Source organism: Camarhynchus parvulus, unplaced genomic scaffold, assembly GCF_901933205.1.
Source record: "Camarhynchus parvulus unplaced genomic scaffold, STF_HiC, whole genome shotgun sequence".
In the NCBI taxonomy this organism is placed as follows: domain Eukaryota; kingdom Metazoa; phylum Chordata; class Aves; order Passeriformes; family Thraupidae; genus Camarhynchus; species Camarhynchus parvulus.
Window position 1 is genome coordinate 1 of NW_022148886.1, and position 69,454 is coordinate 69,454.

The following is a 69,454-nucleotide window of genomic DNA, read 5'->3' on the forward strand; positions in this document are numbered from 1 at the left end:
GGGGATATTTGGGGGATTTTTGGGGGAATTTTTAGGGAACTTTTAGGGAATTTTGGGGGATTTTTGGGGAATTTGCCGGAGGCGCTGCCGGGCGGCAGCCGGAACACGCTGCCCAACAGGAGAGACAGACACGGCGCCGACTGCAGGAAAGGTGGGGAAATTCCAAATATTTTTTATTTTTGGGGAAAATTTTGGGAATTTTGGGGAAAATTTGGGGATTTTTTGGGTGAATTTTGGGGATGTTGGGGGAATTTTTTTTGAAATTGTGGGATTATTTTGAGATTTTTTCGGGGAATTTTGGGGATTTTTGGGGTATTTTTAGGGATTTTTGGGGGGATATTTGGGGATTTTTTGGGAATTTTGGGGGATTTTTTGGGTGATTTTTTTTGAATTTTTGGGGATTTTTTGGGGGGATTTTTTTGGGAATTTTGGGAAATTTTTGGGTAAATTTTGAGGAATTTTTTGAGATTTTTGGGGGATTTTTTGGGAATTTTTGGGGAATTTTGGGGAAAATTTGGGTGAATTTTGGGGAATTTTTTGAGATTTTTGGGTGAATTCTGGGGAATTTTTGGGGATTTTTCGGGAATTTTTTAGGAATTTTTTGCAGGATTTTTGGGGAGAAATGGTTGAATTTTGGGGATTTTTGGGAATTTTTTGGGGAATTTTTTAGGAATTTTGGGGGATTTTTTGGGTGATTTTTCGGGAATTTTTTAGGGATTTTTGGGGGGATATTTGGGGGAATTTTTGGGGGAATTTTTGGGGAATTTTGGGGAATTTGCCGGAGGCGCTGCCGGGCGGCAGCCGGAACACGCTGCCCAACAGGAGAGACAGACACGGCGCCGACTGCAGGAAAGGTGGGGAAATTCCAAATATTTTTTATTTTTGGGGAAAATTTGGGGAATTTTGGGGAAAATTTGGGAATTTTTTTGGAAATTTTGGGGATTTTTTGAGTGAATTTTGGGGGTTTTTTGGATGAATTTTGGGGAATTTTGGGGGGAATTTTGGGGAATTTTTGGGTGAATTTTGGGGATTTTCTGGGGGATTTTGGGGCAGATTTTTGGGAATTTTGGGGAAGTTTTGGGGATTTTTGGGGGAATTTTTTTGGTGAATTTGGGGGAATTTCTGGTGAATTTTGGGGGATTTTCTGAGGAATTTTTGGGTGATTTTTCAGGAATTTTTAGGGATTTTGGGGGGATATTTGGGGGATTTTTGGGGGAATTTTTAGGGAACTTTTAGGGAATTTTGGGGGAATTTTGGGGAATTTGCCGGGCGCTGCCGGGCGGCAGCCGGAACACGCTGCCCAACAGGAGAGACAGACACGGCGCCGACTGCAGGAAAGGTGGGGAAATTCCAAATATTTTTTATTTTTGGGGAAAATTTGGGAATTTTGGTAAATTTGGGGAATTTTTGGGATTTTCCCCCCCAGGCCCCGTGGCCAGGCTGGACCCCGGCGCTGATGCCGCTGCCGGATTTGGGGATTTTGGGGTCAAAAATGGGAATTTTTTGCCGTTTCAACTCCGATTTTTTTGGGGATTTTTGGGGGAAAATTTTGGGGATTTTGGTAAATTTTGGGGAATTTGGGGAATTTTCGGGATTTCCCCCCCAGGCCCCGTGGCCAGGCTGGACCCGGCGCTGATGCCGCTCCCCGACACGGCCGGGCTCGAGTGGGCGACGCTCGTCAGCGCCGCCAAGGCCTACGAAGGTGAGAGCGGAACCAGGGGATTTCGGCAATTTTGGGCAATTTTGGGCAATTTTGGGCGATTTTGGGGAATTTTGGGGAATTTGGGAAAGTTTGGGGGGTTTTGGGGGTTTTTGGCTAATTTTGGGGTGGTTTTGGGGAATTTTGAGGTGGTTTTGGGGTAATTTTTAGGATCATTTTTGGGCTGATTTTGGGATATTTTTTGGGTGATTTTTGGGGTAATTTTGGGATTTTTTGGGTATATTTTGATGTATTTTTGGGATAATTCAGGCTGACTTTTTGGATGAATTTTGAGGTATTTTGGGGTAATTTTGTGCTGATTTTGGGGTATTTTTGGGATGGTTTTGGGGATAATTTAGGGGATATATTTTGGATATATTTGGGATAATTTGGCGTTGATTTTTGAATATTTTTGGGCTAATTTTGGGTTGATTTTTTGGGCTAATTTTGAGGTCAATTTTTGGCTGATTTTGGGATATTTTTGGAATAATTTTGGGGTATTTTTTGGGTGATTTTGGGGTAATTTTGGGTGATTTTTGGGTAAATTCGGATGTATTTTTGGGATAATTCAGGCTGAATTTTTGGATGAATTTGGAGGTATTTTTGGGCTATTTTGGGGGTGATTTTGGGATAATTAAGGGATCTTTTTTGGATATTTTTGGGCTAATTTTGCGATATTTTTCGGGATATCTTGGGAGTATTTTTGGGCTGTTTTTCGGGATATTTTGGGGTATTTTTGAGTGGTTTTGGGTTAATTTTTGGAATGTTTTGGGGAATGTTTTGGGTTAATTTTGGGATATTTTTTGGGATAATTTGGGGGTATTTTTGGGCTGATTTTGGGATATTTTTTGGGTGATTTTGGGGTATTTTTGGGCTGATTTTTTGGATGCATTTTGAGGTATTTTTGGGATAATTTTAGGGCAGTTTTGGGATAATTTTGGGATATTTTTGTGCTGATTTTGGGTGAATTTTGTGCATTTTTGGCCATTCCAGTGCAGCAAGCCGTGACCTTGTTCTCTCTGGGATAATTTGGGATAATTTGGGATATTTTTGTGCTGATTTTGGGGTAATTTTTGGTATTTTTGGGCCATTTCAGTGCAGCCGTTCCCTTTTGGGTATTTGATTTTGGGATATTTGGTCATTTTGCTGATTCGTGCAGCGCCGTGTCCCTGTTCTCTCTGGGATAATTTGGGATATATTTGGGATATTTTTGGGATATTTTGGTGCAGATTTTGGGTGAATTTTGTGCATTTTGGGCCATTCCAGTGCAGCGCGCCGTGTCCCTGTTCTCTCTGGGATAATTTGGGATATATTTGGGATATTTTGGTGCTGATTTTGGGGTAATTTTGTGGTATTTTTGGCTGATTCCAGTGCAGCGCGCCGTGTCCCTGTTCTCTCTGGGATAATTTGGGATATATTTGGGATAATTTGGGATATTTTGGTGCAGATTTTGGGTGAATTTTGTGCATTTTTGGCTGATTTCAGTGCAGCGCGCCGTGTCCCTGTTCTCTCTGGGATAATTTGGGATATTTTTGGGATATTTTTGTGCTGATTTTGGGGTAATTTTTGGTATTTTTGGCTGATTCCAGTGCAGCGCGCTGTGTTCCTGTTCTCTCTGGGATAATTTGGGATATTTTGGTGCAGATTTTGGGGTAATTTTTGGTATTTTTGGCTGATTCCAGTGCAGCGCGCCGTGTCCCTGTTCTCTCTGGGATAATTTGGGATATATTTGGGATAATTTGGGGATATTTTGGTGCAGATTTTGGGTGAATTTTGTGCATTTTTGGGTTCCAGTGCAGCGCGCCGTGTCCCTGTTCTCTCTGGGATAATTTGGGATATTTTGGTGCTGATTTTGGGGTAATTTTTGGTATTTTTGGCTGATTCCAGTGCAGCGCGCCGTGTCCCTGTTCTCTCTGGCCGACCCCGCCCTGAGCCCGGAGCCGCCCCCGGCCCCTCCCCCACCCCCGCGGGCAGCGCCCCTCCCCCCCCTCAGGTACCGCCCCCCGGATTCACCGGGATCGGGGAAGAGGGGAAATGGGAATTTATGGGGAAAAATGGAATTTTGGGGGGGTTTGGGGGGAAAAATGGGAATTTGGGGGTGGAAAAGGGGAAATTTTGGGGCAAAATGGGAATTTTGGGGGGTTTGGGGGAAAATGGGAATTTTGGGAGGGGAAATGGGGAGTTTGGGGGGATTTTGGGGGAAAATGGGGAATTTTGGGGGGAAAAATTGAAATTTGGGGGTGGAAAGGGGAAATTTTGGGGCAAAATGGGAATTTTGGGGGAATGGGAAATTTATGGGGAAAAACAGGAATTTTAGGGGGATTTGGGGAAAAAGGGGAAATTGGGGGGGAAAAAGGGGAAATTGGGGGTGGAAAATGGGAATTTATGGGGAAAAATGGGAATTTTGGGGGGAAAAAGGGAATTTTAGGGGGGATTTTAGGGGGAAAATGGGCATTTGGGGGTGGAAAATGGGAACCTTTGGGGGGAAAAAGGGAATTTTGAGGAATTTCGGGGGGAAAGGAAATTGGGGGTGTTTAGGGGGAGAAAAATGGAATTTTAAGGGGAAAAAAAGGAATTTGGGGGAATTTTTGGAGATTTTTAGGGTGAGAAAAGGAAATTTGGGGCAATTTGGTGGGAAAATGGGAATTTGGGTGGGAAAAGAGAAATTTGAGGGAATTTTTTGGGGGTTCAGGGAGGGAATTCGGGGCAAAAATGTGGAATTTTTGGGATTTTGGGATGGAATTTGGGAAAAAAGGAAAATGGGGGAAATTTGGGAGGAAATTTGGGGGGAAAAGTGGAAATTTTGGGGTGTTTGGGAGGGAATTTGGAAAAAATTGGAAAATTGGGGGAATTTGGGGTGAAAAAGTAAATTTGGGGGTGGGAAAAGGAAATTTGAGGCTTTTTTGGGGAAAAAAATTGGGAATTTAGGTGAAAAATAAGATTTTTTGGGGGTTTAAAAAAAGGATTTTGGGGCAAAATGTGAATTTTTAGGGATTGATGCTTCGGGGTTATTTGGGGGGTTTTTTGGTGAATTTCTTTCCCATTTTTTCCCAATTTTTCCCAAATTTTCCATGCCAGCCCCTCCCCAGCCCCCCTGGATCTGCCAGGAAAAGTTTCCCAGTTGGAGGCGATGCTGAAGCAGCTGCACAGCGACCTGGAAAAGGTGAGGGAGCCCCAAAATTGCCTTTTTTCCCCCCAAAATGGAATTATTTCCCAAAAAAATGGCATTTTTCCCAAAAAAATCCCCAAAAAAGGGATTATTCCCTAAAAAAAACTTTAAAAAATGGGATTATTTCCAAAAAATAAATCACATTTTTCCCTTAAAAAATCAGAATGATTCCCCAAAAATTCACATTTTCCCCTTAAAAAAAAATCAGAACTAATTCCTAAAAATTCCTTTTCCCCCTAAAATTCCCTCCAAAATGAAATTATTCCCCCAAAAAATGGCATTTTCCCAAAAAATGAGATTATTCCCTAAAAATTCACATTTTCCCCTTTAAAAAAATCAGAATTCCTAAAAATTCACTTTTTCCCCTTAAAAAAATCAAAATTAATTCCTAAAAATTCACATTTTTCCCTAAAAATTCCTTGTTTCCCCCCAAAAGGAAATTATTCCCCCCAAAAATGGCATTTTTCCCTTAAAATTCACTTTTTTTCCCCTTAAAAAATCAGAATTAATTCCTAAAAATTCACATTTTCCCCCTAAAAATTCCCTTTTTTTACCCCCAAAATTCCCTCCAAAATGAAAATATTCCCAAAAAATTGGCATTTTCTCCCAAAAAATATAAAGGGATTATTCCCTAAAACAAATCACATTTTTCCCTTAAAAAAATCAGAATTATTCCCTAAAAATTCACATTTTTCCCCTAAAAATTCCCTTTTTTCCCCCCAAAATGAATTTTTTTTCCTCCAATGGAAATTGGCATTTTTCCCTAATAAATTCGCTTTTTCCCCTTAAAAAATTAGAATTCATTCCTAAAAATTCACATTTTTCCCCAAAAATTCCCTTTTTCCCCCCCAAATTCCCTCCAAAATGGAATTATTCCCCCAAAAAAAGGCATTTTCCCCGAAGAAATCCCAAAAAAATGGGATTATTCCCTAAAAATTCACATTTTCCCTTTAAAAAAAATCCCCCTTTTTTGCCCAAAAATCCCTTTTTTTTGCTAAGAAATCCCCATTATTTGTCCAAAAATCTCAATTTTTTTTCTAAAAAATCCCCGTTTTTTGCCCAAAATCCCCTCTTTTTTTTTTTTTGCTAAATAATCCCCGTTATTTTCCCAAAAATCTCAATTTTTTGTTTAAAAATCCCCATTTTTTTCCCAAAAATCTCAATTTTTTGACTAAAAAATCCCCATTTTTTGCCCAAAACCCCCCCTTTTTTTTTTGCTAAATAATCCCTGTTATTTTCCCAAAAATCTCAATTTTTGCTAAAAAATCGCTGTTTTTTTGCCCAAAGCCCCCATATTTTTTTGCTTAAAAATCCCCCTTATTTTCCCAAAACCCCCCTTTTTTTTGCTAAAAAATCCCTATTTTTTTGCTAAAAAATCCCTCTTTTTTTGGCTATAAAATCCCCATTATTTGCCCAAAAACCCCCTTTTCTTTTTTTGCTAAAAAATCCCCCTTTTTTTTCCCCCAAATCCCCCTTTTTTTTGTTAAAAAATCCCCATTTTTTGCCCAAAAAATTGCAATTTTTTTGCTAAAAGAAATCCCCATTTTTTGCCTAAAATCTCCCCTTTATTTTTCTAAAAAATCCCCATTTTTTCCCCCAAAAATCTCAATTTTTTTTGCTAAAAAATCCCCGTTGTTTTGGCTAAAAAATCCCCATTTTTTACCCAAAAATCTCAATTTCTTGCTAAAAAATCCCTGTTTTTGCCCAAAACTCCCAATTTTTTCCCTCAAAAATTTGGAATTTTCCCCAAATTTTGATTTTTTGCCCCAAATTTGGGTTTTTTCCCCGCAGGAGAAGCAGGACAAGGTGTTCCTGCAGGCCGAGGTGGCCAACCTGCGGCAGAACAACCGGCGCCTGCAGCAGGAGTCCAACTCGGCCGCGCGGCAGCTCCGGCGCATGGCGCGGATCTTCTCCGGAGCTTCTGGCCACCAGGAACCCTGAACTGGGACAGACTGGGATGGACTGGGAGTGACTGGGATGGGACAAACTGGGATGGACTGGGATGGACTGGGATGACGCAGCTCCCTGGGATCAGCGCTGGATCTTCTCCGGAGCTTCTGGCCACCAGGAACCCTGAACTGGGACAGACTGGGATGGACTGGGAGTGACTGGGAGTGACTGGGACAAACTGGGATGGACTGGGATGGACTGGGATGGACTGGGATGGAGAAATCCCCTGGGATCAGCAGCTCCGGCGCATGGCCGGATCTTCTCCGGAGCTTCTGGGCACCAGGAACCCTGAACTGGGACAGACTGGGACAGACTGGGAGTGACTGGGAGTGACTGGGACAAACTGGGATGGACTGGGATGGAGAAATCCCCCGGGATCAGCAGCTGGAGTGACTCAAACGGTGGGGGATGGGAACCGGATCTTCGTCCGGATCTTTCGCTTCTGGCCACCAGGAACCCTGAACTGGGACAGACTGGGACAAACTGGGATGGACTGCGAGTGACTGGGACAAACTGGGATGGACTGGGATGGAGAAATTCCCTTGGATCCCTTGGGATCAGCAGCTCCGGCGCATGGCGAGGATCTTCTCCGGAGCTTCTGGCCACCAGGAACCCTGAACTGGGACAGACTGGGACAAACTGGGATGGACTGGGAGCAACTGGGATGGACTGGGATGGAACTGGGAGCGACTGGGATGGAGAAATCCCCCTGGATCCCCCGGGATCAGCAGCTCTGGGGCTTCTCCAGGATCTTCTCAGGAGCTTCTGGGCACCAGGAACCCTGAACTGGGACAGACTGGGACAAACTGGGATGGACTGGGAGCAACGGGTATGGACTGGGATGGAACTGGGACAAACTGGGATGGAGAAATCCCCCGGGATCAGCAGCTCCGGCGCATGGCGCGGATCTTCTCCGGAGCTTCTGGCCACCAGGAACCCTGAACTGGGACAGACTGGGATGGACTGGGATGGAACTGGGAGGGACTGGGATGGAGAAATCCCCCTGGATCCCCCGGGATCAGCAGCTCTGGGGCTTCTCCAGGATCTTCTCCGGAGCTTCTGGGCACCAGGAACCCTGAACTGGGACAGACTGGGACAAACTGGGATGGACTGGGACAAACTGGGATGGACTGGGATGGACTGGAATGGAACTGGCAAACCGGGATGGAGACCCCGGGATCAGCAGCTCCGGCATGGCGCGGATCTTCTCCGGAGCTTCTGGCCACCAGGAACCCTGAACTGGGACATGGGATGGACTGGGACAAGACTGGGATGGACTGGGGAGCTCTAACTGGGATGGACTGGGATGGACTGGGACAAACTGGGATGGACTGGGAGCAACTGGGATGGACTGGGACAAACTGGGATGGACTGGGAGCAACTGGGATGGACTGGGATGGACTGGGACAAACTGGGATGGACTGGGAGCGACTGGGACCCAGAATTCTCCTCCTGGGATGGAGAGATGGGATCTGAGACCTCTCCTGAAGATCCAGAAGGTTCCATTGAGATCCAGAACCTTCCAGAAGGACCCAAGGCCTTCCTGATGGGGATCACGAGCTCCTGAGGGACCCAGAACCTTCCTGAGGGACCCAGAACCTTCCGTGGAATTCCAGAAGCTTCCATGTGGGACCAAGACCTTCGTGATGGGCCCTAGAACCTTCCATGGAATTCCAGAAGCTTCCAAAGAGAACCAGGACCCTTCCTGTGGCTCCAGAAGATTCCAGAAGGACCCAAGGCCATTCCTGAGGGACCCAGAAGCTCCCATGGAATTCCAGAACCTTCTACAAGGATCCAGAACCTTCCATAGGAGACCAAGACGGCTCCTGTGGGTCCAGAACATTCCAGGAGCTTCCAGAACCTTCCAAAGAGGACCAAGACTCTTCCTGTGGCTCCAGAAGATTCCAGAAGGACCCAGAACCTTCCAGGAGAAACCAAGGCCATTCCTGAGGGACCCAGAACCCAGAACCTTCCATATGGGCCCAGAACCCCTCCCGTGGCTCCAGAACCTTCCAGAAGAACCCAGAAAGTTCCAGAGGGACCCAAGGCCGTTCTTGAGGGACCCAGAACATTCCAGGAGCTTCCAGAACCTTCCAAACAGGACCAAGGCCACTCCTGAGGGATCCGGAAGATTCCAGGGAGATCCAGAAGGTTCCAGAACTTTCCATGAGGGACCAAGAACTTTCCTGAGAGATCCAGAACATTCCATGGAATTCCAGGAGGGTCCAGAACATTCCAGAAGGTTCCAGGTTCCTCCTGCGGATCCAGAACTTTCCGTGGGATTCCAGAACCTTCCGTGAAGGACCCAGAACATTCCAGGTGGGATTGGAAACCTTCCAGAGGATTCCAGAACCTTCCATGGAATTCCAGACATTCCAGGATTTTTCTATGGGATTCCAGAACCTTCCACAGGGATCCACAACTTTTAACGGAATTCCAGAACTTTCCAGGGGGATCCAGAAATTCCAGAACTTTCCGTGGAATTCCAGAATTTTCCACAGGGATCCAGAAATTCCAGAACTTTCTATGGATTTCCAGAACTTTCCATGGAATTCCAGAACCTTCCAGGTGCTTCCACAGGGATCCAGAACTTTCCATGGAATTCCAGAACTTTCCATGGAGATCCAGAAATTCCAGAACTTTCCATGGAATTCCAGAACTTTCCAGGTGCTTCCACAGGGATCCAGAACTTTCCACGGAGATCCAGAAATTCCAGAACCTTCCATGGAATTCCAGAACTTTCCACGGAGATGCAGGAATTCCAGAACTTTCCATGGGATTCCAGAACTTTCCATGGGATTCCAGAACTTTCCATGGGATTCCAGAAACTTCCAGGTGCTTCCACAGGGATCCAGAACCTTCCATGGACTTCCAGAACTTTCCACAGAGATCCAGAATTTCCAGAACTTTCCGTGGAATTCCAGAACCTTCTATGGGAATTTCAGAACTTCCAGAATCTTCCATGGGATTCCAGAACTTTCCAGGCGCTTCCACAGGGATCCAGAAGTTTCTTATGGAATTATGGGGATTCCAGAACTTCCAGAACTTTCCGTGGAATTCCAGAACTTTCCACAGGGATCCAGAAATTTCCAGAACTTTCCATGGAATTCCAGAACCTTCCAGGTGCTTCCACAGGGATCCAGAACCTTCCACAGGGATCCAAAAATTCCAGAACTTTCCATGGAATTCCAGAACTTTCCATGGAATTCCAGAACTTTCCACAGGGATCCAGAACCTTCCGTGGAATTCCAGAAGCTTCCCGAGGGTCCCAGGCCCCTCCCCCAGCCCCAGAATTCCCAGAATTCCCTCGGGAAAAGGGGGAGGGGCCCCCCCAAGGCAATAAGAGCCCCTCCCCCCTCGTTAGGGGAGGGCTCCAATCTTTCATTAATAATAATGAATGAATGAATGAATAATAATGAACGAGAAATAATTAATAATAATTAAGGAGCTTCCAGGCGTGGCAATCCAGGCACTTTGATCCCGAAAAATTCCTTTAAAATTCCCAAAAATTTCCCCAAAAAATTCTAAAAATATTCCCTAAAATTTCAAAAAAAATCCTAAAAATTCCCTAAAAATTCCCTAAAATTTCCCAAAAAAATTCCTTAAAATTCCCTAAAATTTTAAAAAAAATTCCCTAAAAATTCCCTAAAATTTCCCCAAAAATTCCTAAAAAATTCCCTAAAATTTCCCCAAAAATTCCTAAAAAATTCTCCAAAATTTCCCAAAAAATTCCTAAAAAATTTCCAAAAAATTCCCTAAAAATTAAAAAAAAATTTTGCTAAAAATCCCTAAAAAACCTTCTTAAAATTTCCTCCAAACTTCCTTTACAATTCCTAAAAATTCCCAAAAAATATTCTTTAAAATTCCTACAAAAATCCCAAGAGATTCCCTAAAATTTCCTAAAAATTTCCAAAAAAAATCCTAAAAAATTCCCCTAAAAATTCTCAAAATATCCCTAAAAATTTCTACCAAATTCCCGTAAAAATCCTAAAAAATTCCTTTAAAATTTCCTAAAAATTCCTAAAAAAATTCCAAAAAAATTCCCTAAAAATTCCCTAAAAATTAGAAAAAAAACCCTAAAAATTTCCTTTAAATTCCTAAACATTTTCATTAAAATTTCCTAAAAACTCCTTCAAAATTCCTTTAAAATTTTGTAAAAAATTCCAAAAAATTCCCTAAAAATTCCGTTAAAATTCCCTAAAAACTCCTTCAAAATCCCTCTAAAATTTTGTAAAAAATTCCCAAAAATTCCCTAAAAACTCCTTAAAAATTACTTTAAAATTTTGTAGAAATTTCCAAAAAATTCCCTAAAATTTCCGTTAAAATTTCCTAAAAACTCCTTAAAAATCCCTCTAAAATTTTGTAAAAAAATTCCCAAAAAATTCCCTAAAAATTCCTTTAAAATTTCCTAAAAACTCCTTAAAATTTCCTCTAAAATTTTGTTTAAAATCAAAAAAAAATTCCCTAAAAATTCCCTAAAAATTTCCTTTAAAAATTCCTAAAAATTCCTTTAAAAATTCCTAAAAATTCCCCCAAAATTCCTTTAAATTCCTTTTAAAAAATCTAAAAATTCCTTAAAATATTCCTTTAAAAGTTCCCTAAAAATTTCATTAAAATTCCCTAAAACCTCCTAAAAAATCCTTAAAAATCCCTTCAAAAATCCTAAAAAATTCCTAAAAATTCCTTCAAAATTCCTCTAAAATTTTGTAAAAAATTTCCTAAAAATTCCCAAAAAATTCCTTTAAAATCCTTTTTAAAAATTCCTAAAAATTCCCCAAAAATTCCTTTAAATTCCTTTTAAAAATCCTAAAAATTCCTTTAAAATTTCCTTTAAAATTTCCCTTAAAATTTCATTAAAATTCCCTAAAACCTCCTAAAAAAATCCTTAAAAATCCCTTTAAAAATCCTAAAAATTCCTTTAAAATTTCCTAAAAACTCCTTAAAAATTCCTCTAAAATTTTGTAAAAAATTCCCAAAAAATTCCCTAAAAATTCCTTTAAAATGCCTTTTAAAAATTCCTAAAAATTCCTTAAAATTCCCTTTAAAATTTCCTTAAAATTCCTTTTAAAATCCCTAAAAATTCCTTTAAAATTTCCCTTAAAATTTCATTAAAATTCCCTAAAACCTCCTAAAAAAATTCTTAAAAATCCCTTTAAAAATCCTAAAAATTCCTAAAAATTCCCCCAAAAATTCCCCCAAATTCCCTAAATTATTTCCTGGAGCGGCTCAGGGTTCCACACCCCTCCCCCTTCATTCCCAAAATTCCCAAAAATCCCAAAAAATCCCCAAATTCCCGTTTTTAAAACACTATATTTGTATAAATGGCAACGTTTTTAACCCAAATCCCGAAGTTTTTTCCCCATTTTTTTTGCTGGTTTTGGGATGGGGGAAATTCCCCAAATTTCCCCCCAAAATTCCCCAAATTTCCCCAAAATTTCCCCCAAAATCCCAAAAAATTTGGGATTTTTTTCCTTTTTTTTCCCTTTTTTTGTCTTATTTAATCCCCTCCCCTTTCCCGGAAGATTTTGGTGGATTGGAATAAAAATTCCCCCAAAAATTTTGGGGGGGTTGTGAGTTTGGGTTTGGGGGAAAAGGGAATTGGGTCTTGGGGCACCTGGGGTCATTTTTGGGGTAAATTTTTGGGAATTTTTGGGGGCTCTTGAGGTCACTCCTGGGGTCATTTTAGGGGTCATTTTTGGGGTCCTGGGGTCGCTTTAGGGTCAGTTTTGGGGTCCTGAGTCACTTTTGGGGTCACTCCTGGGGTCACATTTGGGGTCATTTTTGGGGCCATTCCTGGGGTCACTTTTGGGGTCCTGGGGTCATTTTTAGGGTCACTCAGTCTTGGGGTCACTTTTGGGGTCATTTTTGGGGTGCTGGGGTCACTTTTAGGGTCAATTTTGAGGTCATTTTTGGGGTGCTGGGGTCATTTCTGGGGTCACTCCTAGGGTCATTTTTGGGGTCATTTTAGCAGCCATTCCTGGGGTCACTTTTGGGGTCACTTTTGGGGTCCAAGGATCACTTTTGGGGTCACACCTGGGGTCAATTTTAGGGTCACTCCTGAGGCCACTTTTGGGGTCATTTTTGGGGTTACTCGTGGGGCCACTTTTGGGGTGCTGGGGTCACTTTTGGGGTCACTCCTGGGGCCACTTTTGGGGTCCAAAGGTCACTTTTAGGGTCATTTTTGGGGTCACATTTGGGGTCATTTTAGGAGCCATTCCTGGGGTAATTTTGGGGTGCTGGGGTCACTTTTGGGGTCACTTTTGAGGTCACTTTTGGGGTCATTTTTGGGGTCACTTTTGGGGTCATTTTAGGAGCCATTCCTGGGATCACTTTTGGGGTCACTTTTGGGATCACTCCTGGGGTCACTTTTGGGGTCATTTTTGGGGTGCTGGGGTCACTTTTGGGGTCCCTTTTAGGGTCATTCCTGGGGTCACTCCTGGGGCCATTTTTGAGGTCCTGGGGTCACTTTTGGGGTCACTCCTGGGGCCACTGAGGTCATTTTTGGGGTCATTTTAGGGTCACTTTTGGGGTCACTCCTGGGGTCATTTTTGGGGTCATTTTAGGGTCACTTCTGGAGCCACTCCTGGGGTCCCATTTGGGGTCCAGGGTGCCGTTTGGGGTCCCGTTTGGGGTCACTCTGTCCAGCGGTGGCCGCAGTGCGGGGCCGTGCACACGTAGTACAGCCGCATGGCGTCCTGGGGGATTTGGGGCAAATTTGGGAAAAATTCCTGGAGAAATTCCTCACCCAAAACCCCCCAAAATCCTCCCCAAAAAAACCCCAAAGACCCCTCCCCAAAATCTCCCAAAGACTCTTCCCAAAATCCCCCCCCAAAAACCTCCTGGAACCCCCCAAAAAACCCCAAAATCCCTCCCCAAAATCTCAAAAAAACTCCCCCCAAAAACCCCAGGGTCCTCCCCCAAAAAACCCCAAAACCCCTCCCCCAAAATCCCAAAAAAAACCCCAAGACCCCTCCCCAAAAAAACCCAAAATTCCTGGAGATTCCTCCCAAAATCCACTCCCCAAAAAACCCCAAATCCCCCAAGACCCCTCCCCAAAAACCACCAAAACCTCCCCCTAAAAAAAACCCCAAAATTTCCTGGGACCCTTCCCCAAAAACACCCAAAATTCCTCTGGGACCCTTCCCCAAAAAACCCCAAAATCCCTCCCCCAAAATCTCAAAAACTCCCCCAAAACCCAAATCCCCCCCAAAATCCTCAAAACCCCCCAAAAACCCCCCGCCCAAAACCCCAAAACCCCTCACCAAAATCCAAAAACCTCCCCCCAAAAAAATCCCAAATCCCTCCCCAAAATCCAAAAAAATCTTCTCCAAAAACCCCAGGATCCTCCCCAAAAAAACCCCAAGACCCCTCCCCAAAAAACCCAAAACCCTTCCCCAAAATCTCAAAAAAAACCCCCAAAAAACCCCAAGACCCCTCCCCAAAAAACTCCAAAATTCCCAGAGATTCCTCCCAAAATCCACCCCCCAAAAAACCCCAGAGACCCCTCCCCAAAATCTCCCAAAGACTCCTCCCAAAATCCCCCCCAAAAACCTCCTGGGACCCCCCCCAAAAAACCCCAAAATCCCTCCCCAAAAATCCAAAAACCTCCTCCCAAAAAAACCCAAACCCCTCCCCAAAATCCCAAAAAAACTCCCCCCAAAAAACCCCAAAACCCCTCCCCAAAAAACCCCAAACCCCTCCCCAAAATCCCAAAAAAACTCCCCCCAAAAACCCCAGGATCCTCCCCCAAAAAGCCCCAAATCCCCCAAGACCCCTCCCCAAAAACCACCAAAACCTCCCCCCCAAAAAAACCCCAAAATCTCCTGGGACCCCTCCCCAAAAATTTTGGGTTTTTTAGGGGACGGGTCCCAGGGGATTTTGGGGTTTTTTGGGAGGGGATTTTGAGGTTTTTGGGGAGGGGTCCCAGGGGATTTTGGGGTTTTTTTTGGGGAGGGGTCCCAGAGGATTTGGGGTTTTTTGGGGAGGGGTCCCAAGAAATTTGGGGTTTTTTGGGGAGGGGTCCCAGAGGATTTTGGGGTTTTTGGGGAGGGGTCCCAGGAGATTTTTGGGTTTTTTGGGGAGGGGATTTTTGGGGTTTTTTGGGGAGGGGTCCCGGGGGATTTTTGGGGTTTTTTTGGGGAGGGGTCCCAAGAAATTTGGGGTTTTTTAGGGGACGGGTCCCAGAGGGTTTTGGGGTTTTTTGGGAGGGGATTTTGGGGTTTTTGGGGAAGGGTCCCAGGAGATTTTTGGGGTTTTTTGGGGAGGGGTCCCAGAGGATTTGGGGTTTTTTGGGGGAGGGGTCCCAGAAGATTTTTGGGGTTTTTTTTGGGGAGGATTTGGGGTTTTTTGAGAAGGGGTCCCGGGGAATTTTTGGGGTTTTTTGGGGAGGGGTCCTGGGGGATTTTTGGGTTTTTCTCGGGAGAGGTCCCAGAGGATTTGGGGTTTTTTGGGGAGGGGTCCCAGGAGATTTTGGGTTTTTTGGGGAGAATTTTGGGGTTATTTTGGGGTTTTTAGGGAGGATTTTGGGGTTTTAAGGGAAGATTTTGGGGTTTTAGGGAAGATTTTGGGGAGAATTTTGGGGTTTTTTAGGGAGAATTTTAGGGAGGATTTTGGGGTTTTTAGGGAGGATTTTGGGGTTATTTGGGGGTTATTTTGGGGTTTCTTTGGGGTTATTTTGGGGTTTTTGGGGCTCACCTCAGCGCGGGCGCTGTGGGACTGGAAGAACACGGCCTCCTTGTGGCCACACCTGCACGGGGACACCAACACGTCCCCAAGGTGTCCCCAGGTGTCCTGACATCCCCAAGGTGTCCCCTGACATCCCCAAGGTGTCCCCAGGTGTCCCCAGGTGTCCCCAAAGTGTCTCCAAGGTGTCCCCAATGTCCCCCAGGTGTGTCCCCCAATGTCCCCAAGGTGTCTCTGACATCCCCAAGGCGTCCCCCAGGTGTCCCCAAGGGTCCCCAGTGTCCCCCAGGTGGTTCTGATGTCCCCCAGGTGTCCCCAAGTGTCCTCAAAATGTCCCCAAGGTGTCCCCAAGGTGTCTCTGACATCCCCTGATGTCACCCAGGTGTCCCCAAGGTGTCCCCAGTGTCCCCCAGGTGTGTCCCCAAGGTGGTTCTGATGTCCCCCAGATGTCCCCAAGGTGTCTCTGACATCCCCCAGATGTCCCCAGGTGTCCCCCAAGTGTCCCCAAGGTGTCTCCAAAGTGTCCCCAAGGTGTTTCCAAAGTGTCCCCAAAGGTCCGTGATGTCCCCAAGATGTCTCTGATGTCCCTCAGATGTCCCCAAGGTGTCCCCAGGTGTCCCCAAGGTGGCTCTGCTATCCCCAGGTGTCCCCTGATGTCCCCAAGGTGTCCCCAAGTGTCCTCAAAATGTCCCCAAGGTGTCCCCAGATGTCCCCAAAGTGTCCCCAAAGGTCCGTGATGTCCCCAAGGTTTCTGTGACATCCCCCAGATGTCCCCAACACGTCCCCAAGGTGTCCCCAAGGTGTCTCTGACATCCCCAAGGTGTCCCCTGATGTCCCCAAGGTGTCCCCAAAGTGTCCCCCAGGTGTCCCCAGGTGTCCCCTGATGTCCCCAGGTGTCCCCAAGGGTCTCCAATGTCCCCAAGGTGCCCCCCACGTGTCCCCTGATGTCCCCAAGGTGTCCCCACGGTGTCCCCAAGGGGTCTCCAGTGGTCTCCAATGTCCCCCAGCTGTCCCCAGCTGTCCCCAGATGTCCCCAAAGTGTCCCCAGCTGTCCCCAGATGTCCCCAGATGTCCCAAGGTGTCCCCAAAGTGTTCCCAAGGTGTCCCCAATGTCCCCCTGGTGTCCCCCAGGTGTCCCCAGATGTCCCCAAGGTGTCCCCTGATGTCCCCCAGGTGTCCCCAAAGGTCCGTGATGTCCCCAAGGTGTCTCTGACGTCCCCCAGATGTCCCCAGGTGTCCCCAATGTCCCCAGATGTCCCCAGGTGTCCCCAATGTGTCTCTGACATCCCCCAGATGTCCCCAATGTCCCCAGGTGTCCCCAATGTCCCCAGGTGTCCCCAATGTCCCCAGGTGTCCCCAAGGTGTCTCTGACATCCCCCAGGTGTTCCCAGGTGTCCCCAAGGTGTCTCTGACATCCCCTGATGTCCCCAGGTGTCCCCAAGGTGTCCCCAGTGTCTCCCAGGTGTGTCCCCAAGGTGGTTCTGATGTCCCCTGATGTCCCCAAGGTGTCTCTGACATCCCCCAGATGTCCCCTGGTGTCCCCAGGTGTCCCCAGATGTCCCCCAGGTGTCCCCAAAGGTCCGTGATGTCCCCAAGGTGTCTCTGACGTCCCCCAGATGTCCCCAAAGGTCCCAGATGTCCCCAACATGTCCCCGATGTGTCCCCAAGGTGTCTCTGACATCCCCCAGGTGTCCCCAGTGTCCCCCAGGTGTCCCCAATGTCCCCAGATGTCCCCAGGTGTCCCCAATGTCCCCAGGTGTCCCCAATGTCCCCAGATGTCCCCAGATGTCCCCAATGTCCCCAGGTGTCCCCAGGCTCACTTCTGGCAGGGGTGATCCTCGGTGCGGGGCAGGGTCGGGTCCTGGGACACGTCAGCGATGATCTGCGTCAGCTCGCTGCCAAAACACCCGAATCCCACAAAATTCACCCCAAAATCCACCCAGGATTCCCACAAAAATCCACCCAGGATTCCCCAAAAATCCACCCAGGATTCCCTACAAACTCCCCAAAAATCCACCCAGGATTCCCTACAAATTCCCAAAAAATCCACCCAGGATTCCCTACAAATTCCCAAAAAATGCCCAAAAAATTCCCTCCCCAAAAAAACCACCCAAAATTCCCCCAAAAATTCCCCAAATATCCACCCAGGATTCCCTAAAAATCCACCCAGGATTCCCTAAAAATTCCCAAAAAATCCACCCAGGATTCCCTACAAATTCCCCCGAAATCTCCCGAAAATTGCCCAAAAAATCCACCCAAAATTACCCCAAAAATTCCCCAAAAATCCACCCAGGATTCCCTAAAAATCCACTCAAAATTCCCCAAAAAATGCCCCAAAATCCACCCAGGATTCCCCAAAAATCCACCCAGGATTCCCTACAAATTCCCCCGAAGTCTCCACAAAATTGCCCAAAAAAACCACCCAAAATTCCCGAAAAATTCCCCAAAAAATCCACCCAGAATTCTACAAAAATCCTCCCAAAATTCACCAAAAAATCCACCCGGAATTCACAAAAAATCCACCCAAAATTCCCCAAAAATCCACCCAAAATTCTACAAAAATCCACCCAAAATTCCCCAAAATCCTCCCAAAATTCTACCAAAATCCGCCCAAAATTCTACAAAAATCCGCCCAAAATTCCCCAAAATATTCCCCAAAATTCCCCAAAAATCCGCCCAAAATTCTACAAAAATCCACCCAAAATTCCCCAAAATATTCCCCAAAATTCCCCAAAAACCCACCCAAAATTCACAAAAAATCCACCCAAAATTCCCCAAAATATTCCCCAAAATTCCCTAAAAATTTCCCCAAAATTCCAAAAAAATTCCCCCAAATAAAATTCCCTAAAAATCCACCCAAAATTCCCTAAAAATCCACCCAAAATTCCCTAAAAATTCCTCAAAAATCCACCCAGAATTCCCTAAAAATCCACTCAAAATTACCCCAAAAATGCCCCAAAATTCCCAAAAAATTCCCCAAAAATCCACCCAAAATTCATCAAAAAATCCACCCAGAATTCACAAAAAATCCACCCAAAATTCCCCAAAAATCCTCCCAAAATTCCCCAAAAATCCACCCAAAATTCCCCCAAAATCCACTCAAAATTCCCCCCAAAATCCCCCAAATCAAAAAATCCACCCCAATTTCCCAAAATATTCCCAAAAATCCACCCAAAATATTCCCAAAAATTCCCAAAAAGTTCCCCCAAAATTCCCTAAAAATTCCCCAAAAATCCACCCAAAATCACCCAGATCCCCAAAAATCCACCCAGAATTCCCCAAAAATCCACTCAAAATTCCCAAACAATTCCCCCAAAAATCCACCCAAAATTCCACAAAAATCCACCCCAAATTCCCTAAAAATTCCCCAAAAATACACCCAGAATTCCCTAAAAATCCCCCAAAATTCCCAAACAATTCCCCCAAAAATCCACCCAAAATTCCCAAAAAATTCCCCAAAAATCCACCCAGGATTCCCTAAAAATCCACTCAAAATTACCCCAAAAATCCACCCAGATTTCCCAAAAAATGCCCCAAAATTCCCCAAAAATTCCCCAAAAATCCACCCAGGATTCCCTAAAAATCCACTCAAAATTACCCCAAAAATCCACCCAGATTTCCCAAAAAATGCCCCCAAAAATCCCCCAAAATTCCACCCAGGATTCCCTAAAAATTCCCCCGAAATCTCCCCAAAATTGCCAAAAAAACCCATCCAAAATTCCCCCAAAAATCCACCCCAAATTCCCAAAAATCCACCCCAAATTCCCCCCAAATCCCCAAAGATTCCCAAAAAATTCCCCAACAATCCCCCACAAAATCCAGGGAATATTTTGGGAATATTTAGGGAATGTTTTTGGGATATTTTGAGAATATTTTGGGGATATTTTTGGGAATATTTGAGGAATATTTTTGGGATATTTTGTGAATATTTTGGGGTATTTTGAGAATATTTTTGAGGATATTTTTGGATATTTTTGGGGATATTTTGGGAATATTTTGGGGATTTTTTTGGGAATATTTGGGGATATTTTGAGAATATTTTGGGGATATTTTTGAGAATATTTTGGGGATATTTTGGCAATATTTAGGGAATATTTTGGGGATAATTTTGGGAATATTTTGGGGAATATTTAGGGAATATTTAGGGAATATTTAGGGAATATTTTGGGAATATTTTTGGGGTATTTTGTTGGGATATTTTGTGAATATTTTGGGGATATTTTTGGCAATATTTTGGGGATATTTTTGAGAATACTTAGGGGATATTTTTGGGGCTATTTTGAGAATATTTAGGGAATATTTTGGGGATATTTTGAGAATATTTAAGGGATATTTTTGGCAATATTTGGGGAATATTTTTGGCAATATTTAGAGAACATTTTGGGGATATTTTTGGGATATTTTAGGGAATATTTCTGGGGTATTTTGCAAATATTTTGGGGATATTTTTGGCAATATTTAGGGAATATTTTGGGGATATTCTGAGAATATTTTGGGGATATTTTTGAGAATATTTGGGGAATATTTTTGGGGTATTTTGAGAATATTTTTGGGGTTATTTTGGCAATATTTAGGGAATATTTTGGGGATAATTTTGGAAATATTTTGGGGATATTTTTGGGATATTTTGAGAATATTTTGGGGATATTTTTGGGAATATTCTGGGGATATTTTTGGGGTATTTTGCAAATATTTTGGGGATATTTTTGGGAATATTTAGGGAATATTTTGGGGATAATTTTGGAAATATTCTGGGGATATTTTTGGCAATATTTAGGGATATTTTTGGGATATTTTGAGAATATTTTGGGGACATTTTGTGAATATTTTGGGGATATTTTTGGGAATATTTGGGGAATATTTTTGGGGTATTTTGTGAATATTTTGGGGATATTTTTGGCAATATTTAGAGAATATTTTGGGGACATTTTGTGAATATTTTGGGGATATTTTTGGGAATATTTAGAGAATATTTAGTGGATATTTTTGGGAATATTTGGGGAATATTTTTGGGATATTTTTAGGAATATTTTGGGGACATTTTGTGAATATTTTGGGGATATTTTTGGGGATATTTGGGGATATTTTGGGGTATTTGGAGCACTCACTCCACTTCGTGCGTGATCTTGTTGACGTAGATGCAGCTGTTGTCGGCCTCCTGCTGGTAATCACAGTTCCTGCACTGGGACAGACTGGGATCAACTGGGAGCCACTGGGACAAACTGGGGTAATCACAATTCCTGCACTGTGACAAACTGGGATCAACTGGGAGGCACTGGGGGAGATGGGGAGGGGACTGGGAGGGACTGGGAAGGGACTGGAGAGAGACTGGGACAAACTGGGAGGGGATTGGGAGGGAGTAGGGAGAGACTGGGACAAACTGGGAGGGACTGGGAGGAGACTGGGATCAACTGGGATCAACTGGGATCGACTGGGATCGACTGGGGTAATCACAGTTCCTGCACTGGGACAGACTGGGATCAACTGGGAGGGACTGGGAGGAGACTGGGACGAACTGGGATGAACTGGGATGGACTGGGAGGAGATTGGGAGGGACTGGGATGGACTGGGATGGACTGGGATGGACTGGGATGGACTGGGATGGACTGGGAGGGGTCAGGGCCCAGTCCCAGTCCCAAACTGGTCCCAGTTGCAGCACTCACAGCGTAGAGCAGGATCCGGTTCTCCTTGTCCTCCTTGGGGTACAGCATGTTGTTACTGGGCAAACTGGGATTACTGGGAGGCTCCGGGGGGGAAATTCCCGCCCTTTTCCCCCACAAAATTCCCAATTTTCCACCACAAAATTCCCAATTTTCCACCACAAAATTCCCAATTTTTCACCTCAAAATCCCCATTTTTCCACCACAAAATTCCCAATTTTTCCACCACAAAATTCCCAGGTTTTCCCCCTCACAATTCCCCGTGATTTTTTCCCTCAGGATTCCCGGTGTTGCCCTCACGATTCCCGCCATTCCGCGCTGCACCCGCCTGTCCCCCCCGCCTCTCCCGGTGCATTCCCAGCGCATTCCCGCTGTTTTCCCCCCGACATCCCCGCTGTTTTCCCCCCGACATCCCCGCTGTTTTCCCCCGACATCCCCGCTGTTTTCCCCCCGACATCCCCGCTGTTTTCCCCCCGACATCCCCGCTGTTTTCCCCCCGACATTCCCGCTGTTTTCCCCCGATTTCCCCGCTGTTTTCCCGCTGTTTTCCCTCACCATTCCTGGCAGAACCGGATCCCCACGAAGCCCGGCTCGTACGCGCCGTCCCCGTCCATGGCTGCGCGGACACGCCTCTTCCCACTTCCTCCCTCATCCCATTGGTCAAATCACCCGTCAATCATTCACTTTCTAGCTTTTCATTGGTCAATGCTCCCTTAGACCCTCATATGCCTTATTCCTATTGGCCAATCCTGTGTACCCCGCCCATTCTTTATTTTATTGGTCCATTCGCCCTACTCGTCTTCTTATTGGCTAAGCTTCTATTTTCCCCTCCCTTTCTCTCTTCCTATTGGTCATCCCTCATTTATCCCGCCCTTTATGCTTCTATTGGGTAATTTCCTCTTAGTCCCGCCTCTTCTCGATCGCTATTGGTCGGTTGCTCTCATGTGGCCTCCTCCGGCAGCTCTGATTGGCCGCTCCCTCACCGGTCCCGGCTGTGGCGGCCCGTGAAGGTTCCAGAAGCGGCTCCAGTTCGGGCGGGTCCGGAACCGTTCTGGGCTCCCGGTTCGGGAGAACCGGAGGCTCCCGGAGGCTCCCGGAGGCTCCCAGAGGGGCTCGGGGAGCTGCCGGAGGAGCCTGGGCGTGTCCGGGACTCCCGGTTCGGTTCCGGTGGGGTGGTACCGGCAGGGCCCGGTCGGTACCGGAGCCATGAACGGCGGCGGGACCGCGCCGGGCCCGGTGTGGCTGGCGGTGAGCAGCTCCCTGAACGCTTTCCGTGCCTGTAAACGCTTCTCGCCTGCGCTCACCATCGCCGAGCTCAAGGTACCGGAGCGGGATGGGGGAGAATGGGAACGGGAGAACGGGAATGGGACCGGGATGAGGGAGAATGGGAGCGGGAGAACGGGAACGGGACCGGGAGAACGGGGATGGGACCAGGAGAATGGGAACAGGAGAATGGGAACGGGACCGGGATGAGGGAGAATGGGAACGGGAGAACGGGAACGGGACCGGGATGAGGGAGAATGGGAACGGGAGAACGGGGATGGGACCGGGATAATGGGAACGGGACTGGAGTAATGGGAACGGGACCGGGATAATGGGAACGGGACCGGGATAATGGGAGCGGGACCGGGATAATGGGAACGGAACCGGGATAATGGGAACGGGACCGGGATAATGGGAGCGGGACTGGAGTAATGGGAACGGGACTGGAGTAATGGGAACGGGACCGGGATAATGGGAACGGGACCGGGATAAGGGAGAATGGGACTGGAGTAATGGGAATGGGACCGGGATAATGGGAACGGGACTGGAGTAATGGGAACGGGACTGGAGTAATGGGAACGGGACCGGGATAATGGGAGCGGGACTGGAGTAATGGGAACGGGACCGGGATAATGGGAACGGGACCGGGATAAGGGAGATTGGGACTGGAGTAATGGGAATGGGACCGGGATAATGGGAATGGGACTGGGATAATGGGAACGGGACGGGGATAAGGGAGAATGGGACTGGGGTAACGGGAATGGGACTGGGATAGTGGGAATGGGATAACGGGAGTGGGACCGGGATAATGGAACTGGACCGGGAGAATGGGGACTGGGAGAACGGGAGCACGACCGGTAGAACGGGAATGGGTCCAGGATAAAGGAATTGGACGAGTAGAACGGGAACTGGACCAGGGGAATGGGAACGGGATAACGGGAGTGGGACTGGGATAGCGGGGACGGGAGAACGGGAACAAGGTGAATGGGAATGGGACTGGGAGAACGGGACTGGGACCGGGAGAATGGGACTGGGAGAATGGGAATGGGACTGGGAGAACGGGACTGGGACCGGGAGAATGGGAATGGGAGAATGGGAATGGGACTGGGATAACGGGACTGGGAGAATGGGAATGGGAGTGGGATAACGGGAATGGGAGAATGGGAATGGGACTGGGATAAAGGAGAATGGGATCGGGATAAGGGAGAATGGGATCGGGATGAAGGAGAATGGGAACGGGATAAGGGAGAATGGGACCGGGATAATGGGAACAGGACCGGGATAATGGGAACGGACCGGATAAGGGAGATTGGGACTGGGGTAACGGAATCGGACCAGGGTAACAGGAATGGGACTGGGAGAGTGGGAATGGGACTGGGATAAAGGGAATTGGGTCTGGATAACGGCACAGGGAGAACGGGAACAGGACAGCGGGAATTGGACCGGGAGAATGGGAACGGGACCGGGAGAACGGGAATGAGACTGGGAGAGTGGGAATGGGACCAGGAGAATGGGAATGGGAGAACGAGAGCGGGACCAGGATAATGGGAACGGGACCGGGATAATGGGAATGGGACTGGAGTAATGGGAACGGGACCGGGATAATGGGAGCGGGACCGGGATAATGGGAACGGGACTGGAGTAATGGGAACGGGACCGGGATAATGGGAACGGGACCGGGATAATGGGAGCGGGACTGGAGTAATGGGAACGGGACCGGGATAATGGGAACGGGACTGGAGTAATGGGAACGGGACCGGGATAATGGGAGCGGGATATAGGAACGGGACCGGGATAATGGGAGCGGGACCGGGATAATGGGAACGGACCGGATAATGGGAACGGGACTGGAGTAATGGGAACGGACCGATAATGGGAAGGACTGGAGTAATGGAACGGGACCGGATAATGGGAACGGGATAATGGGAGGGGACTGGAGTAATGGGAAGGAGGGATAATGGGAACGAGGGATAATGTGGTAATGGGTGGTATGGAAAATGGGTGGGTGTAAGGAGGGGGGTAATGGGAGAGGATAAGGAGAATGGGGGGGTAACGGAATGGGACTGGGATAGTGGGAATGGGATAACGGGAGTGGGACCGGGATAATGGAACTGGACCGGGAGAATGGGGACTGGGAGAACGGGAGCACGACCGGTAGAACGGGAATGGGTCCAGGATAAAGGAATTGGACGAGTAGAACGGGAACTGGACCAGGGGAATGGGAACGGGATAACGGGAGTGGGACTGGGATAGCGGGGACGGGAGAACGGGAACAAGGTGAATGGGAATGGGACTGGGATAACGGGACTGGGAGAATGGGAATGGGACTGGGATAAAGGAGAATGGGATCGGGATAAGGGAGAATGGGATCGGGATGAAGGAGAATGGGAACGGGATAAGGGAGAATGGGACCGGGATAATGGGAACGGGACCGGGATAATGGGAACGGGACCGGGATAAGGGAGATTGGGACTGGGGTAACGGAATCGGACCAGGGGAACAGGAATGGGACTGGGAGAGTGGGAATGGGACTGGGATAAAGGGAATTGGGTCTGGATAACGGCACAGGGAGAACGGGAACAGGACAGCGGGAATTGGACCGGGAGAATGGGAACGGGACCGGGAGAACGGGAATGAGACTGGGAGAGTGGGAATGGGACCAGGAGAATGGGAATGGGAGAACGAGAGCGGGACCAGGATAATGGGAACGGGACCGGGATAATGGGAATGGGACCGGATAATGGGAATGGGACTGGAGTAATGGGAACGGGACCGGGATAATGGGAGCGGGACCGGGATAATGGGAACGGGACTGGAGTAATGGGAACGGGACCGGATAATGGGAGCGGGACCGGGATAATGGGAACGGGACTGGAGTAATGGGAACGGGACCGGGATAATGGGAGCGGGACCGGGATAATGGGAGCGGGACTGGAGTAATGGGAACGGGACCAGGATAATGGAACGGGACCGGGATAATGGGAACGGGACTGGAGTAATGGGAACGGGACTGGAGTAATGGGAACGGGACCGGGATAATGGGAACGGGACTGGAGTAATGGGAACGGAACCGGGATAATGGGAATGGGACTGGAGTAATGGGAACGGGACTGGGATAATGGGAACGGGACCGGGATAAGGGAGAATGGGACTGGGGTAACGGGAATGGGACTGGGATAGTGGGAATGGGATAACGGGAGTGGGACCGGGATAATGGAACTGGACCGGGAGAATGGGGACTGGGAGAACGGGAGCACGACCGGTAGAACGGGAATGGGTCCAGGATAAAGGAATTGGACGAGTAGAACGGGAACTGGACCAGGGGAATGGGAACGGGATAACGGGAGTGGGACTGGGATAGCGGGGACGGGAGAACGGGAACAAGGTGAATGGGAATGGGACTGGGAGAACGGGACTGGGACCGGGAGAATGGGAATGGGAGAATGGGAATGGGACTGGGATAACGGGACTGGGAGAATGGGAATGGGACTGGGATAACGGGAATGGGAGAATGGGAATGGGACTGGGATAAAGGAGAATGGGATCGGGATAAGGGAGAATGGGATCGGGATGAAGGAGAATGGGAACGGGATAAGGGAGAATGGGACCGGGATAATGGGAACAGGACCGGGATAATGGGAACGGGACCGGGATAAGGGAGATTGGGACTGGGGTAACGGAATCGGACCAGGGTAACAGGAATGGGACTGGGAGAGTGGGAATGGGACTGGGATAAAGGGAATTGGGTCTGGATAACGGCACAGGGAGAATGGGAACAGGACAGCGGGAATTGGACCGGGAGAATGGGAACGGGACCGGGAGAACGGGAATGAGACTGGGAGAGTGGGAATGGGACCAGGAGAATGGGAATGGGAGAACGAGAGCGGGACCAGGATAATGGGAACGGGACCGGGATAATGGGAATGGGACCGGGATAATGGGAATGGGACTGGAGTAATGGGAACGGGACCGGGATAATGGGAGCGGGACCGGGATAATGAGAACGGGACTGGAGTAATGGGAACGGGACCGGGATAATGGGAGCGGGACCGGGATAATGGGAACGGGACCGGGATAATGGAAGCGGGACCGGGATAATGGGAACGGGACTGGAGTAATGGGAACGGGACTGGGATAATGGGAATGGGACTGGAGTAATGGGAACGGGACCGGGATAATGGGAATGGGACTGGAGTAATGGGAACGGGACTGGGATAATGGGAACGGGACCGGGATAAGGGAGAATGGGACTGGGGTAACGGGAATGGGACTGGGATAGTGGGAATGGGATAACGGGAGTGGACCGGGATAATGGAACTGGACCGGAGAATGGGGACTGGGAGAACGGGAGCACCCGGTAGACGGGAATGGGTCCAGGATAAAGGAATTGGGATAGAACGGAACTGGAGGAATGGGAAGGGATAACGGGAGTGGGTGGGTAGGGGGACGGGAGAAGGAAAGGTGATGGTGGTGGGAAAGGGACTGGGAGAATGGGATGGGTGGATAAAGGAGAATGGGATCGGGATAAGGGAGAATGGGATGGGATGGAGAATGGGAAGGGATAGGGAGAATGGGACCGGTAATGGGAACGGACCGGATAATGGGAACGGGACGGATAAGGGAGATTGGGATGGGGTAAGGAATGGACCAGGGAACAGGAATGGGACTGGGAGAGTGGGAATGGGACTGGGATAAAGGGAATTGGGTCTGGATAACGGCACAGGGAGAACGGGAACAGGACAGCGGGAATTGGACCGGGAGAATGGGAACGGGACCGAGAGAACGGGAATTGGACCGGGAGAATGGGAACGGGACCGGGAGAACAGGAGTGAGACTGGGAGAGTGGGAATGGGACCAGGAGAATGGGAATGGGAGAACGAGAGCGGGACCAGGATAATGGGAACGGGACCGGGATAATGGGAATGGGACCGGGATAATGGGAATGGGACCCGGGTAACGGGAATGGGATAACGGGAGTGGGACCAGGAGAATGGGAATGGGAACGGGATAATGGGAATGGGACCGGGATAATGGGAATGGGACTGGGAGAACGGGAACAGGACTGGGATAAAAGAACTGGGCCGGGGGAACGGGACTGGGATAATGGGAATGGGATTGGGATAAAGGGAATGGGATCAGGAGAATGGGAACGGGACTGGGATAACGGGAATGGGACTGAGATAACGGGAATGGGACTGAGATAACGGGAATCAGACCCAGATAATGGGAATGGGACTGGGAGAACGGGAACAGGACTGGGATAAAAGAGCTGGGCCGGGGGAACGGGGCTGGGATAAGGGGAATGGGATTGTGAGAATGGGAATGGGGCTGGGATAAAGGGAATGGAACTGGGAGAACGGGAATCAGACCCAGATAATGGGAATGGGACTGGGAGAACGGGAACGGGACTGGGATAAAAGAACTGGGCCGGGGGAACGGGACTGGGAGAATGGGAATGGGACTGGGATAAAGGGATGGGACTGGGATAACAGGAACGGGACTGGGATAAAGGGATGGGACTGGGATAAAGGGGATGGGACTGGGATAATGGGAACGGGACTGGGATAACGGAAGTGGGAGAACAGGAACGGGACCAGGAGAACGGGAATGGGAGAATGGGACCGGGACCCCAACCCCTGAACTGTGACCCCAAACCCCAAACTGGGGCTCAAACCCCGAACCAGGAACCCCCAAACTGGGACTCCCAGAACCCCAAACTGGGAACCCCCAAACCCCGAACTGGGACCCCAAACTGGGAACCTCTAAACCCCAAACTGGGAACCCCCAAACCCCAAACTGGGAACCCCCAAACCCCGAACTGGGACCCCAAACTGGGAACCTCTAAACCCCAAACTGGGAACCCCCAAACCCCGAACTGGGACCCCAAACTGGGAACCTCTAAACCCCAAACTGGGAACCCCCAAACCCCGAACTGGGACCCCAAACTGGGAACCTCTAAACCCCAAACTGGGAACCCCCAAACCCCGAACTGGGACCCCAAACTGGGAACCTCTAAACCCCAAACTGGGAACCCCCAAACCCCAAACTGGAACCGCAGGCTGGGACTACTGGGACTCCTCAGTGTCCTCTCCCAGCGCAAACTGGGAGTTACTGGGGGGATTGCAGTGCCATCCCCAGTGTCCCCAGTGTCCCCAGTGTCCCCATTGCCACTCCCAGTGTCCCCAGTGTCCCCTCCCAGTACAAGCTGGAGCTGCTGGTGGTGTCCCCAGCGTCCTGCGTGGAGCTGGAACCAAGGACGAACTGTTGGGGACACTGGACTGGGACACTCCCAATGTCCCCAGTGCCACTCCCAGTGCCATCCCCAGTGTCCCCAGTGCCATCCCCAGTGTCCCCAGTGCCACTCCCAGTGTCACTTTTGTCCCCTCCCAGTACAAACTGGAGCTGCTGGTGGTGTCCCCACGTCCTGCATGGAGCTGGAACCAAGGACAAACCCTTGGGGACACTGGACTGGGACTGTCCCAATGCCACTCCCAGTGTCCCCAGTGTCCCCAGTGTCCCCAGTGTCCCCATTACCACTCCCAGTGCCACTTTTGTCCCCTCCCAGTAGAAACTGGAGCTGCTGGTGGTGTCCCCAGCGTCCTGCATGGAGCTGGAACCAAGGACAGACCCTTGGGGACACTGGACTGGGACTGTCCCAATGCCACTCTCGGTGTCCCCAGTGTCCCCAGTGTCCCCAGTGTCCCCAGTGCCACTCCCAGTATCACTTTTGTCCCCTCCCAGTACAAACTGGAGCTGCTGGTGGTGTCCCCACGTTCTGCATGGAGCTGGAACCAAGGACAGACCCTTGGGGACACTGGACTGGGACTGTCCCAATGCCACCCCCCAGTGTCCCCAGTCCCCAGTGTCCCCAGTGCCACTCCCAGTATCACTTGTCCCAAACTAGGAGCTGCTGGTGGTGTCCCCAGCGTCCTGCATGGAGCTGGAACCAAGGACAGACCCTTGGGGACACTGGACTGGGACATTCCCAGTGTCCCCAGTGCCGTCCCCAGTGTCCCCAGTGCCATCCCCAGTGTCCCCAGTGTCCCCTGTGTCCCCCGCAGTGCAAGCTGGAGCTGGTGGTGGGCTCCCCGGTGTCCTGCATGGAGCTGGAACCCAGGACAAACCCTTGGGGACACTGGACTGGGACTGTCCCAATGCCATCCCCAGTGCCATCCCCAGTGTCCCCAGTGTCCCCAGTGCCACTCCCAGTGTCCCCAGTGTCCCCTGTGTCCCCCGCAGTGCAAGCTGGAGCTGGTGGTGGGCTCGCCGGCGTCGTGCATGGAGCTGCAGCTCTTTGGTGCCGAGGACGAGCCCCTGGGGCCCCTGGACTGTGACGAGGCCCTGCTGGGCTCCTACCCCGTCAGCGACGGCTGCCGCGTGCACGTGCCGTGTCACCGCCGTGTCACCTCCGGGTCACCGCCCTGTGTCACCTCCCTGTCACCGCCGTGTCACCTCCCTGTCACCTCCCTGTCACCGCCGTGTCACCTCCGGGTCACCGCCGTGTCACCGCCGTGTCACCGCCGTGTCACCCGTGTCACCTGTGTCACCGCTGTGTCACCTCCCTGTCACCTCTGTGTTACCGTGTCACCTCTCTGTGTCACCGCTGTGTCACCTCCGTGTCACCTCCGTGTCACCGCTGTGTCACCTCTGTGTCACCTCCGTGTCACCGCCGTGTCACCTCCGTGTCACCGCCGTGTCACCTCTGTGTCACCTCTGTGTCACCTCCGTGTTACCTCTGTGTCACCCGTGTCACCTCTCTGTGTCACCTCCGTGTCACCTCCGTGTCACCGCCGTGTCACCTCTGTGTCACCGCCGTGTCACCTCCCTGTCACCTCCCTGTCACCGCCGTGTCACCGCTGTGTCACCTCTGTGTTACCGTGTCACCTCCCTGTCACCTCCCTGTCCCCTCCCTGTCACCTCCGTGTCACCGCCGTGTCACCTCCCTGTCACCTCCGTGTCACCCGTGTCACCTCTCTGTGTCACCGCCGTGTCACCGCTGTGTCACCTCTGTGTTACCGTGTCACCGCCGTGTCACCCGTGTCACCTGTGTGTCACCTCTGTGTGTCACCTCTGTGTCACCTCTGTGTCACCTCCCTGTCACCGCCGTGTCACCTCCCTGTCACCGCCGTGTCACCTCCGTGTCACTGTGTCACCTGCGTGTCACCTCCGTGTCACCTCTGTGTGTCACCTCCGTGTCACCGCCGTGTCACCGCCGTGTCACCTCCCTGTCACCTCCGTGTCACTGTGTCACCTCCGTGTCACCTCTGTGTTACCGTGTCACCTCCGTGTCACCTCTGTGTGTCACCGCGTCCCCCTGTGTCGCCTCTCTGTGTCACCGCATCCCCCCATGTCACCGCGTCCCCCCCGTGTCACCTCTCCGTGTCACCATGTCACCTCTGTGTCACCTCTGTGTGTCACTGTGCCACCTCTGTGTCACTGTGTCACCTCTGTGACACCGTCACCTCCGTGTCACCGTGTCCCCATGTCACGGTCACCTCCGTGTCACCATGTCGCCTCTCTGTCACCTCTCCATGTCACCGTGTCCCCTCTGTGTCACCGTGTCCCCTCTGTGTCACCATGTCTCCCCTGTGTCACCTCTCCGTGTCACCACGTCCCCCTCGTGTCACCGTGTCCCCTCCATGTCACCTCTGTGTCACTGCGTCCCCCCATGTCACTGCATCTCCTCCGTGTCACCTCTCCATGTCACCGCGTCCTCTCTGTGTCACCGTGTCCCCCCGTGTCACTGCGTCCCCTCCATGTCACCTCTCTGTGTCGCTGCGTCCCCCCGTGTCACCTCTCCGTGTCACCGTGTCACCTCCGTGTCACCGTGTCACCTCCGTGTCACCTCTCTGTGTCACCGTGTCACCTCTGTGTCTCTGTGTCACTGCGTCACCCCCGTGTCACCTCTCTGTGTCACCGCGTCCTCTCTGTGTCACCGCGTCCCCCCGTGTCACCTCTCCATGTCACCGTATCACCTCCGTGTCACCGCGTCCTCTCTGTGTCACCGTGTCACTTCCGTGTCCCCTCCGTGTCACCTCCGTGTCACCGCATCCCCCCCGTGTCACCTGTCAGGTGCACCTGGGTGGGGGTGGCATCGGTGAGGGGCGGTGACACCGTGGTGAAGGGACAAGTGCCATCTCCCTGAGGGACAGTGCCACCCCCCTGAGGGACAGTGCCACCCCCCTGAGGGACAGTGCCACCCGCCTGAGTGACAGTGCCACAGTGCCACCCCCCTGAGGGACAGTGCCACCCCCCTGAGTGACAGTGCCACAGTGCCACCCCCCTAAGGGACAGTGCCACCCCCGTGAGTGATAGTGTCACAGTGCCACCCCCCTAAGGGACAGTGCCACAGTGCCACCCGTCTGAGTGACAGTGCCACCCCGCTGAGTGACAGTGTCACAGTGCCACCCCCCTGAGTGACAGTGTCACAGTGCCACCCCCCTAAGGGACAGTGCCACAGTGCCACCCCTCTGAGTGACAGTGCCATCCCCCTGAGGGACAGTGCCACCCCCCTGAGTGACAGTGCCAGTGCCACCCCCCTGAGTGACAGTGCCACAGTGCCACCCCCCTGAGTGACAGTGGCACCGCCCTGAGTGACAGTGCCACAGTGCCACCCCTCTGAGTGACAGTGCCATCCCCCTGAGGGACAGTGTCACAGTGCCATCCCCCTAAGGGACAGTGTCACAGTGCCACCCCCCTGAGTGACAGTGCCACAGTGCCACCCCCCATGAGTGACAGTGCCACCCCCGTGAGTGACAGTGTCACAGTGCCATCCCCCTAAGGGACAGTGTCACAGTGCCACCCCCCTGAGTCACAGTGCCACCCCCCTGAGTGACAGTGCCACCCCCCTGAGGGACAGTGTCACAGTGCCACCCCCTGAGTGACAGTGCCACAGTGCCACCCCCCTGAGTGACAGTGGCACCCCCCTGAGTGACAGTGCCACAGTGCCACCCCGCTGAGTGACAGTGCCACCCCCCTGAGTGACAGTGCCACAGTGCCACCCCCCTGAGTGACAGTGGCACCGCCCTGAGTGACAGTGCCACCCCCCTGAGTGACAGTGGCACCGCCCTGCAGGTGACAGACCGCAGCGGGGCCCGCGCGGGGCAGTTCGAGGACGTGTCCCAGGTGGCCAAGTACGAGATGGCCGAGAGCGACTACGACAAGAGGACAGGTGGCCTTGGGGACACCGGGGACGTCGGGGGTGTTCGGGACAGTGGAATGTTTGGGGACATTGGGGACACTGGGGACATTGGAGGTGTTGGGGACATTGGGGGTGTTGGGGACATTGGGGACATTGGGGACATTGAGGGTTGGGGACATTGGGGGTTTGGGAACACTGGGGACATTGGAGGTGTTGGGGACATTGGGGACATTGGGATTTGGGGACATTGGGGGCATTGGGGGTGTTCGGGACATTGGGGGCATTGGGGTTTGGGGACATTGGGGACATTGAGGGGTTGGGGACATTGGGGGGTTTGGCAACATTGGGGACATTGGGGTTTGGGGACATTGGGTGTTGGGGACATTGGGGACGTTGGAGGTGTTGGGGACATTGGGGTTTGGGGACATTGGGGACATTGAGGGATTGGGGACATTGGGGACATTGAGAGTTCGGGGACATAGGGGTTTGGGGACATTGGGGACGTTGGAGGTGTTGGGGACATTGGGGCATTGGGGACGTTGGAGGGGTTGAGCACATTGGGGACATTGGGGGTTTGGGGACATTGGGGACGTTGGAGGTGTTGGGGACATTGGGGACATTGGGGGTGTTGGGGACATTGGGGGACATTGGGGTGTTGGGGACATTGGGGTTTGGGGACATTGGGGACATTGAGGACATTGGGGGTCTTGGGGACATTGGGGACATTGGGGGTGTTGGGGACATTGAGGGATTGGGGACATTGGGGACATTGGGGGGTTTGGGAACATTGGGGACATTGGGGGCGTTGGGGACACGTTCCAAATAACCAAGTAGCAGACGGCCAAGAGCAAGTCCAACAAGAGGACAGCGCGTCCCTGTCCCCAGAGTGCCACCCCCTGATGTCCCCTGGGTGTCCCCACAGAGTCCCTGGGGCTGCTGGGACTGGGAACGGGAGCAGGAATGGGGCTGGGACCAAGAATGGGAACGGGAACAAGACCAGGAATGGGAACAGGAATGGGATCAGGGTGTCCTTGTCCCCAGAGTGCCACCCCTGATGTCCCCTCGATGTCCCTACAGAGTCCCTGGGGCTGCTGGGACCGGGAACGGGAACAGGAACGGGACCGGGAATGGGATCAGGACCAGGAATGGGATCAGAACCAGGAATGGGACCGGGAGCAGGAGCAGAAATGGGAACGGGATCGGGAATAGGAACAGGACCGGGACCAGCGCGTCCCCAAAGTGCCACCCCTGGATGTCCCCTGGATGTCCCCTGGATGTCCCTGCGCTCCTGGGGCTGCTGGGACCGGGAACGGGGCCAGGAACGGGACCGGGAATGGGATCAGGACCAGGAATGGGATCAGGACCAGGAATGGGCTGGATAAGGAGCAAGAACGGGAACGGGAGCGGGAATAGGAAGGGGACCAGTGTGTCCCTGTCCCCAAAGTGCCACCCCTGATGTCCCCTGTCTGTCCCCACAGAGTCCCTGCGCTCCTGGGGCTGCTGGGACCGGGAACGGGATCAGGAACAGGACCAGGAATGGGATCAGGGCCAGGAATGGGATCAGGACCAGGAATGGGATCAGGACCAGGAATGGGATTGGGAGTGAGAAGAAGAAGGAGCAGGAATAGGGAGGGGAAGGGCGTCCCTGTCCCAAAGGCCACCCCTGTGTCCCCTGTCTGTCCCACAGAGTCCCTGTCCTGGGCGTGGGATGGGTGGGACCATAGGATCAGGAATGGGTAGGGCGGATGGGATCAGGCGGTGGGTCAGGAGGTGGGACGGTCGGAATAGGAGAGGATGGGGAGGAATGGGACTGGACAGGTGTCCCCAAAGTGCCACCCCTGTGTCCCTGATGTCCCCAGAGAGTCTGGGTGTGGGACGAACGGGAACAGAAGGGACCGGGAATGGGATTGGGAGTGCAGAAGAAGGGATGGGAGCTAGGAAGGGGACCAGGCTGTCCCAAAGGCCCCCCGTGTCTGTCTGTCCCACAGGCCCGTCTGGCTGTGGGTGGCAGGATGGGACCGGAATGGGATCAGGAGAATGGGAGAGGTGGGAGCAGAAATGGGAAGTGGAATAGGCGGGATCAGGCCCAGCCGTCCCTGTCCCAAAGTGCACCCCTGTGTCTGCTGTAAGAGGCACTTGGGGTGTGGGGAAGGGATCAGGAAGGGTAGTAATGGAGGGCACTGGAGCAAGAAGGAAGGGAGAAGAGGGGAGTGAGTGCACCCCTGATGTCCCCTGCTGTCCCCACAGAGTCCCTGCGCTCCTGGGGCTGCTGGGACCGGGAACGGGATCAGGAACGGGACCAGGAATGGGATCGGACCAGGAATGGGACCGGGATCAGGAGCAAGAACGGGAACGGGAATCTCAGGACCGGGACCAGCGCCTCCCCAGAGTGCCACCCCCGATGTCCCCTGTCTGTCCCCGCAGAGTCCATGCGCTCCTTCCTGCGGCAGCGCTCGTGGGGCCGCTGGGACCGGGAGCGGGAGCAGGAGCGGGAGCGGGAGCGGGAGCAGCGCCGGGCTCAGGAGGCGGCGGCGGCGGCCGCGCTGCCGCTCGGGGCGCGCTGCGAGGTGCGGGTGCCGGGCCAGCCCTGCCGCAGGGGCGCCATCGCCTTCGTGGGTTCGTGTCGCCTCTTTTGTCACCTCTTTGTCACCTCTTTGTCACCTCTTTGTCACTTTTTTTTTGGTGCTTTTCGCCGTTTTTTTTCACGCTGCTTCTTCGTTCTGTGTCCCCCGAAAGGCGAGACGGATTTTAAGCCGGGGTTTTGGGTGGGGGTGCGCTACGACGAACCGCTGGGCAAGCACGATGGAAGGTGAGGGGGGATTTTGGGGGTTTGGGGGGTTTGGGGGTGTTTTAGGGGGCTTGGAGGGATTTTGGGTGGACTTTGGGGTGTTTTAAGGGGTCCTGGAGGGATTCTGGGGGGATTTTAGGAGTTCCTGGAGGGATTTTGGGGGATTTTGGGGGGTCCTGGAGGGATTTTGGGGAGTTTTAGGGGGTCCTGGAAGGATTTGGGGGGATTTTGGGGGGATTTTAGGGGTTCCTGGAGGGATCTGGGGGGATTTTATGGGATTTGGGGGCGTCCTGAAGGGGTTTGGGGGGTTTTTGGGGTGTTTTAGGGGTTCCTAGAGGGTTTTGGGGGGATTTAGGGGAGATTTTGGGGGATTTTAGGGGGTCCTGGAGGGATTTGGGGGGATTTGGGGGAGTTTTAGGGGGTCCTGGAGGGATTTGGGGGGATTTTGGGGTCTATTTTTTCTGTCTTATCTCCACTTTATCTCCCCCTTATCTCCCTTTTATATTCTCCTTATCTCCCCCTTATCTCTCTGTTATCTCTCTGTTATCTCCCCCTGATCTCCCCCTTCTCTCCCTCTTATCTCCTCCTTATCACTCCCTTATCACCTCTTATCTCCCCGTTATCTCTCCCTTATCTCGCTCTTATCTCTCCCTTATCTCCCCCTTATCTCTCCCTTATCTCCCCCGTTATCTCTCCCTTATCTCCCCCGTTATCTCTCCCTTATCTCCCGCTTATCTCTCCCTTATCTCCCCATTATCTCCCCCCTTATCTCCCCATTATCTCCCCTTATCTCCCCGTTATCTCCTCCTTATCTCCCTTTTATCTCCTCCTTATCTCCCCCATTCTCTCCCCTTATCTCCCCCTCATCTCTCCCTTACCTCCCTGTTATTTCCCTTTTATCTCGCCCTCATCTCCCCCTTATCTCCCTCTTATCTCCCTTTTATCCCTCCCTCATCTCCCCGTTATCTCGCCCTTATCTCTCCCCGTTATCTCTCGGCAGCGTGGCCGGCCGCCGTTATTTCGAGTGTCCCCCCAAATTCGGCGCCTTCGTTCGGCCCCAGCACGTCACGGCCGGCGACTTCCCGCCCGAGGACGACGGCCTGGACGAGGAGCTCTGATGGAAAATTCCAGAAAATTCCCGAAAATTCCCAATTCATTCGTTTTCTTTGGGAAAAAAGCCCAAAAACGGCCCAAAATTACTTTTGCTTTTTGGGGATGTGTGTGGGGAGGCGGTGACGAGGAGCCTGTGGAAATTCAGAAAATTCCCAAAATTCCAGAAAATTCCAGAAAATTCCGGAAATTTTCCCGCTTTTCGGGAAAAAAATCGCCAAAAAATGGCCCAAAATTCGCTTTTTTAGTCTCTTTTTTGGGGAGAAAATGGGAAAAAATTGTGGGGATGGTGGCCTGGACCAGGAGCTCTGATGGAAAATTCCAGAAAATTCCCAAAAATTCCCAAAATTTCCGGAGAATTCCCAAAAATTCTGGAATTTTCCTGCTTTTTTCGGGAAAAAATGGCCAAAAAAGGGCCCAAAATTCGCCGTTTTCACCTTGTTTTTGTGCGGAAAATGAGAAAAATTTTCCCTAAATTCCCTCCAGGATCCCAAAATTCCCTCCAGGATCCCAAAATTCCCCAAATGTTCCCAAAATTCCCAAAATTTTCCCAAATTCCCAACCCCCCCCCACCGGCCCCTCCAGCCCTGCCGCACGTTGGGCGCCCAAAGGGGCGTGGCTTTTGTAGTGGGCGTGGCTTAATCCTTCAGCCAATCAGCTCATTCCTTGGGGTGGATGAAGGGGCGTGGCCCCTTCTGGCCCCTCCCCCAGCTCAAAAAAGGTGAAACAATCGAGTTTTGGCGCCGACCAATCAGAGCGTGGGGTTTGGGGATGATTGACAGGTGGCTCAGCCAATGGGAGTGTAGAGGGGTGAGGGAAAAGGGGCGGGGCTATGAGCGGCCATTTTGGGTGGGAGGGGTGTGGTTATAAAAGGGGGCGTGGTTGTGCATATTAATGAGGTTTGAGGGGCGTGGTCAGAGTTTGGGGAAGGGGAGGAGTCCCAGTTCAATCCCAATTAAATCCCAATTAATTAAATTCCAATTTAATCAAAATTTCCAACCTAAATTCCCAATAAAATCCCAATAAAATTCTAATGAAATCCCAATTAATTAAATCCCAATGAAATCCCAATTAATTAAATCCCAATTAAGTCCCAATTTTCCAACCCCCCAATCCCAATTAAAAATCCCAATAAAATCCCAATTAAATCCCAATTAAATCCCGATTAATTCCCAATTAATTCCCAATTTTGCAATCCCAATTCCCAATTAATTCCCAATTAATTCCCAATTAAATCCCAATTTCCCAACGCCAATTCCCAATTAAAAATCCCAATTAAAAATCCCAATTCCCAATTAAATCCCAATTTTCCAACCCCAATTCCCAAATTAAAAATCCCAATTAAATCCCAATTAAACCCCAATCAAACTCCAATTAAACCCCCAATTAAATCCCAATTTTCCAACTCCAAATCCCCAATTAAATCCTAATTAATTCCCAATTAAATCCCAATTAAACCCCAATTAAATCCCAATTTTCCAACCCCAATTCCCAATTAAAAATCTCAATTAAATCCCAATTAAAACCCCAATTAATTCCCAATTTTACAACCCCAAATCCCCAATTAAATCCCAATTAAAAATCCCAATTAATTCCCAATTAAAATCCCAATTAAATCCTAATTAAATCCCAGTCCAAACCTAATTAATTCCCAATTAAATCCCAATTTTCCAACCCAAATTCCCAATTAATTTCCAATTAAAAATCACAACTAATTACCAATTAAAAATTTCAATTAAATCCCAATTAAAACCCAAATTAAATCCTAATTTTCCAACCCCAAATCCCCAATTAATTCCCAATTAAATCCCAATTAAATCCCAATTTTCCAACCCCAATTCCCAATTAAAAATCTCAATTAAATCCCAATTAAATCCCAATTAAATCCCAATTAAATCCCAATTAATTCCCAATTAAATCCCAATTTTCTAACCCAAATTCCCAATTAATTCCCAATTAAATATCCCAACTAATTACCAATTAAAAATTTCAATTAAATCCTAATTAAAACCCCAATTAAATCCCAAATTTCCAACCCCAAATCCCCAATTAAATCCCAATTAAAACCCCAATTAAATCCCAATTAAATCCCAATTAAAACCCCAATTAAATCCCCATTAATTCCCAATTAATTCCCAAATAAATCCCTATTTTCCAACCCCAAATCTCCAATTAAATCCCAATTAAAAATCCCAATTAAACCCCAATTAAAACCCCAATTAAATCCCAATTTTCCAACCCAAATCCCCAATTAAACCCCAATTAATTCCCAATTAAAAATCCCAATTTAATCCCAATTAAACCCCAATTAAATTCCAATTAATTCCCAATTTTCCAACCCCAAATCCCAATTAACCCCCAATTAATTAACTCCCCCAATTAATTAATTCCCCCCCAATTCCCAATGAAAACTCCGCAGCCTCCTCGTTTTATTCGCAATTCTTTTCCATTTTTTAATCTTTTTTTTTCCTTTTTTTTTTCCTCTTTTTTCTCTTCTTTCCATCTTTTTTTAATTTTTATTTCCCGCCATTTCCTGGGGCTTTTCCTCATGCACCAAATCCCGAAAAATTCGGAAAAATCCCAAAAATTCCCCAAAATTCCCCAAAAATTCTCCCAAAAATCCCCCAAAAAATCCAAAATTTCTGCAAAAATTCCGATTTTTTGGGGGGAATTTTTTAACCCCAAATTCCCCAAAAATCTCCCCAAAATTCCGAATTTTTTACAGCAAAATATAAAAATTCCCGCGAATTTTGGTGAAAATTCTGGGATTTTTAAAATTAATTTTTGATTAATTAATAAAAATATTTAAATTAATGAATAACTTATCAGTGGCTCCAATTTTTTTAATTTTCCATTATTTTTTTAAGGGATTATCCCAAAAATAAAAATTAGGGGAAAAAATCTAAAATGGAAAAATTCAAATGAAAAAAAAAAAACAAACAAAATTCAGAATTTTACCCCAAAAAATGTGGTGGGAAAAAGAGGGAAAATGACCCAAAAATTTGAATTTTTTTCCCATTTTTTGGGGGGAAAAACGGCTCCAAAATTTCAATTTTTTCTGGATTTTCTTTCAGTTTTCCCCTCCTGATAAAAAAATTCCCTCAAAAGGCTCCAGCAGCTGAAAAATTGGATTTTTTTGGGGGAAAAAATCCTTTTTCAGTTAAAAAATCTGAATTTTGTGAGAAAAAAATTTAATTTTTTAGGGGGAAGGCTCTGAAATTTGAGGAATAAAATCTGATTTTGGGGGGGAAAAAAGTTGTATTTTTTTTAATGTAATAAATTGAAATTTTGGGAAAAAATTGTGAATATTTTGTGAAAAAAATTTGATTTTTTTGGGGGGAAAAATTATAATTATTTTTGGGAAAAAATCGGAATTTTTGGGGGATTTTTTTTTGTTTTTGAATGGAAAAGAAATGGACTTTTTAAAATTGATTTTTTGCAAAAAAATCTGAATTTTTGGGGGAAAATTTTTGATTTTTTGGTGAAAAAAATCTGGATTTATTTGGGAAAAAACTGAATTTTTTTTGGGAAATAAACTGATTTTTTGGGGGGAAAAAAAGAATATTTTTGGTAAAATTTTGAATTTTTGGGGGGGAAAAATTTGATTATTTCTACTAAAATAATTTGAATTTTTGGGGAGGGGGAATTGAATTTTTAGGGGAAAAAACTGAATTTTTGGAAAAAATCTGATTTTTTGGGGGGGAAAACCCTGAATTTTTAGGGAATAAAATCTGTGGGTTTTTGGGAAAAATTCGGATTTTTTGGGGGGAAAAATCTGATTTTTTTTGGGACAAAATTTGCATTTTGAGGGGAAGAATTGGATTTTTTTCTGGGAAAAAATTGATTTTTTTGGAGGTAAAATTGGAATTTTTAAGGAAAAAAAATAGAATTTTGGGGGGAAAAAAGTTGAATTTTTGGGTGGAAAATTTTGATTTTTTGATGGAAAAAAAAGGAATTTTTGGGGAGAAAACATCACAATTTTGGGGAAAAAAACTGAATTTTTGAGGGGAAAAAAATCTGAATTTTTGTGAAAAAAATCGATTTTTTTGGCCTTTTTTCCCCAACTTTTCCATTTTTTACCCCAAAATTCCAAAAATTAAAATTTGGAGCCTTTATTTTTATTAATTTGAATTTTTAAATTTTGATTTTTGGCGATTTTTCTGTCCTGGGGGGGTCTCGGGGAGCATCTTAAATTAAAATTTCTTGTTGAAAAAAACCTGAATTTTTGTGAAAAAATGAATTTTTTTTTTACATTTCCCCAATTTTTCCATTTTTTCCCAGAAAATTCCAAAAATTAAAATTTGGAGCCTTTATTTTTATTATTTTAATTTTTAAATTTTGATTTTTGGCGATTTTTCTGTCTCGGGGACGTCTTAAGTTAAAATTTCTTGTTGAAAAAAATCTGAATTTTTGTGAAAAAAAACCGATTTTTTTTCCATTTTTTCCCCCAAAATTCCAAAATTTAAAATTTGGAGCCTTTTTTTTTATAAATTTAAATTTTTAAATTTTGATTTTTGGCGATTTTTCTGTCTTGGGGGCGTCTTAAATTAAAATTTCTTGTTGAAAAAAATCTGAATTTTTGTGGGAAAAATTAATTTTTTTTTCACTTTTTCCCCAATTTTTCCGGGGTTTTTTTCCCCAAAAATTAAAATTTGGAGCCTTTATTTTTAAATTTTAATTTTTAAATTTTTATTTTTGGGGGATTTTCTGTCCCGGGGGGGTCTCGGGGGCGTTAAAGTGCGAAGCGGAGCCGGCAGCTCCCGCTGGTACCTTGAGATTCCAGTGCCGCCCCCAAAATCCCCAAATTTTCCCCAAAATTTCCCAAATTTTCCCAAAATTTCCCAAATTTTCCCAAAATTCCGGAATTCTTTTGGGCGGGAAAAGCCCAAATTTGGGGAGGTCGGGGAGGTCCCAGGCCCCTCCCCCACCCCCGGAAGTGCTTTTGGGGCGGAATCGGCGGATTTGGGGAGTTTTGGGGTATTTTTGGGGGTTTTTGGGGTTTTTTGGGGTTTTTTGAGGGGTCTGAGGAGCTTCTGGTGGCCTCAGGTGGCTTCTGGTGGTCTCTGGATCTCCTGGCATGGAGCTTGGACAACCTTGGATGGACCTTGGAGAACCTTGGATGGACCTTGAGCAACCTCGGATCTCCTGGGATGGACCTTGGAGAACCTCGGATGGAGCTGGGGCCATCTTGGAGAACCTTGGATGGACCTTGGAGAACCTTGGATGGAGCTGGGGCCACCTCGGATCTCCTGGGATGGATCTTGGAGAACCTCGGATGGACCCTGAGCAACCTCAGATCTCCTGGGATAGATCTTGGAGAACCTTGGATGGACCTGGGACCACCTCGGATCTTCTGAGATGGACCCTGGAGAACCTTGGATGGAGCTGGGGCCACCTTGGATGGACCTGGGATGGACCTGGGGCCACCTCAGATCTCCTGGGATGGATCTTGGAGAACCTCGGATGGAGTTGGGGCCATCCGGGATCTCCTGGGATGGACCTGGGGCCACCTTGGACCACGTTGGGGCACATTGGACAACCTCGGATGACGTTGGCTGGACCTTCAACCCCTTTGGGCCACCTTGGATGGACCTTGGATCTCCTTGGATGGACCATGAGCCACCTTGGATGAACCTCGGATGGAGCTTGGGCCACCTTGGATCTCCTGGGATGGACCTTGGGAAACCTTGGATGAACCTTGGACCACCTCGGATGACCTTTAGACCACCTCGAATGACCTTCAGGCCACCACAGACCACCTTGGACCACCTGGAATGACCCTTGGATGACCCTCAAGCCACCTTGGACCACTCTGGCCCACCTCCAATGACCCTCAGGCCACCCTGGATGACCACTGGAGCCCCTCAAATGGCCATCAGGCCACCCTGGACCATCTTGGACAACTCTTGGACCACCTTGGACCACTCCAGCCCACCTCAAACGACCCTCAGGCCACTTTGGACCACATCAAATGAACCTTGGACCACCTTGGGTGACCCTCAGACCACCCTTGGACCATCTCGGATGACCCTTGGCCCACCAGGAATGACCCTTGGACCACCTTGGATGACCCTTGGAGCACCTTGGACCACTCCAGCCTACCTTGGATGACCCTCAGGCCATGTTGGATGACCCTTGGACCACCTTGGATGACCCTCAGGCCACAGTGGACAACCTTGGATGACCCTTGGACTACCTCGGATGACCCTTGGACCACCTTGGATGACCCTCAGGCCACCCCGGACCACCTTGGATGACCCTTGGACGCTTGGCGACCTTGCATGACCCTTGCACCACCTTGAACCACACTGGACCACCTTGGATGACCCTCAGGCCACCTTGGACCACCTTGGATGACCCTTGGACCACCTGGAATGACCTTCAGGCCACCCTGGACCACCTGGAATGACCTTCAGGCCACCCTGGACAACTCTTGGGCCACCCTGGACCACCTTGGACCACCCTGGACCACCTTGGATGACCTTCAGGCCACCTTGGACCACCTCAGATGACCCTTGGACCACCTTGGATGACCCTCAGGCCACTCCAGCCAACCTTGAATGACCCTTGGACCACCTTGGCCCACCTTGGATGACCCCTTGGACCACCTTGGCCCACCATGAATGACCCTCAGGCCACCACAAGGACCCCCCTCACCCTCTCGCAGCCCCTCCCAGGCCCCTCCCCGGCGGCGTCCGTCCGTCCGTCCGTCCGGCCTGGCCAAAGTCTGGGGCAAACATCCCCAGCCAACATCCTCCCCCCCATCTCTGCGTCCGTCCGTCCGTCCGTCCGTCCGTCTGGAGAGGCCCAATTTTGGCCGGACATCCCCCAAGAGGTCACTCCAACGGTTCCGGCGGCGGCGGCGCGACGGCGTCCGAGGAGGTGACAACGGCGGCGGCGGCGGGGGAAGGAACCGGCGGCGGTGGCCGGAGCTGGACCGGGCGAGCCGGGCGTGTCCGGCGGTGGCCGGAGCGAGAAGAAGAAGGGGCACTGGTGGATGAAGAGTTCGATGATTGTCTGGTAGGTCCTGGTGGCCGTCAAGGCGTCCATGGTGCTGAAGTCCGGTCGCATCAAGGTGGGCCAGAAGCAGATGGAGAGGTTCTCGCTGGTCATCAGGTTGACGCGGTGTTGTTGGCTGACCCTGCAGGGTGGACAACATCAAAGTGACCGCTTGGTGGTGGATGAATCTCAAAGTGACCACTTGGTGGTCAGCAAGATCCCATAAAACCTCCAAAATACCAAAAATTCCCATAAAAATTGCCCCAAAAATCGCCCTGGAGAAGTTCCTGGTGACCATCAGGTTCCTGCTGACCATCAGGGTCCCCTTAGAGTGGACAATGGCAGAGTGACCATTTGGTGGTCAGAAGATCTCATAAAACCTCCAAAATACCAACAATTCCTATAAAAATTGCCCTAAAAATCGCCCTGGAGAAGTTCCTGGTGACCATCAGGTTCCTGCTGACCACTAAACTGACCTTGGGGTGGACATTGGTGGAGTGACCACTTGATGGTCAGCAGATCCCAAAAAACCTCCAAAATACCAAAAATTCCCATAAAAATTGCCAAAAAAAATCCCCCTGGAGAAGTTCTTGGTGACCATCAGGTTCCTGAGATGCTGCTGGCTCAAGTTGGAGTGGACAACACCAGAGTGACCACTCGGTGGTCAGCAGATCCCAAAAAACCTCCAAAATACCAAAAATTCCCACCAAAATTGCCCTAAAAATCGCCCTGGAGAAGTTCTCAGTGACCATCAGGTTCCTGCTGACCACTAAACTGACCTTGGGGTGGACATTGGTGGAGTGACCACTCGGTGGTCAGAAGATCTCATAAAACCTTCAAAATACCAAAAATTCCCATAAAAATTGCCCAAAAATCCCCCTGGAGAAGTTCTCAGTGACCATCAGGTTCCTGCTGACCGTCAGAGTCATGTTGGGGTGGACATTGGTGGAGTGACCACTGGGTGGTCAGAAGATCTCAAAAACCTCCAAAATACCAAAAATTCCCATAAAAATTGCCCTAAAAATCGCCCTGGAGAAGGTCTTGGTGACCACCATGGTTCTTGAGGTGTTGTTGGCTGACCCCGGGTGGACAACATCAAAGTGACCACTCGGTGGTCAGAAGATCTCATAAAGCCTCCAAAATACCAAAAATTCCCCCAAAAATTCCAAAAAAATCCCCAAAAATTCTTCCAAAACATAAAGAAAAATCCCGAAAAAAATCCCCAAAAAATCCCAAAAAAACCCCAAAAATCCCACAAAAATCCCCCAAAAATCCCCAAATAAATTCCTGAAAATTCTTCCAAAATGTAAATAAAAATCCCGAAAAAAATCCCCAAATAAATCTCTGAAAATTCTTCCAAAATGTGTAGAAAAATCCTGAAAAATCACCAAAAATCCCCAAAAAATCCCTGCAAATTTTCACAAAATTAAAATAAACAGATGGAAAAAATCCCCAAAAAATCCCCAAAAATTCCAGAAAAACTCCAGAAAAAATTCCTTTAAAAGCCAAAAAAATTCCCAAAAAATTCCCAAAAAATCCCAAAGAATTCCCCCAAAACGCCTGAAAATTCTTCCAAAATGTAAAGAAAAATCCAGAAAAATTCACCAAAAAATCCCAAGAAAACCCCCTAAAATTCCAGAAATTTTTCCCAAAAAATGTCCCCCAAAAAATTCCAGAAAAATTCCTAAAAAAGCCCCCAAAAAATCACCAAAAATTCCTTTAAAATTCCCCAAAAATTCCAGAAAAATTCCCAATAAATTTTTTTTTTAAAAATTCCCCAAAAAATCCCCAAAAATTCTTCCAAAACATAAAGAAAAGTCCCCAAAAAAATCACCAAAAATCCCCAAAAAATCCCCAAAAATCCCCCAAAAATCCCCGAAAAATCCCCAAATAAATTCCTGAACATTCTTCCAAAATGTAAAGAAAAATCCTGAAAAAATCCCAAAAAATCCCAAAAAATCCCCCAAAAAATCCCCGAAAATTTTTGCAAAATTAAAATAAACAGATGAAAAAAATCCCCAAAAACCTCCAAAAATCCCCAGAAAAAACCCCTAAAATTCCAGAAAAATTCCCCCCAAAAATCACCCAAAAAATCAACCAAAATTCCTAAAAAATCCCCCAAAAATTCCAAAAAAATCCCCAAAAATTCTTCCAAAACATAAAGAAAAAGCCCGGAAAAAATCCCCCAAAAATCCCCCCAAAATCGCTTAAAAATCCCAAAAAAACCCCAAAAATCCCCCAAAAATCCCCAAAATTCTTAATCTAAAATCCCCCAAAATCTCCAAAATCCCGAAAAACCCTAAAAAAAAATCACCAAAAATCCCAAAAAATCACCTCAAAATCCCCAAAAATCCAAAAATTCTTCCAAAATAAAAAAACCCGAAAAAATCCCCAAAAACGCTCAAAAATCCCAAAAAACCCCAAAAATCCCCAAAAATTCCCCAAAATTCTTCCAAAAAGTAAAAAAATCCTAAAAAATCACAAAATCCCAAAAAATCCCCCAAAAAATCCCCAAAAATTTTTCCAAAATTAAAATAAACGATAAAAAATCCCCAAAACCTCCAAAAATCCCCAAAAAAACCCTAAAATTCCAGAAAAATTCCCCCAAAAATCACCCAAAAATCAACCAAAATTCCCTAAAAAATCCCCAAAATCCAAAAAATTCCCAAAAATTCTTCCAAAACATAAAGAAAAACCAAAAAATCCCAAAAAATCCCCAAAAATCGCAAAAAATCCCAAAAATCCCCCAAAAAATCCCCGAAAATTTTTGCAAAATTAAAATAAACAGATGAAAAAAAATCCCCAAAAAATCTCCAAAAATCCCCAGAAAAAACCCCTAAAATTCCAGAAAAATTCCCCCCAAAAATCACCCAAAAAATCAACCAAAATTCCTAAAAAATCCCCAAAAATTCCAAAAAAATCCCCAAAAATTCTTCCAAAACATAAAGAAAAAGCCCGGAAAAAATCCCCAAAAAATCCCCCAAAAATCGCTTAAAAATCCCAAAAAATCCCCAAAAAATCCCCGAAAAATCCCCAAATAAATTCCTGAACATTCTTCCAAAATGTAAAGAAAAATCCTGAAAAAAATCACAAAAAATCCCAAAAAATCCCCCAAAAAACCCCCAAATTTTTTAAACAGATGAAAAAATCCCCAAAAAATCTCCAAAAATCCCCAAAAAAACCAAAATTCAAAAAATCCCAAAATAACAAAATTCTAAAAATCCCAAAAATTCAAAAATCCAAAAATTTCAAAAATAAAAAAAAGAAAAAACCCCAAAACCCCCAAAAAAAAAAAAAAAAATCAAAAATTTTGCAAAATTTAAAATAAACAGATGAAAAAAAATCCCCAAAAATCTCCAAAAATCCCCAGAAAAACCCCCAAAATTTCAAAAAGCCCCCAAAAATCACCCAAAAAATCAACCAAAATTCCTAAAAAATCCCCCAAAAATTCCAAAAAAATCCCCAAAAATTCTTCCAAAACATAAAGAAAAAGTCCGGAAAAAATCCCCCAAAAATCGCTTAAAAATCCCAAAAAACCCCAAAATCCCCGAAAAATCCCCGAAAAATCCCCAAATAAATTCCTAAAATTCCTCAATTCCCCAAATTTCCCCAAAATTCCCCAAAATGCCCCCAAATCCCCGACCTGTTGAGGTGAGCGATGACGTATTTGAAGACCTCGTAATTCTCGCGCGGGAATTTCCGGAGCACGTCGCGCAGCGCCAGCAGCTTCTGCTCGCGGACGTTGATCTCTGAAAAACGGGGAAAATTCCGGGATTTTGGGCAAAAATGGGAAAAAATTCAACTTTGGGGGGAAATTGGGAAAAGAGGATTAAATAAAAAGATGGGAAAAATTAAAAAATGGGAGGAAAAAATGATTTTGGGGAAAAATGGGGTGAAAAATGAATTTTGGGGAAATGGGAAAAAAGAGGGAAATTTACGGTGAAAAAAATTAAAAGATTGGGGAGAAATGGGAAAAAATTTTTGGGGGGGGAAATGGGAAAAAATGGGAATTTTTGGGGGAAAAAATGGGAATTTTGGGGTGGAAAAATGGGAATTTTGGGGGGGAAAAATGGGAATTTTTGGGGGGAAAAAAAATTGAAATTTTTGGGGAAGAAATGGGAATTTTAGGGGGAAAAATTTGGGGAAATTTTTGGGGAAAAAATGGGAATTTTGGAGGGAAAAAGGGAATTTTAAGGGGAAAAAATGGGAATTTTGGAGGGAAAAATGGGGGAAAATTCCGGGATTTTGGGCAAAAATGGGAAAAAATTCAACTTTGGGGGGGAAATTGGGAAAAAGAGGGAAATTTACGGTGAAAAAATTAAAAAAATTGGGGGAGAAATGGGAATTTTGGGGGGAAAATGGGAAAAAAATGGGAATTTTTGGAGGAAAAATTGGGAATTTTGGGGGAAAAAATGGAATTTTGGGGGAAAAAATTGAAATTTTTGGGGAAAAAGTTGGAATTTTTGGGGAAAAAAATCAGAATTTTGGAGGGAAAAAGGGAATTTTAAGGGAAAAAAATTGGAATTTTGGGGGAAAAATTTGGAATTTTATGGGGAAAAAATGGGAATTTTGGAGGGGAAAAAAGGGAATTTTAAGGGGAAAAAATGGGAATTTTAGGGGAAGGGGAAAAATGGGGAAAATTTCGGGGATTTTGGGCAAAATGGGGAAAAATTCAAATTTTGGGGGGAAAATGGGAATAAGGGGAAATAAAGGGAATTTTAGGGGAGAAATGGGAATTTTGGAGGGAAAAAAATTGGAAAAATGGGTGGAAAATGGGGAAAAAATGGTTTGAGGGAAAATGGGAATTTTAAGGGGAAAAAAAGGAAAGAAAGAATGGGGGAAAAATTGGAATTTTGGAGTGGAAAAATGGGGAAAAAAAAGGGAATTTTGGAGGGAAAAATGGAACTTTTGGGGAAAAATGGGAATTGTGGAGGGAAAAAAATTGAAATTTTCGGGAAAATGGGAATTTTGGAGGGAAAAAATGGGAAAAAAATGGGAATTTTTGGGCAAAAAAGGAGAATTTTGGAGGGAAAAAAGGGAATTTTAAGGGGAAAAAAGGGAATTTTAGGGGGAAGGTGGGGAAATAGGAATTTTGGGGTGGCAAAAGGGAATTTGGGGACTTGGACTACTGTGGCCTCACAGCTCGAGCTGCATGGGTGGCAGGGAAGAAGAAACTTTTTTATGGGGCAAAAAATGGGAAATTTGGGGGTTGGGAAAAGGACTTGGGTAGGGAAAAAAAATCAATTGGGGAAAAAAAATGGGAATTTTGGGGGTAAAAGATAATTGTCCCAAAATGTGAATTTTAGGCCAAAAAATCTGGAATTTGGGGGGGCTGGGAAAAGGAAAATGTTGGAGCAAAAAGAAAAATTTTAGGGTGAAAAAATGGGAATTTTAGGGCCAAAATTGAAATGGGAATGTTGAATTTAGGCGAAAATCTAAAAGTTGGAATTTGGGGATTTTGGGGTGGAAAAGAAAACCCCAAGAGAGAAGAAAGGGAAAAATGGGAATTTTGGTGCAAAAATGGGAATTTTAAGGGTCCTGGATTACTAAAATTCAAATTTTGCGGTAATCCTGAAATTGGGGATTTTGGGGTCAGGGAAAAGGAAAATTGAATATTGACAGGAAAAAAATGTGGAAAAAAAAGGGAATTTTGGGGATTTTGGTGCTAAAAACCTGAACTTTTGCGGAAAAATGTGCTCTAAAATTGGAGTGAAAAAAATGGAAATTTTCGGGGTAAAAAAGGGAAATTTGGATGGAAAAAAGAAAAATTTGTGGAAAAAATGGGAATTTTGGTGCTAAAAAATTTGGCCAAAATTTGGGAATTTGGGGATTTTGGGGTGGGAAGGGAAAAAAAATTCCAGAAAAATTTGGGGTGAAAAAATGGGAATTTTAGCCCCAAAATCCTGAGTCGGCCCCAAAATGTTGAATTTCAGCCCTAAAATACTGAATTTTAGTCCAAAAGTCCCTGTTTGGGGGAGTTTTGGGGTCAGCAAAAGGAAAATCCACCCCAAAATTCCCAGAAAAAATTGGGGTGAAAAAATGGGAATTTTGGTGCTAAAATTCAGAATTTCAGCCCCGCATCCTGGCCTAAAATTCAGATTTTTGCCCGAAAAATCCCTGGAATTTGGGGGATTTTGGGGTCAGGGAAAAGGAAAATCTGATCCCAAAATTCCCAGAAAAATTTGGGGTGAAAAATGGGAATTTTGGGGGATTTTGGGGCTATCAGTATTTCGGTCTCAAAATCAGAATTTCTGCTCTAAAATTCAGAATTTTGCCCTAAAAACCGGGAATTTGGGGGATTTTGGGGTCAGGGAAAGGGAAAATCTGACCCCAAAATTCACAGGAAAAATTTGTGGTAAAAAATGGGAATTTTGGGGCTAAAATTGAGAATTTCGGCCCCAAAAATCCTGAATTTTGGTCCCAAAAATCCCTGGAATTTGGGGGATTTTGGGGCTGGGAAAAGGAAAATGTGACCCCAAAATTCCCAGAAAAATTTGGGGTGAAAAAATGGGAATTTTAGCCCCAAAATCCTGAATTTCGGCCCCAAAAATGTTGAATTTCAGCCCTAAAATACTGAATTTTAGTCCTAAAAGTCCCTGGAATTTGGGGAGTTTTGGGGTCAGGGAAAAGGAAAATCCGACCCCAAAATTCCCAGAAAAAATTGGGGTGAAAAAATGGGAATTTTGGTGCTAAAATTCAGAATTTTGGCCCCAAAAATCCTGAATTTTGGCCCCTAAAATTCAGAATTTTTGCCCTAAACATCCCTGGAATTTGGGGGATTTTGGGGTCAGGGAAAAGGAAAATCCGACCCCAAAATTCCCAGAAAAATCTGGGGTAAAAAAATGGGAATTTGGGGGTTTTGGTGCTAATACTGCCCCAAAAATCCAGAATTTCTGCTCTAAAATCGAATTTTTGCCCTAAAATCCAGGAATTTGGGGGATTTTGGGGTCAGGGAAAAGGAAAATGTGACCCCAAAATTCCCAGAAAAATTTGTGGTAAAAAAAATGGGAATTTGGGGGGATTTTGGGGCTAAAATTCAGAATTTCGGTCTCAAAAATCCTGAATTTTGGCCCCTAAAATTCAGAATTTTTGCCCTAAACATCCCTGGAATTTGGGGGATTTTGGGGTCAGGGAAAAGGAAAATCTGATCCCAAAATTCACAGAAAAATTTGTGGTAAAAAAATGGGAATTTGGGGGGATTTTGGTGCTAAAATCCTGAATTTCTGCCCCAAAAATCCAGAATTTCTGCTCTAAAATTCAGAATTTTTGCCCTAAAAATCCAGGAATTTGGGGGATTTTGGGGTCAGGGAAAAGGAGGTCGATCCCAAAATTCACAGAAAAATTTGTGGTAAAAAAATGGGAAGTTTGGTGCTAAAATTCGCGGCCCCAAAATCCTGAATTTTGGTCCCAAAACCGGATCCCTGGAATTTGGGGGATTTTGGGGCTGGGAAAAGGAAAATGTGACCCCAAAATTCCCAGAAAAATTTGGGGTGAAAAAATGGGAATTTTAGCCCCAAAATCCTGAATTTCGGCCCCAAAAATGTTGAATTTCAGCCCTAAAATACTGAATTTTAGTCCTAAAAGTCCCTGGAATTTGGGGAGTTTTGGGGTCAGGCAAAAGGAAAATCCGACCCCAAAATTCCCAGAAAAAATTGGGGTGAAAAAATGGGAATTTTGGTGCTAAAATTCAGAATTTCGGCCCCAAAAATCCTGAATTTTGGCCCCTAAAATTCAGATTTTTTGCCCGAAAAATCCCTGGAATTTGGGGGATTTTGGGGTCAGGGAAAAGGAAAATCTGATCCCAAAATTCCCAGAAAAATTTGGGGTGAAAAATGGGAATTTTGGGGGATTTTGGGGCTAAAATTCAGAATTTCGGTCTCAAAAATCCAGAATTTCTGCTCTAAAATTCAGAATTTTTGCCCTAAAAATCCAGGGAATTTGGGGGATTTTGGGGTCAGGGAAAAGGAAAATCTGACCCCAAAATTCACAGAAAAATTTGTGGTAAAAAAATGGGAAGTTTGGTGCTAAAATTCAGAATTTCGGCCCCAAAAATCCTGAATTTTGGTCCCAAAAATCCCTGGAATTTGGGGGATTTTGGGGCTGGGAAAAGGAAAATGTGACCCCAAAATTCCCAGAAAAATTTGGGGTGAAAAAATGGGAATTTTAGCCCCAAAATCCTGAATTTCGGCCCCAAAAATGTTGAATTTCAGCCCTAAAATACTGAATTTTAGTCCTAAAAGTCCCTGGAATTTGGGGAGTTTTGGGGTCAGGGAAAAGGAAAATCCGACCCCAAAATTCCCAGAAAAAATTGGGGTGAAAAAATGGGAATTTTGGTGCTAAAATTCAGAATTTTGGCCCCAAAAATCCTGAATTTTGGCCCCTAAAATTCAGAATTTTTGCCCTAAACATCCCTGGAATTTGGGGGATTTTGGGGTCAGGGAAAAGGAAAATCCGACCCCAAAATTCCCAGAAAAATCTGGGGTAAAAAAATGGGAATTTGGGGGGATTTTGGTGCTAAAATCCTGAATTTCTGCCCCAAAAATCCAGAATTTCTGCTCTAAAATTCAGAATTTTTGCCCTAAAAATCCAGGGAATTTGGGGGATTTTGGGGTCAGGGAAAAGGAAAATGTGACCCCAAAATTCCCAGAAAAATTTGTGGTAAAAAAATGGGAATTTGGGGGGATTTTGGGGCTAAAATTCAGAATTTCGGTCTCAAAAATCCTGAATTTTGGCCCCTAAAATTCAGAATTTTTGCCCTAAACATCCCTGGAATTTGGGGGATTTTGGGGTCAGGGAAAAGGAAAATCTGATCCCAAAATTCACAGAAAAATTTGTGGTAAAAAAATGGGAATTTGGGGGTATTTTGGTGCTAAAATCCTGAATTTCTGCCCCAAAAATCCAGAATTTCTGCTCTAAAATTCAGAATTTTTGCCCTAAAAATCCAGGGAATTTGGGGGATTTTGGGGTCAGGGAAAAGGAAAATCTGACCCCAAAATTCCCAGAAAAATTTGTGGTAAAAAAATGGGAAGTTTGGTGCTAAAATTCAGAATTTCGGCCCCAAAAATCCTGAATTTTGGTCCCAAAAATCCCTGGAATTTGGGGGATTTTGGGGCTGGGAAAAGGAAAATGTGACCCCAAAATTCCCAGAAAAATTTGGGGTGAAAAAATGGGAATTTTAGCCCCAAAATCCTGAATTTCGGCCCCAAAAATGTTGAATTTCAGCCCTAAAATACTGAATTTTAGTCCTAAACATCCCTGGAATTTGGGGAGTTTTGGGGTCAGGCAAAAGGAAAATCCGACCCCAAAATTCCCAGAAAAAATTGGGGTGAAAAAATGGGAATTTTGGTGCTAAAATTCAGAATTTTGGCCCCAAAAATCCTGAATTTTGGCCCCTAAAATTCAGATTTTTTGCCCGAAAAATCCCTGGAATTTGGGGGATTTTGGGGCTGGGAAAAGGAAAATCCGATCCCAAAATTCCCAGAAAAATTTGGGGTGAAAAATGGGAATTTTGGGGGATTTTGGGGCTAAAATTCAGAATTTCGGTCTCAAAAATCCAGAATTTCTGCTCTAAAATTCAGAATTTTTGCCCTAAAAATCCAGGGAATTTGGGGGATTTTGGGGTCAGGGAAAAGGAAAATCTGACCCCAAAATTCACAGAAAAATTTGTGGTAAAAAAATGGGAAGTTTGGTGCTAAAATTCAGAATTTCGGCCCCAAAAATCCTGAATTTTGGTCCCAAAAATCCCTGGAATTTGGAGGATTTTGGGGCTGGGAAAAGGAAAATCCGATCCCAAAATTCCCAGAAAAATTTGGGGTGAAAAATGGGAATTTTGGGGGATTTTGGTCCTAAAATTCAGATTTTTTGCCCGAAAAATCCCTGGAATTTGGGGGATTTTGGGGTCAGGGAAAAGGAAAATTTGACCCCAAAATTTGGGAATTTTTGGGGATTTTTTTTTCAAGATTTTTTAAAATTTTTTGAGATTTTTGAAGGAGATTTTTAAATTAATTTTCTGGAATTTTTTTAAACTTTCTGGGATTTTTGGGGAGATTTTTCGGGGAATTTTAAAATTTTTTTTTGGGGGATTTTCCTGGAATTTTGGGGATTTCTAAAAATTTTTCTGGGACTTTTCCAGGAATTTGAGAATTTTTTTTTTTTTTGAGAATTTTTGGGGAATTTTGGAGATTTTTTGGGATTTCGGGAAATCTTTCTTTCTGGGAATTTTGGGGATTTTGGGGGGGAAATTTTTAAATTTTTTGTGTTTTTTAGGATTTTTATGGAATTTTCTGCCCTGTTTTTAATTTTCTTGGATTTTAAAATTTTTAAATGTATTTTTCAGGATTCTTTGGGGATTTTTCTGGGAATTTTGGAGATTTTTGGGGAATTTTGCGGATTTTTGGGGGAAAATTTTAAAATTTTTTTGGTTTTTTAGGATTTTTCTGGAATTTTCTGCCCTATTTTTTATTTTCTTGGATTTTAAAAATTTTTAAATTTATTTTTCAGGATTTTTTGGGGATTTTTCTGGGAATTTTGGAGATTTTCCAGGGATTTTGGAGGGAAAATTTTAATTTTTTGTTTGTTTTTTAGGATTTTTCTGGAATTTTCTGCCCTGTTTTTTATTTTCTTGGATTTTAAAAATTTTTACATTTATTTTTCATGATTTTTGGGGGATTTTTTGGGGATTTGTAGGGAAATTTTTAAATTTTTTTTTGGTTTTTAGGATTTTTCTGGAATTTTCTGCCCTGTTTTTTATTTTCTTGGATTTTAAAAATTTTTAAATTTATTTTTCCTGATTTTGGGGGAGATATTTGGGGATAAATTGGGGTTTTTTGGGGTTACCCTGGTCGAACTGGCGCTGCAGACTTTCCATCTCCGATTTGTTGCCGCTCACTCGATAAATCCCCTCCGTGCTCAGCCCTGCAAAAAAAAACAACAAAAAATCCCAAATTTGGCTTTTTTCACCCAATTCTGAGCTGTGCTGGGCGTCCTCGATGAACCCAATGGGAGATCCTGAAAAGCCTGAAAAAATCCCCAAAAAATTCCCAAAAAATTCAAAAAAAATCTTCAAAAAATCCAAAAAAATCCCCCCAAAATTCCTAAAAAAATTCCCAAAAAATCCCCCCAAAAACCGTAAAAAATCCCCCAAAAATTTCAAAAAAATTTCCCCTAAAAGCCTGAAAAAATTCCCCAAAACTCTCCTAAAAAATTCCCAAAAAATTCTCAAAAATCCCTAAAAAATTCCCCAAAAATTCCCCCAAAATCCCTAAAAAATCCCAAAAAATTTCCAAAAAAATCCCCCCAAAAACCATTAAAAAACCCCAAAAAATTTCAAAAAAATTCCCCCTAAAAGCCTGAAAAAAATCCCCAAAACTCTCCTAAAAAAATCTTCAAAAATCCCAAAAAATTCCCCCAAAATTCCTAAACAAAGCCCAAAAAATTCCCCCCCAAAACCATAAAAAATCCCAAAAATTCCCAAAAAAATCTTCAAAAAATCCCAAAAAATCCCCCAAAATCCCTAAAAAAATTCCCAAAAAATCCCCCCAAAAACCGTAAAAAATCCCCCAAAAATTTCCAAAAAATTCCCCCTGAAAAGCCTGAAAAAATTCCCCAAAACTCTCCTAAAAAATTCCCAAAAAATTCTCAAAAATCCCTAAAAAAATTCCCCAAAAATTCCCCCAAAATCCCCTAAAAATCCCAAAAAATTTCCAAAAAATCCCCCCAAAAACCATTAAAAAACCCCAAAAATTTCAAAAAATTTCCCCCTAAAAGCCTGAAAAAAATCCCCAAAACTCTCCTAAAAAATCTTCAAAAATCCCAAAAATTCCCCCAAAATTCCTAAACAAAGCCCAAAAAATCCCCCCAAAACCATAAAAATCCCAAAAATTCCCAAAAAATCTTCAAAAATCCCAAAAATCCCCCAAAATCCCTAAAAAATTCCCAAAAAATCCCCCAAAACCAAAAAAAATCCCCCAAAAATTTCCAAAAAATTCCCCCTGAAAAGCCTGAAAAAATTCCCCAAAACTCTCCTAAAAAATCCTCCAAAATCCCGAAAAATTCCCCCAAAATCCCTAAAAAAAATCCCCAAAAAATCCCCCAAAATCCCCAAAAAATCCCCCCAAAAACCGTACAAAATCCCCCAAAATTTCCAAAATATCCCCCAAAAAGCCTGAAAAAATTCCCCAAAACTCCCCTAAAAAATCTTCAAAAAATCCAAAAAAATCCCCCCAAAATCCCCAAAAAAAATCCCAAAAAATTTCCAAAATATCCCCAAAAAAATCTTCAAACAACCCCAAAAAATCTCCCCAAAATCCTGGAAAATTCCCCAAAAAAACCCTCAAAAAATCCCAAAAATTCAGAAAAAAGCCTCAAAAATCCCTAAAAATTCCCAAAAAAACCCCAAAAATCCCTGAAAAAATTCCAAAAAAACCCCTCCAAAAATCCCCCCAAAACCCTGGAAAATTCCCCTCAAAAAATCCCCAAAAAATCCTGCAAAAAACCCTAAAAATCCCTTAAAAATTGGAAAATAAAATCTCTAAAAACTGAAAAAAACCCAAAAATTCCTGAATTTTTAGACTGATTGGTGGCCTCAATGAACCCAAAGAAAAACCCCTAAAAAATCCCCAAAAATTCAGAAAAAAACCCTCAAAAAATCCCTAAAAAGTCCCAAAAAAACCCCAAAAATCCCTGAAAAATTCCCAAAAAAACCCTCAAAAAATCCCCCCAAAACCCCTTAAAGATTCGCAAAAAATCCTAAAAACTACTCTCAAAAATCCCTTCAAAATTCCCCAATTTCCTGATTGACCAACAACCTCAGTTAACCCCAAAAAAACCTAAAACCCCCCAAAAAAACCCCCAAAAATTCACGAAAAATTCGCAAAAATTCCTAAAAAAATCCAAAAAGAATCCCGAAAAATCCCCCAAAAATCCCAAATTTTTCTGAGTGACCAACAACCTCGATTAACCCAAAAATCCCCCCTAAAAATTCAAAAAAATCCCAAAATTTTTTAAAAAATCCCTAGAAATTCACAAAAAAATTGGTGAAAATTCCCCCAAAAATTCCCAAATTTCCCTGATTGATGTGGCCTTGATGAACCCAAAGAAAACCCCAAAATTCCCTAAAAATCCTTTTAAAATCCTTTAAAAATTCCCCCCAAAAATCGCGAAAAATTCCCCAAAAATCTCCAAGAATTCCCAAAAACACCCTCCAAAAATCTCTAAAAATTCCCAAAAATATCCCCAAAATTCCCCAATAATTTCTCAAAATTGGACTAACGGGTGGCCTCAAACAACCCAAAAAAATTCCAAAAATTCCCCAAAAATCCCCCAAAATTCCCAAAAAAATCCCAGACTGTTGGACTGACTGGTGGCCTCAAAAACCCCTGCGAAAAAACCCAAAAAATTAAAAAAAAAATCACAAAAAATCGAAAAAAAATCGAAAAAATCTGAAAAAAATCCCAAAAATTCCCAGACTTTTGGACTGACTGGTGGCCTCAAACAACCCAAAAAACCCCCAAAAACCGAAAAATTCGAAAAAATTCGAAAAAAATTCGAAAAAAACCTGAAAAAAATCCGAAAAAATAAAAAAAAATCCGAAAAAAATCCGAAATAAAATCCGAAAAAATTCCCAAAAATTCCCAGATTTTTGGACTGACTGGTGGCCTCAAATAACCCAAAAAAACCTGCAAAAAACCCCCAAAAAATTCAAAAAAAATCACAAAAAACCGAAAAAAAAAAAAAAAAAAAATCCGAAAAAAATCGGAAAAAAAATCCGAAAAATTCCCAAAAAATTCCCAAAAATTCCCCCCAAAATTGCGGACTTTGGGGACTCACCGGTGGCCTCGATGTACTGGATGCAGCGCTCGATGAAGACGGGGATCGGCCGCTCGGGGGTGACCACGCTGGCCAGGGGCACCCCGAAGTAGCTGCTCTCCCACGGCGCCTTGGAGAGCGACGGGCGCGCCTTGGCCTTCGGCTTCTGGGGGAAATCAGGGGGAAATCAGGGGGAAAATCAGGGGGAAAATCATGGAAAAATAATGGGAAATCAGGGGCAAATCAGGGGGAAAATCATGGGAAATGATGGGGGAAACCAGGGGGAAAATCATGGGAAATGATGGGGGAAATCAGGGGGAAAATCATGGGAAAAATAATGGGAAATCAGGGGGAAATCAGGGGGAAAATCATGGGAAATGATGGGGGAAATCAGGGGAAAATCATGGGAAATGATGGGGGAAATCAGGGGAAAATCATGGGAAATGATGGGGAAATCAGGGGAAAATCATGGGAAAAATAATGGGAAATCAGGGGGAAATCAGGGGGAAAATCATGGGAAATGATGGGGGAAATCAGGGGCAAATCAGGGGAAATGATGGGGGAAATCTGGGGGAAATCAGGGGGAAAATCATGGGAAATGATGGGGGAAATCTGGGGGAAAATCATGGGAAAAATAATGGGAAATGATGGGGGAAATCTGGGGAAATCAGGGGAAATGATGGGGGAAATCAGGGGCAAATCAGGGGGAAAATCATGGGAAATGATGGGGGAAATCAGGGGCAAATCAGGGGGAAAATCATGGGAAAAATAATGGGAAATCAGGGGGAAAATCATGGGAAATGATGGGGGAAATCAGGGGCAAATCAGGGGAAATGATGGGGGAAATCAGGGGGAAATCATGGAAAAATCATGGGAAATGATGGGGAAATCTGGGGAAATCAGGGGAAAATCATGGGAAATGATGGGGAAATCTGGGGGAAAATCAGGGGGGAAATAATGGGAAATGATGGGGGAAATCTGGGGGAAAATCATGGGAAAAATAATGGGAAATGATGGGGGAAATCTGGGGGAAATCAGGGGGAAAATCATGGGAAATGATGGGGTAAATCAGGGGGAAATCAGGGGGAAAATCATGGGAAATGATGGGGGAAATCTGGGGGAAAATCAGGGGAAAATCATGGGAAATGATGGGGGAAATCAGGGGGAAAATCATGGGAAATGATGGGGGAAATCTGGGGGAAAATCATGGGAAAAATAATGGGAAATGATGGGGGAAATCTGGGGGAAATCAGGGGGAAAATCATGGGAAAAATAATGGGAAATCAGGGGCAAATCATGGGAAATGATGGGGGAAATCTGGGGGAAAATCATGGGAAATGATGGGGGAAATCAGGGGCAAATCATGGGGAAAATCATGGGAAAAATAATGGGAAATCAGGGGGAAAATCATGGGAAATTATGGGGGAAATCAGGGGGAAAATCATGGGAAATTATGGGGGAAATCAGGGGGAAATCAGGGAAAAATCATGGGAAATTATGGGGGAAATCAGGGGGAAATCAGGGAAAAATAATGGGGAAATTATGGGGAAATCCTGGGAAAAATAATGGGAAATCAGGGGGAAATCCTGGGAAAAATAATGGGAAAATCAAAAGGAAATCCTGGGAAAAATAATGGGAAATTCAGGGGGAAATCCTGGGAAAAATAATGGGAAAATCAAAAGGAAATCCTGGGAAAAATAATGGGAAATTCAGGGGGAAATCCTGGGAAAAATAATAGGAAATTCAGGGGGAAATCCTGGGAAAAATCATGGGAAATTATGGGGGAAATTATGGGGGAAATCTGGGGGAAATCAGGGAAAAATCATGGGAAATTATGGGGGAAATCCTGGGAAACAGTGGGGAAAGAATGGGGAAATTCAGGGGGAAATCAGAGGGAAATCCGGGGAAAAATCATGGCAAAATCCAGGGGAAATCAGGGAAAAATCATGGGAAATTCAGGGGGAAATCTGGGGGAAATCCTGGGAAAAATAATGGGAAATTATGGGGGAAATCCTGGGAAAAATCCGGGAAAAATACAGGAAAACAGTGGAGAAAGAATGGGAAAATGATGGGGAAAATCAGGGAAAGATAATGGGAAATTATGGGGGAAATCAAGGGAAACTGTGGGGAAAGAATGGGAAAATTATGGGGAAAATCAGGGGGAAATCAGGGAAAAATAATGGGAAATTCAGGGGGAAATCCTGGGAAAAATCCGGGAAAAATCCAGGAAAACAGTGGAGAAAAAATGGGAAAATTATGGGGAAAATCTGGGGGAAATCGTGGGAAAAATCTGGGGAAATTATGGGGGAAATCAGGGGAAACAGTGGGGAAAGAATAGGGAAATTATGGGGAAAATCAGGGGGAAATCTTGGGAAAAAATAATGAGAAATTATGGGGGAAAGCAGGGGGAAATCCTGGGAAAAAATAATGAGGAATTATGGGGGAAATCAGAGGGAAATCAGGGAAAAATAATGGGAAATTCAGGGGGAAATCAGAGGGAAATCAGGGAAAAATAATGGGAAATTCAGGGGGAAATCCTGGGAAAAATAATGGGAAATTATGGGAGAAATCCTGGGAAACAGTGGGGAAATCTGGGGGAAATCCTGGGAAAAATAATGGGAAATTCAGGGGGAAATCAGGGAAAAATAATGGGAAATTATGGGGAATTCAGGGGGAAATCGTGGGAAAAATCGTGGGAAATTCAGGGGGAAATCCTGGGAAACAGTGGGGAAAGAATGGGGAAATTATGGGGAAATTCAGGGGGAAATCAGGGAAAAATAATGGAAAATTATGGGGGAAATCCTGGGAATCCTGGGAAAAATCATGGGAAATTCAGGGGGAAATCAGGGGGAAATCCTGGGAAAAATAATGGGAAAAATACAGGAAAACAGTGGAGAAAGAATGGGAAAATTATGGGGGAAATCTGGGGGAAATCCTGGGAAAAATAATGGGAAATTCAAGGGGGAATCTGGGGGAAATCCTGGGAAAAATCATGGGAAATTCAGGGAGAAATCCTGGGAAAAAAATGGGAAATTCAAGGGGGAATCAGAGGGAAATCAGGGAAAATCAGGGAAAGATAATGGGAAATTATGGGGGAAATCAGGGGGAAATTCCGGGGAAAAATCATGGGAAAATCCAGGGGAAATCAGGGGAAAATCATGGGAAATTATGGGGGAAATCTGGGGGAAATCAGGGAAAAGTAATGGGAAATTCAGGGGGAAATCAGGGAAAAATCATGGGAAAAATAATGGGAAATTCAGGGGGAAATCTGGGGAAATCCTGGGAAAAACAATGGGAAATTATGGGGGAAAATCATGGAAAAAAATCACAGAAAAATCATGGGAAATTATGGGGAAAATCAGGGAAATTCAGGGGGAAATCTGGGAAAATTCCTGGGAAAATCCTGGGGAATTGCAGGGAAACAGTGGGGAAAGAATGGGGAAATTATGGGGGAAATCAGGGGGAAATCAGGGAAAGATAATGGGAAATTCAGGGGGAAATCGGGGAAAACAGTGGGGAAAGATAATGGGGAAATTATGGGGAAATTGTGGGAAATTCAGGGGGAAAATCATGGAAAAATCACAGAAAAATTGGGGCAACAATGGGAAAAATGGGGGAAAATCAGGGAAAATTCTCCTGCTGAGATCCTCCACTGACCACCGAGATGACCACTGACCACTGAGATGACCACTGACCACCGAGATCCTCCACTGACCACCGAGATGACCACAAGGCCATCCCACCACCCCCACAACAACCCCTCCGAACCCCACCTTGGTGGTCCTCCTGAGGCTCCTGAGATGTTCCTCCTGCGCGGATCCTCCACTGAGGTGACCACTGACCACCGAGATCCTCCACTGACCACTGAGATGACCACAAGGCCATCCCACCACCCCACAACAACCCCTCCGAACCCCACCTTGGTGGTCCTCCTGAGGCTCCCGAGATGTTCTTCCTGCTGAGATCCTCCACTGACCACCGAGATACCACGGCCATCCCACCACCCCAAAACGACCCCTGAACTCCACCTTGGTGGTCCTCCAAGCTCCTGAGATGTTCCTCCTGCTGAGATCCTCCACTGAGGTGACCACTGACCACCGAGATGACCACAGGGATGTTCCACCATTCCCAACCCACCTTGAGCTTGACCATCACCTCATAACGACCCCTCTGAACCCCACCTTGGTGGTCCTCCTGAAGCTCCCGAGATGTTCCTCCTGCTGAGATCCTCCACTGACCACTGAGATGACCACTGACCACCGAGATGACCACAAGGCCATCCCACCACCCCAAAACGACCCCTCTGAACCCCACCTTGGTGGTCCTCCTGAAGCTCCTGAGATGTTCCTCCTGCTGAGATCCTCCACTGAGGTGACCACTGACCACCGAGATGACCACAGGGATGTTCCACCATTCCCAACCAACCTTGGGCTTGACCATCACCTCATAACGACCCCTCCAAGCCCCACCCTGGTGGTCCTCCTGAGGTTCCTGAGATGTTCCTCCTGCTGAGATCCTCCACTGACCACTGAGATGACCACAAGGCCATCCCACCACCCCCAAAACGACCCCTCTGAACCCCACCTTGGTGGTCCTCCTGAGGCTCCTCAAGATGTTCCTCCTGCGCGGATCCTCTCCGTCTCCAGCCTCGTAGGCCATCACCGCGTTGTCCCCTTTGTAGCCACCTTGACCTCCCGCTTCCTCGTCCTTCTTCCTGCCCGGTCCCAACTCGTCGTCGCTGCCGACGCTCAGCCCCGGCCGGTAACCGGCGAAGCGTCCCAGCCGCGCGCACCGCGCCCGGTACAGCGCCGGTTTGGCGACGCCCGGCGCCTTCCGAACGCGCTCCAAGGAGCTCGTGTCCATCTCGCTGTCCGAGCCGTTGCCGCTGCCGTTGGACGTGGCTTTGTTGATGTTCCTCACCGTGATGATCTTGCCTTGGGTGCTGTCGTGAGGAACCGAGTAGATGTTCTCCTCCTCGTTGCGCGGTTTCACCACCGCGTCCATGGGCTCGGCGTAGTCCGAAGGGTCGAAGCAATCCGGCGGCAACCACGTGGACGAGGACACCGAGCGCCGCTGGACGTCGCGGTGGCTTTGCTCCAGGTAGCCCAGGTCGCCGCCCTTGATGTCGAAGTGAACCGGCGGTTTCGGTTTGACCGGCGGCGGGATCTTGGTGGGTTTTCCATCGAACGTTCCCACCACCGAGATGAAGCTCAGCCCGTCGTTGCCTTCCAGCTCCATGGACAGCTTGGAGTGGTCCTTGGGCAAGGTGGCCACGGGCGGTTCCTCGCGGAACGGGCTGTAGCCGGGCAGAGGTTCCGGGTCCTCCTCGGAGTCGGGCAGGTTGGAGTTGCAGAGCGGAGAGCCGGCGCGCGGCGAGTTGAAGACGTCCTCGCCGGTGCTGCACGCCTCGGCGGCGTTGTCGTACATGTGGGCGGCCTCCACGATGTTCTTCTTGTCCAAAGCGTCCTTGAAGAAAGGTTGGAAGACGTCCAGCTTGGTTTGGGGCTGTCCGCAGACGGCAAAGCGGTGAACCTGGCCTCGATCTCCTGCGCGATCTCCTCGCCCTCGGCCAACTGCTCGCGGCTCACGTCGTTGTCCAGAAGATCGGCGGAGCCGTCGGCCAAAGCCACCAGCTGGACGGGCACGATGTCCTGGACGTCGGCCAAGAAGGCGCGCAAGGTGGCCAAGGACGCCTTGCGTTTGGCGGCGTAGAAGACGATGTAACCGTGAACCAGCCGGCTCTTCCTCAAGCCGAACGACGCGTGGTAGGACAACAAGGACAACTCCACCTTCCTCCGTTGAGATCCCACCGCCGCCTCCAGCAGCACCGCGGCGCCGCCGCCCGGCGCCGGCCGGCACGGCTGCGCCTGGAGGATGGGCAGGAGAACCTCGTCGGCGCTCACCGGGTCGCCGCACATCAAGCACATCACCACGCGCAAGTCGGCGCCGTCCGACGCGTCCTTCAAACCCGGCGTGGAGCCCACCACCAGGTTGAGGTTGCGTTTGGCGTCCAACAAACCCTTGAGGACTTGGCCGATTTGCTTCTCGTTGATGTTCCGGCCGTAACCGATGCCGGCCGACGCCGGGTCGAGGAAGACGCACTGGAGCTTGCTGGCGATTTGTTGGCCTTGCTGGATCAAGCTCTGCAAGGTCTCGCCGCCGGCGTCGCCGCCGCCGCGTTTGTTGACCAAGATGAGCGTCAAGGGCAGTTGGGCCAAGTGGCCGTCGCGGCGACCCACGGTGGACTCGCGGCTCTTCTCGATGCTCTCCACCACGTAGGACAGAGACTCCTTGGAGTTGTAGAGGCAAAGGCAACCGTGCGGTTGGAAGGTCGGCGTTTGGAAGGCGTTGACCGGCAGGCGGACGTTGCCCTCGATGGGCCTCAAGGCCAACTCGTACATCTTGCCCTCGATGACGTACTTGTCGTCGTTGGTGCAGAGCGCAGACGGATCTCGTTGGCCAACTCTCGGGCCAAGCCGTCCTTGCCCAGGATGACCAAGTTGATGCGGTCGATGTTGGAGTCGGCCAAGGGGTTGTTGCGGTGGTGCCGGATGAAGCGCGAGCCCAGCAGCTGCTCCACGCGGGCGTCCACGCAGGCGGCGCAGCTGGGACACGTCTCCTTGGTGGGGTGGTAGACGAAGTGGATGTGCTTGAGGATGAGGGCGTCGCGTTCGGCCTGGAGCTTCTGCAGAGCTTTGAACCTCTGCTCCTCGCCCAGAACCTCCTGGATGACGCCCATCTTCTCCTTGCTCGGCTTGGCGTCCAACTCCAGCTCGTAGAAGAGCTCCGAGTACTCCAGCAGAAGCTCCTGGAAGTCCTCCTTGGCTTTGTCGATCAGCTGCTTCTGGTGTTTCCCGTAGATGTCCATGTAGACGGACTCCTCCAACCACAGGTAGAAGTCCTCGTTCATGATGAAGCTCCTGGCCTCCTCCCAGGGTTTGCCGGGCGTGACGAAGGGCGAGGTCTCCAGGTTCTCGCGGAACGCCCTCCTCATCTCGGCGCGCTTCCGCTCGTTGCGGAGCTTCTCCAGGTGCGCCTCGTAGAGCTGCTCGGCCGCCGGCGTCTCCAGCAGGTCGAAGGGGATGCGCTCGTTGTCCACGTTGTCCACGTGGCTGGTGGCATCCCAAGGAGTCTCCTCCAGCACCACGAACCACTTGAGAAAATCGGGCTTGGCCTCCAGAAGCTTCTCGGCCTTGGCGCGGCTCAAGTGGTCGATTTCGTCCAGATCCGGCACGAGAGGCGTCCAAGGCTTGGGGCAGCAAGGCCAGGTAGACCTTGCGGCGCCGCTCGATGTGCTCCTGCTTGAGACGTTGGACGTGCTGCAGGAAGAGCTTCTTGGCCTTCTGGGTGCCCTCCAAGTAGACGTAGTCTTGGTACTCAGGCGCCGGTTGCATCTTGCGGCTGACGTTGGGCCAGACCTCGTGGTGGCTCTTGACGATGCGGCTGACGAGCCACTCGTACTTGTCCTTGGCGGCGGCGATCTGCTGGCTCTGCTGCTTGAGGGCCTCGAAGTACGGGATGATCTTGGCCTTGCCTCTACTCTTGTCCACCAGCTGCACCAAGGTGCTGAAGGCCAGGTCCACGTTGACGTTGGAACGCGCCGAGGTCTCCACCACCTGCAGGTTCTTCTTGCCCAAAGCGAAGGCGTGGGCGTCGCGGATGTAACGCTCGACGCCCTCGTCGCATTTGGTCAACACCACCACCACGGGTTTCTTGGTCTTGGCCAGTTGGTTGTAGAGGTTGGAGACGAACTTGAGCTGCTCGTCGAAGTTGCGGTTCATGCCGCGGCTGACGTCGACGCAGAGCAAGAAACCGTCCACCGGCAACTTGCCGTCGGGCATCTGCTTCTGCTCGAAGTCCTGCTCCAAACCCAGCTGGTCGGTGCAGAAGTACATGAGCTTCTCGGCCGACGCCAACTTGGTGGCCGCCGCTCTTTTGATGTAAGGTTGCAACGCCGTGCTCCGGTGAGGTTGGAAGGTCTGGTCGTCGATGAACTCCGTCTGTTCCACCACGTGGATCCTGCACTCCACGCACTCCTCCAACGCTCGGGCCACCTCGCCCCAGTAGAGGAAGTGGTCATTGTTGACCACCCTTCCTCCAAAGTCACTGGTGCTGAGGACGGACGTGTGGTCCAAGTGGAAGTCGTCGGCGCTGGGTCGGACGAATCGGTTGCAAAGGCAAGATTTGCCGACGCCGCATTGGCCTTTCTCCTTCTCGGTGCCGGACAGTCCCACCACGCTGACGTTGTAGGTGGGCGTGCGGCCATCTTGCTTGCGGGCCATCATCATGGTCGGAGCATGGTGGTGGCCCTGGCGCGGCGCGGGGACGGGATCAGGGCAGGGGCGGCGGCGCCATGGCCGGAGCGCCGGGGACGCTTCAGGAACTGCAGGGCGTCGGAGCGCGGCGGCCAACGAGGGGTCCTGGGGGGAGAGAGAGCAGATGGTGGGTCAAGGGTGCTGGAGGTGGCTGGGGGAAGGGTGGGAAGGGCTTCTCCACCCAGCTGGATGGTCGTGGTGGTGGACGCAACTTCCGCCCCACGGTGGACACGAGTTGTCCACCGTGATGGACACAAGTTCTCCACCATGATGGGCACAAGTTCTCCACCGTGACGGGCACAAGTTCTCCACTGTGACGGGCACAAGTTCTCCACCATGATGGGCACAAGTTCTCCACCATGATGGGCACAAGTTCTCCACCGTGATGGGCACAAGTTCTCCACCGTGACGGGCACAAGTTCTCCACCATGATGGGCACAAGTTCTCCACCATGATGGGCACAAGTTCTCCACGTGATGGGAGTTCTCCACCATGATGGACAAGTTTCCACCGTAGGAAGTTTCCAATGGACACAAGTTCTCCACCATGATGGGCACAATTCCCCACCGGGGCGGCACAAGTTCTCACCATGATGGCACAATTTCCACATGATGGTCCACTTCCACCCAACCAAAACTCAATACATATTTCACATGTGGACACAACTTCTCCACCATGAGGCCAACGAGGGGTCCTGGAGGGAGACAGAGCAGATGGTGGGTCAAGGGTGCTGGAGGTGGCTTGGGGAAGGGTGGGAAGGGCTTCTCCACCCAGCTGGATGGTCGTGGTGGTGGACGCAACTTCCGCCCCATGGTGGACATGAGTTGTCCACTGTGATGGACACAAGTCCTCCACCCAACCAAAGATCCTCCATGATGGACAGCCATCAAGTTCTCCACCATGAGGGACACAAGTTCTCCACCATGAGGGACACAAGTTCTCCACCATGAAGGACACAAGTTCTCCACCATGATGGGCACAAGTTCTCCACCATGATTGGCACAAGTTCTCCACCATGATTGGCACAAGTTCTCCACCATGAAGGACACAAGTTCTCCACCATGATGGGCACAAGTTCTCCACCATGATTGGCACAAGTTCTCCACCATGATGGGCACCAAGTTCTCCACCATGATTGACACAAGTTCTCCACCATGACGGGCACAAGTTCACCATGATGGACACCCATCAAGTTCTCCACCATGATGGACACAAGTTCTCCACCATGGTGGACACAACTTCTCCACCATGAGGGGCACAACTTCTCCACCCAACCAAGGGTCACCATGATGGACCCACCTTCTCCACCACGATGGACACAACTTCTCCACCATGATGGACCCAGCTCTCCACCATGATGGACACACCTTCCCACCCAACCAACCAAGGGTCACCATGATGGACCCAACCTCATTTTTCCTGATGATGGACTCAGCTCCCTTAACCACAAAATTGACCCAAAAATCCTTCTCCAAAATTTCCCAAATTTGTGGAATCACCCATCCATCCCAGAGTGGAAATTCCAACCATCAAAATTCCCAACCCCTCCATCCCAAATTTTTTGTTCTACTCAGCACTCCTGATTAGACAAACAAAATTAATCCAATCCAATTTTGTGGATACCCAATAACGTCATTTAAACCAATTTCATTTTTCCCTGGAATTTGCTGACTCAGCACTTCCTGATTAACCACAAAATTCCCAAAAAATTCCCAAAAAATCCCTAAAAATCCCAAAATTTCCCAAATTTCCTGTGGAATCCTCACCCAGATCCATCCCAGAGCTGGAAATTCCAACTTTAAACACCCAAAAATTCCCGATTTTCCCCAGAATTCCCAAATTTTTTTTCCTGGAATTTGCTGACTCAGCACTTCCCGATCAACCCCAAAATTCCCAAAAATTCCCCAAAATCCCTAAAAATCCCAAAATTTCCCAAATTTCCTGTGGAATCCTCACCCAGATCCATCCCAGAGCTGGAAATTCCAACTTTAAACACCCAAAAATTCCCGATTTCCCCCAGAATTCCCAAATTTTTTTCCCGGAATTTGCTGACTCAGCACTTCCTGATTAAGCACCAAAATCCCTAAAAATCCCCAAAATCGCCAAAAAATCTCAAAATTTCCTAAATTTTGGGATTTTTGGGGACGTTTTTCCCAAATTTTTGGATTTTCTGGGATATTTATCCCTAATTTGGGATTTTTTTGGGGATGTTTTTCCCAATTTTGGGGGATTTTTTGGGACGTTTTTCCCAAGTTTGGGGATTTTTGGGAATATTGATCCTGAGTTTTGGGATTTTTGGGATCTTTTTCCCAATTTTTGGGGATTTTTGGGATCTTTTTTCCTAATTTTGGGGGGTTTGGGACGTTTTTCCTAAATTTGGGGATTTTTTGGGATCATTTCCCCAATTTTTGAGATTTTTCTGGAGCTACCATTCCCAAATTTTGGGGGTTTTTTGGGACTTTTCCCGAATTTTTGGGATTTTTGGGATCTTTTCCCCAAATTTTTGGAATTTTTTGTGAATGTTGATCCCGGATTTTTGGGATTTTTGGGATGTTTTTCCTAAATTTGGGGATTTTTGGGGATTTTTCCCAAATTTTTGGGATTTTTTGGGATGTTTTTCCCAACTTTGGGGGTTTTCTGGGATCTTTTTTTTTCCCAAATTTGGGATTTTTTGGGGATTTTTGGGATGTTTTTCCCAATTTTGGGGGTTTTCTGGAGCTGCCATTCCCAAATTTTGGGGTTTTTTTGGGATCTTTTTTCCTAATTTTGGGATTTTTTGGGGATGTTTTTCCCAAATTTTTGGGGTTTTTTGGGATCTTTTCCCCAATTTGGGGGATTTTTGGGATCTTTTCCCAATTTTTGGGGGATTTTTTTCCCAATTTGGGGGGATTTTCTGGGACATTTTTCCCAAATTTTTGGGATTTTTTGGATGTTTTTCCCAATTTTTTGGGATTTTTTGGATGTTTTTCCCAATTTTTTGGGATTTTTGGGGATGTTTTTCTCAATTTGGGGATTTTTTTGTGAAGGTTGATCCCAAATTTTTTGGATTTTTGGTATCTTTTCCCCAAATTTTGGGATTTTTGGGATGTTTTTCCCAATTTTGGGGGATTTTTTGGGATGATTTTCCCAAATTTTGGGGATTTTTGGGAATATTGATCCTGAGTTTTGGGATTTTTGGGATCTTTTTCCCAATTTTGGGATTTTTTTTTTGATCTTTTTCCCAATTTTTTTGGATTTTTTGGGGATGTTTTTCCCAAATTTTGGGAATTTTTTGTGAATGTTGATCCCAATTTTTTGGGATTTTTGGGATCTTTTTCCCAATTTTTTGGGATGTTTTTCCCAAATTTTGGGATTTCCTGGGATGTTTTTGCCAATTTTGGGGGGTTTTTTTTGGATGTTTTTCCTAAATTTTGGGAAATTTTTGGGATGTTTTTGGCAATTTTGGGATTTTTTGGGATGTTTTTCCCAAATTTTGGGGATTTTTGGGGATGTTTTTCCCAAATTTTGGGGTTTTTGGGGATGTTTTCCTAAATTTTGGGGTTTTTGGGATGTTTTCCCTAAATTTTGGGGGGTTTGGGATGTTTTTCCCAAATTTTGGGATTTTTGGGGGTGTTTTTCCCAATTTTTTGGGATTTTCTGGGATATTTTTCCCAATTTTTTGGATTTTTTGGGGATGTTTTTCCCAAATTTGGGGATTTTTGGGAATGTTTTTCCCAAATTTTGGCATTTTGGGGACGTTTTCCCTAAATTTGGGGATTTTTGGGATGTTCTTCCCAATTTTTTGGTATTTTTTTGGGATGTTATTCCCACATTCCCGGAGGAGAAATCCCGGAATTTGAGACAGAAGAGAGAAATCCAGATGGGAAAACGGA

At 47.1% G+C, this 69,454-nt stretch overlaps 4 protein-coding genes across 5 annotated transcripts in view; 2 read left to right on the top strand and 2 right to left on the bottom strand.

Annotated features, from left to right (window-relative positions):
* Positions 1-67: 67 nt before the first annotated feature.
* LOC115917148 (signal-induced proliferation-associated 1-like protein 3) lies at positions 68-8,775 on the top strand. Its single transcript, XM_030970881.1, has 6 exons — positions 68-151; positions 1,607-1,702; positions 3,587-3,692; positions 4,778-4,862; positions 6,660-6,818; positions 8,208-8,775. The coding sequence occupies exons 2-5, from the start codon at positions 1,636-1,638 to the stop codon at positions 6,807-6,809; spliced, it is 408 nt and encodes a 135-aa protein (XP_030826741.1). The 5' UTR covers positions 68-151; positions 1,607-1,635; the 3' UTR covers positions 6,810-6,818; positions 8,208-8,775.
* A 3,706-nt stretch (positions 8,776-12,481) lies between these two features.
* POLR2I (RNA polymerase II subunit I) lies at positions 12,482-21,802 on the bottom strand. Its single transcript, XM_030970878.1, has 6 exons — positions 21,716-21,802; positions 21,164-21,218; positions 20,609-20,682; positions 17,321-17,395; positions 15,513-15,564; positions 12,482-13,513 (listed from the first exon to the last, which is right to left on the bottom strand). The coding sequence occupies exons 1-6, from the start codon at positions 21,772-21,774 to the stop codon at positions 13,451-13,453; spliced, it is 378 nt and encodes a 125-aa protein (XP_030826738.1). The 5' UTR covers positions 21,775-21,802; the 3' UTR covers positions 12,482-13,450.
* Positions 21,803-22,131: 329 nt separating this feature from the next.
* TBCB (tubulin folding cofactor B) lies at positions 22,132-37,282 on the top strand. Of its 2 annotated transcripts, XM_030970880.1 has the most exons (7): positions 22,132-22,480; positions 29,663-29,806; positions 32,498-32,594; positions 34,989-35,180; positions 35,301-35,373; positions 36,353-36,486; positions 36,614-37,282. In XM_030970880.1, the coding sequence occupies exons 1-6, from the start codon at positions 22,367-22,369 to the stop codon at positions 36,468-36,470; spliced, it is 738 nt and encodes a 245-aa protein (XP_030826740.1). In that variant the 5' UTR covers positions 22,132-22,366; the 3' UTR covers positions 36,471-36,486; positions 36,614-37,282. The 2 variants fall into 2 exon arrangements, with proteins under 2 accessions (XP_030826740.1, XP_030826739.1); XM_030970879.1 differs by lacking the exon at positions 36,614-37,282 and having other exon boundaries at positions 36,353-36,498.
* A 3,686-nt stretch (positions 37,283-40,968) lies between these two features.
* The window catches only part of ARHGAP35 (Rho GTPase activating protein 35), a 31,933-nt gene continuing 3,447 nt past the window's right edge, over positions 40,969-69,454 (bottom strand). Inside the window, 11 exon segments of the mRNA XM_030970876.1 lie at positions 40,969-41,670; positions 41,744-42,221; positions 43,049-43,060; positions 43,120-43,603; positions 47,105-47,210; positions 54,298-54,375; positions 57,289-57,433; positions 61,852-62,778; positions 62,781-63,710; positions 63,713-64,504; positions 64,506-65,687. Of these exon segments, the coding sequence (XP_030826736.1) occupies positions 41,195-41,670; positions 41,744-42,221; positions 43,049-43,060; positions 43,120-43,603; positions 47,105-47,210; positions 54,298-54,375; positions 57,289-57,433; positions 61,852-62,778; positions 62,781-63,710; positions 63,713-64,504; positions 64,506-65,555 (5,478 nt within the window). The 5' untranslated portion in view covers positions 65,556-65,687 and the 3' untranslated portion in view covers positions 40,969-41,194.

What these genes read in the sequence shown, in the direction of transcription:
- LOC115917148 (XM_030970881.1), top strand. Translation starts at nt 1,636, where the DNA reads ATGCCGCTCCCCGACACGGCCGGGCTCGAGTGGGCGACGCTCGTCAGC. An exon ending in CGCCGCCAAGGCCTACGAAG is followed by an intron (nt 1,703 to 3,586) that starts GTGAGAGCGGAA and finishes GGCTGATTCCAG; the next exon opens with TGCAGCGCGCCGTGTCCCTG. An exon ending in GCGCCCCTCCCCCCCCTCAG is followed by an intron (nt 3,693 to 4,777) that starts GTACCGCCCCCC and finishes TTTCCATGCCAG; the next exon opens with CCCCTCCCCAGCCCCCCTGG.
- POLR2I (XM_030970878.1), bottom strand. Translation starts at nt 21,774, where the DNA reads ATGGACGGGGACGGCGCGTACGAGCCGGGCTTCGTGGGGATCCGGTTC. An exon ending in ACCGGATCCTGCTCTACGCT is followed by an intron (nt 20,683 to 21,163) that starts GTGAGTGCTGCA and finishes AGTCTGTCCCAG; the next exon opens with TGCAGGAACTGTGATTACCA. An exon ending in GAGGATCACCCCTGCCAGAA is followed by an intron (nt 15,565 to 17,320) that starts GTGAGCCTGGGG and finishes GTCCCCGTGCAG; the next exon opens with GTGTGGCCACAAGGAGGCCG.
- TBCB (XM_030970880.1), top strand. Translation starts at nt 22,367, where the DNA reads ATGAACGGCGGCGGGACCGCGCCGGGCCCGGTGTGGCTGGCGGTGAGC. An exon ending in TCACCATCGCCGAGCTCAAG is followed by an intron (nt 22,481 to 29,662) that starts GTACCGGAGCGG and finishes TGTCCCCCGCAG; the next exon opens with TGCAAGCTGGAGCTGGTGGT. An exon ending in GGGCGCCATCGCCTTCGTGG is followed by an intron (nt 35,181 to 35,300) that starts GTTCGTGTCGCC and finishes GTCCCCCGAAAG; the next exon opens with GCGAGACGGATTTTAAGCCG.